Genomic DNA, 72,089 nt, shown 5'->3' with positions numbered 1-72,089 from the left:
ATTATTTAAATGGAAAAAAGTCTTTTGAAGTAATTTCCCATATGATTTATAACTATCTTGAGATACTTTTTGTATTCTCATTAAAGTTCATATAAAGTTTCATGGATTACTAGCTATCATCAAGAATATTTTATTAAATATTGTTTTTACTAGAATTTACTAGATTTTTCTGTTAATATCTGGCTTTGTTAGCCTTGAGGTCACATACATGAAACTGAAATATTATAAAGTATTCCCAAATACCTGACAAGATCATATTTTAATATAACTTAATAACATTGATTCAATTTTAGTTAGTCAATTTTGTTAATAAAATTTTATGATCTAAAAGACCAATGAATTTATGGAATACTATGCAATTGCTATGAAACTAGTGCAGAGTTTGCATATGGAATACTAAATAGTATTACTTACCCATCTCTGCAGTGATGTATAGCATATGAACATAGAGTTAGCATCAATTAATCATATATGAAATAGTTGTTGCGGAAAGGGTCAAATGTCAAAAAAAATTCACATTTTTATCTATTGGAAATAAAACATCACTAGTTGATTTTTATAAATTGTAAATTATTTGTATTTGAATGAAGGTTTAGTAAATGGCAGATGAGATACATATCACTAAAAGAAATCTCAAAGAGTCTAGATTCACAGGCTTTACATTTATGCATTCTTCTGATATTTTAGTGTGTGGTGGATAATTTTTTTCAAAATAAATTTGATATTTTAAGTATTAACTGCTTATGTTTAGGAGTTAATAACCTCTTAGCATTTGACTGATTTCACTAAATTATGAATGCTAAATTATAATCATCAGTTTTACATTAACACCTGATACAGGTTTCATGTAAAGATATTAAACCAAATATGGATAAAATAGGTACAAGTATTGTCCCTTTGTTCATGTTCATTATTAGATGGTTATTATAAAGTTTACTGAAGAATGGATATCAGTTGTAATCAAACAACATATCATTTTATAGAAAGGATCTTTAATAAGAGTAGATTACACTATTGAGACCAATATACTTCCAAAATCCAGGTTCAGTGGCTTTTAATATTTAAAACATTTATTTCTGAGATTATAAAATGATTCCTTCATTTTTACTTTTCCTTTCTCCAAACTGTCTGATATGAGCCTCCCATCTCTTTGTCAAATTTGGAGCTCCTTGGCCAGGCGTGGTGGTGCACGCCTTTAATCCCAGCACTTGGGAGGCAGAGGTAGACAGATCTCTGTGAGTTCGACACCAGCCTGGTCTACAAGAGCTAGTTCCAGGACAGGCTCCAAAACCACAGAGAAACCTGTCTCGAAAAACCAAAATAAATAAATAAATAAATAAAAATTGTAGCTCCTTGTCATCTATTTAATTTAACTTAATTTAATTAATATCTATTAATATTTTGTCCAAATTTAATCTGTTTGGTCTGGTATTATGTTAATGTGTACGTATGTTTTTAGGGCTCAATATTGGATACTGGATGATCAACTGGTTGTCTTTATTCTGTGGAAGACCATTTCTCTTGTTCTCATTATTCATTAGTTGCCCATAGTTCTTTTTTTTTTCCATAGTTCTTAACACATGCTTGTGGTTTTTATTATTTTTTTTTGGACTTTTCTTATTCACTGAAGCATGTCTATTGGTGTGGCTTTGTCCAGTAACAATAGACATATCTACAACGCTTTTTGTATGTTTGAATCCACATTTGCGAGTCATCTCTGTATTAATATGTGATGTCTCTGATAGCTTATTTGAAAAGGTTCTTTAAGTCCTTTAAGGTTCAATTAGCTAGATACTTAGAACAGATATAAAACACATTCTTGAACAGTCTCTAAATGTGCTCTTAAATTAACTGTACAATTCCTATTAATATAAATTATTCTCAACTAGAGTACCACAATACATAACTCACGTTTTCTAAAGAAAATTACCCCATATTCCTTTGGGGTTTAGACGTGATATAGTACTCTAGGCCCTCTCTTCAGAAAAAAGTCATTCATACATAAATAACAGTAAACGAAATGAAAGTTTGGTAGAACCAATAATAGAGATCACAATGCAGTCAATATCAATACCTATGTACCAATTTTATTGTTTGAAAAAAATGAAAAGCAATGGGTTAAAAAACAAGAATAAAGCTGTAAGTTAGCATAGTTGTTTTTTTTTTCCTTTTTCACACTTTTTTTAAGCAAAAACAATTAAAACTTTCACTGAAGCAGTGACTTCCATGACATCCATCTGTTTTGCTGTGTTAACTGGGTCTATTTGTACATTTGCTAGAATGTGAACAAGTACAATTGTTTTGAAGAGTAATGTGAAACCACAGGTTTTCCTCTTATTTGTTGTAGTTCATCAGTTCTTACAACCCTTATACTTTATAGTGTGTAAATCTTAAATATTAAATATATTTCATTAGTATAAATATATTTATAAATATAAAAATTTTAAAATATTTTATATTAATATTTTATAGATTATAAAATAATAATTATGAAGTTTTATATGTATTTTAGTGATAGATGTTTAAATAAATTCTTTAAAAATACTACTGATACTGATTAAAAAGAAGGCTGTGGTATATTCAAACTTTTTCTTAAGGTTTGGCTTTTTGAATTATTATTTTAAAAAATCTTTTCTCATTTTACATACTAATCCCAGTTTTCACTCCCTCCCCTCCTCTTGCTTCGCCCATTATCACCCCACCTTATCCCCTATACACTCCTCACAGAGGATAAAGCTTCCCATGGGGAGTCAACAAAGGCTTGCATATCAATTTGAGGAAGAAATAATGCCCTCCCTCCTGTATCTAGGCTGAACAAGTTATTGCTTCAAAGAGAAAGGGCTTAAAAACCCATTTCAAGTACTAGGAATAAATCCTGGTCCCACTTCCAGTGGCCCCATAGACTGTCCCAACCACATAACTATCACCTAAATTCAGAGTATCTAAGTTTGGTCCTATGCAGACTCCCTCACAGTCATTTTGGAATCAGTGAGCTCCGACTAGCTCAGGTTAGGTGTTTCTGTGGGTACCACCATCAAGGTCTTGACCCCTTTGTTCATATTATCACCCTTCCCGCTCTTCGGTTATACTCTAGGAGCTCAACCCAGCGCTTCACTGTGGATCTCTGCATCTGCTTCCATAAGTTGCTGGATGAAGGGTCTATGATGACAATTAAGATAGTCATCAATCTGATTACAGGGAAGGCAGTTCAGGTACCCTCCTCACTATTGCTTAGGGTCATAGCTGTGGTTATCCTTGTGGATTCCTGGGAATTTTCTTGTTGCCAGGTTTCTTGCTAGCTCCACAATGGCTCTCTCAATAAAGATATCTCTTTTCTTGCTCTCCCTCTCTGTCCTTCCCCAACTAGGACATCCTGCTCCCTCATATTCTCCTGCCCTCTCCTTTTCTCCCCTTCCCCTCACCTTCGTTACTGCAGTAGGTAGCACATCAGTCTCAAACATTCTTCTAACAACTCACCATTTAACTTAAGCCCCTCCTAAGAATAACTGGGAATTTTTATGTACAAATGGCAGTTACTATAGTGGATTATGAAGAGATAAAAATATAATATTTACTAAAATTAATAGTTGTGACAAAATTCGTTGTTTTAGTCTGAGATACAAAGAAATAGAAAGCAAAAATACTTTTTAACCTATATTAGGGTGACGACGGTCTAATGAAATTTTTCTAATTATTTTTTCACATTCTTTTATTAAATTTCAGCTTCAAAACTGCCTGGATAAAAGCTTAATTAACAGTTTAATCTGCATAAATTCACCTTGAGCCTTTGAGGAGCCAGGACTGCAAGAATCCCAAAGGCTTCCTCATGTTGAGAGACATAAAAGCAATGCAGGTTTTACCAATGTTAATGGCACTGCTAAGGAAGGAACACTATATATCGTGAATTTTCAAAATTCATTGTCATTGACTATGTATTCTTTAGGTTTGAAACTTACATCAAAAAGCAGCTACTAAATTTGGTATGTTGATATTTAACGAAAATGTTAATCGGTTTTAAGAGGAGATTTTATTCATTTGATTGCTTTTTTCATTATTTCCTCATTTACCCCACAACTCACCCTCCTTCTTTTGTGTGTCTTTTATGTGTGATCTCCTTCATATATTAAAAATACTTGCATGTGCAATGATGGGCAGTATGAATTTGAGCAAGGGCACCTTGCCAGTGACTACAACATTGAGGATTGTTTCTTTCCTTTCCTTTACAATCATTAACTGCCTAAGTTTCTCAGGATGCAGTGGGGAGCATGAATCTCTTCACCATCCTTGATAAATGCCAATGTGTCTAGTCTTGAGAGGTCCTTATGTAGGTAACCACAACTAGTATGAATCTGTGACAGTGATAGTTTGCTATACCCAGAAGACAATATGACATCATTCTGTCAATCTGAGGTCCTTTGAATATTTCTTTATCCTCTTCCTTGAAATTTGTTAAGTTTTGGAGGGGCTAATACTAATGTCCATTTAGTGCTAATCATTCAACAGTACCTCATTCTCATAATTTTAATTAATCATTCAACAGTACCTCATTCTCATAATTTTAATTAATTAATGATTCTCTTAATTAATGATCATGAATATTGCAAACCAAAGTTTCTCTGTCTGAGGCTAAAAAGAGAACTAATCTAATGGAATAAACATTTAAGTATTTGAAAGCAGCATTAACAACATATTCTTTTAGAAATGGTAAAAGATTACCACATACAGACATTTGACCATATTTGTATTACCAGAAATAGGTTCCTTCCTGTAGATCAAGCCTCAAATACAATAAAAAGAAACTGGTTATCACGATCAACAGACATATTGTTCTAGTAGCTACCTCTTGCTTAGCATTGTAACATGTAGAATCCATAAATGGGTTCAACACTGATTTCCATAGAGCCTACATTAATTATGTAATTGTGAGTAAGATGCTGAGAAAAATCTTATGGAAAGTGGACTATAAGGTAGAGATTTCTTTAGCAAACTACAATTTACATAGCTACATATAAAGAATTATGAACCCAGTCTAGCATAAAAGATTACCAATAAATGATAAAACCTAATTGTCTCTCAATCTTAATCACTTAACTAGCATTATATCATTGTATTATCATTGTCTATTTATCCTTCTGTTTGTCTATCTTCTACCTATTTATTAACTATCTATCATATCTATCCATTTTTCATCTGTTTCATTTGCCAATCTGCATTTTATTTCCTTTCTATTATTCCAATTCTTCCTCCCTCAATATTTCTAGGTTTCTGCAATTGAATGCTTTTCTCAGATGAGTTCATTGGATCTAATGTATATTCTTGAGGTAGATCTTAAGCCTAGTCCCCTCTTTCAGGAAAACAAATTATATTAACTTTTAAATTTGATACTTTGTTGGTCATGCATAATGAAAACATTGTGCCATCGTTTATTAGATTTATTTCCCTGGAGATTGGTGGGATAGAGATAGTTAGACAGAAAAATTTTAAAGCAATAATTCATTGTTAAAATACCAGAATTCATCTAAAGACTACATTTTAATTCCTTTTATGCTTCAGCTCCTCCACTCTAATAACGTAAGTTTTTTTCTTAGAAAGTCACCAACAACTTCTCCAACACTCTGCCCTGTTCAATGTCCCAGATGTATTTATATATGTCTCTTACTTCCTGTTGTTGAAGAAGAAAAGTGTTTCTATTGCCAGTATACTCAATCACTTTCCTTTTGATGCTTACTAAAGTGACATTTGCATTTTAATACTATGTTTAAATTTTAAAATATACCTAGAACAATAGTGATTAAATTTTACTAAAATCATACTTTTCTACTTTTTAAATGAAGGCAATCACACAACTAGATTCTGGCCCATTAGTGATATTATACAGGAAAAGCCAGGTTTGAAATTACTTTTTTCTTTACTTATGGCTACTAGGAGTTAATTTTCTGTTTTGTGCAAAGTACATTTATGGGGTCAGGAAAGTCTAGTGCTATGAACAAGGAGGGGCTTCCTCCATCTCCTGTTGTCTGTCACTTGCCGTAGCCTTCCTTCTCTTTAGGGTGGGATAGTTGGGTGGGGCTCTGGCCTATAACCATTTAAGCTTGAGCTGATTTATGTTTCTGCCAGGTCAACACTATGTCCTCCTGTTGGCTGGGCCAGGCTGGTTGACTGGCTACTTTTTCATGGTTTCAGGAGCCAGTCCATGGGTGATGGGACTTCTAGAGGTCTGTGATTGTTTTTCTAATTCATTAGTTTAATAATATCTATACTCAAATTTTATAAGGCATCTATAATTTCATATTTTATTGAAAATTGATTTTGCTTCATACAATATATTCTGATTATGATACCTTCTCCCACAAATCCTCCCAGATCCTCTCAATCTCTTTGTCCACCAAATCTCACCTCTTTCTTCTTCTCTCATTATTTTTTTTATGTTTTTGATATTAGTATCTTCAATTTAGCGTTCTTTAAGTAAATACTATTTTTTTTATTTGATTCTAAACTTAGACAAATTTAGGAAACATAATGAGTATATGCACCACTAGACAGACATGGTTTCCTTTGTTTTTCAAATATATTTTTTTCCTTATTTTTTCACTTATGTACAATGATTGATGAACTCTTCCACATGTTTAGCTAGAAAAGATATTTAACTTAAAATTGTTTAGACATGCATCACCCATGTAACAATGGTCATTGTTCATAAAACAAAGTAACAAATGATGATGATGGGAGTAAAAAGAAAAAAAACGCATACTGTGAGAATGTGTGGAAAGACTGAGGAAAGATATCAGTATGAGTGTCCAAAAAATTAAATAGTATTGGAGTTGTGGAGACACAACAGTGGTGACTATGGCAGGCAGAGAAACATGCCATTGCTGGCCATGGCTAGTCATCAGTCTTGTCAGTAGTCTTGGGACAGTGGGCCTGACCCACAGAATCAAGCAACTACTGCTGCAACTTGTGCTGCTGCAACTTCTGCTGCTCCTCTTCCTGAGCACCGCCTAAGAGCTGCAATATGGATGCTGGAGGCTGGCACCTAGGACAGCCAGTGTCCAAGGAGTCACTGGGATATTTACCCCATCTGTTGCCCAGGCACAAGGCCACCAGGATTCTGGGCTATAATAGGATATCTGCGATGGATCTTAGCAATCGTCCAATATTTATGGTATTCCGAGTACCAACCAGAAAACTTGAACTAGAATAATGACTCATTATAATAATTATTTGATATAACACAATAAGTAAAAATACTGTACAATGCAGCAATTTCTGATGCCATATTGTGCAAATGTGCAATGGAGAGATGGAAAAGAAAGCAGAATCACGTGTTGCTGAGAGAGATGGACCTCGCAATGTGGAGGTAGAGGGAGGACAGGGACGTCCATGGTTCTTTTGAATTCTCAAAAATCTTTAAATATTTAAATTTTATTTCCTTTAACTTATGGTTACTCTCTTTAGGGTGTTTTTTAATTTCAGTCTTCCATCAACAATGCAATTTTAAATAAATCAATAATAAAAGCATACGATATACATGCATGCTTTAGCAGATATTCATGTGCTATTTGGTACAGTCAATCATGTTCATATTTCTGCTATTGTTCATTTGGTATCATAATGCATTTAATGAACATTAGATCATTTTAAGTACACTATATTTATCTTTTTGCTAAGGGAGATATTATTGACTTATGATTTTGAAAGAAAAAGGCTAGACTCATGGCATGCAACAATGGAGAAAGTGTTGTGTGGAAAAATAACATCAATGTGCTACCAAGATATATCAGCACCTGGAGAAGCAGAGTTTCTCTCATAAAACCCAAGGGATGGTTCTTCTGTCAAAATAAGCTGGGGTCTGTGAGTGGCACATGGCAGGATCGAGACAAGGACGTGCTATTGTTTCCAGTGGATGGATGTGATTGGTTTGCTTGAATCACTGTGGACTGGAAGTCAATTAAAATGTACTTCTGAGAGACAAGAATGAATTCCATCTGGTCCCGCAGATGAAGACAGCTGTTAGAATACTGACACGTATCCATAGGAGTAAAGTAGGGAGGGGAACTTTGGTTTAAGATATATGATTTCCTCCTGATTTACCCAATATTGTGGTAGTATATTTATTGATACTTTGGTTAGACATTAAGTAACATGAAATGAGAGATATAAACCATATTTGTTTTTGTCTTTATATACACAAAGAAATCAGTAATGTTTGGGTTCTTTTATTGACTAGATTTTACAGTAGCTATTACCTATATATCTGTATCTATATATGACATAGAATTTTATTGACTACTGTTCCAATGAATTGAGTTTATTTTCATACCACACAAATGTGAATGAACCATCCCTTGATGTACCAGAACCACTAATGGCAGCTGTTGAAAGCTGCCTCTCAAGGTGTAGATTATACAGAAGTCTGGAAAAATTCTCAGAAGCCCACTAGTTATCAAAATGAATTCTATACAAGTACCAAAGGGGAAGCTCCTAATATTCACAAAAGTTCTCCTAACGCCATTCATTGAATACAAGTACCTGGGAAATCAATGAATCTCCAGAGAAACTGAATATAAATAAAACATTTTTTTGGCTCTTTTTCAGTGTAGTATAGAAACAGAACAGAAGGAAAAGTTTGCATAATTTTAACATGGATGAAACAATGAAGAGTCAGGGGAAAATACTGAGAAGTGTACATACTCATAAATCAATAGAACAATGTCATAATAATAAAGCGGGTATTGGAAATACGTGAAGAAAATCCAATAGGAACAATAATGAAACATTTAGTTCATTTTTATTTTTGTCATACTCAGAAGGCAAGAATTATTCAGACTAAATTGATTGCTACAGTGATGGATTACATTTTATAGTTAACCAATATGCAAAATGAATAACAAAAATATCCTACTTTCAATTAGGAAATAAAGTAGAGATTGTAGAATACCACAATGACCTCAATGTAAACCAGAAACATAGAAAAAGTTGTGGAATCATTCTTACTTTATTAAAGAATATGATCGATATCAACATGATCATATATTTATTGAATTAAAGAACTTTTTTAAGTCATTTATTCTGAGTGCTCATTTACTCTGTCATTCTTTCTGTTGCTAAGTCATGTGTGTTCTACAGTGAATAACAAAGTCATCCCACCCTTAGGAACATCATGGCATCATAACAAGGACAGAACATATTGCTGTGGGATGTGTAATGTAATGTATAAGACTTTGACTTCTGCTCTCTTGTAGCTGAAGACTGAGTCTACTTCCTTCCTCCAACTCCTGGGATGGCACTGTGAGATGACCTTTCTCAGATGTTGGAAATCCTCTACATATGCTATTTTCAATAATAATATTTCAAGGAATGTGACCAGTGAGACTGAAATTGAAATTTTATTCAATGTTTTAAGTTTAACTTAAATAGACATGCACAACAATGAAACCAGTATGAAATCTATTATACATATCAAATGTGTGGTGAATAGTAAATCTCTTTGCATACAAAAGTACATAAAATGAATTAGATATTCCTGTTAATGGTGATATAATATTTTAAGAAAGAAATTGGATGATTAAAAATTAAGAAAATACTTTTTATGTAAACTTTAAATTCATCTGTGCTTCAGGAAAACCTTCTGTTTGGATTACATAAAGAAATCACTTACTTTTGTGCTTATATTTGTTTTTTTGGAAAATGAGAGTTGCCACTGTCAGCTAGCTTTTGTCATTTCTACAGCATTACTATCCCTTGATGTTGTGTGAATAGAAGGTGCTATTAATTACACCAAATTCTCTGCTCTTACAGTTGCATGACTTCATTTGCAGCTTTACCACGATCAAGAGGTAGCAATTCTAGCAACCAAACACAGACACTGTCTTCTTGGTTGGGGCATATTGTTTTCAGAAAGGTTCGGACTGGGATAGGATCTTCTTCCAAAAAGTTATCTTTACTAACAAATAACTCTGTGATGATTATCTGTATTAGAAACAAGGCTGCGTGAAAGGACAAAAGCAGTTTGCACAAGATTCTCAAAGACCGTGAGAGCAGAGGTGGGAGGGACACAGCCAATGCGTCACTGCTCCCTGTCATGCTATTTCTTCTGTCTGTCAAGCTCAGGTATATTATGCCCACTTTTTCACCTTTCTTGGTGCTCTGAGCTTGACTGGTACCTTAACTCCAGCTTCCATTGTCCCTGCACCATCTGTAAAGTACTTGGCATTTTCATCATGTGCGCCTGTCTGTCCCTACAGAGAGCAGCTAATGTGTTCTGAATAGCAACGTGTGCAGTATTTGCTATCATTAAAAGTCATGTTTTCCATGAAGCTTCTATATTCTCACAAGTTGCATCATACTGAACGGACAATGGAAAGGTATGAGGCTTTAAACTCATAATTTAAATTTTTACACAAAAATCTCCATGCAATTAAGGGATACTGAAAATGGAAGAAATTCATTCCTAGGGAAGAGCCACTAATTGATTATCTAAGGTCTAACAGTCACTCATGAAAACATCCATACAGTTATTTTTATATAAATTGCAATGGTCATATAAAATAGCAAAGCTGAGAGAGTATTTCACAAAAACTGAGTGGTCACTGGAACTAAATCAACCAGAGAGAGGAGTCAGTGACTTGGACGAGGCTGTCTAAATGGAGACTATGCTTTGTGTGATTTTGAAGCTAATACCTGAGTTTTCTTTGCTCATTTTTCAATACATAATGAAGTTTCCATTGTTCATGACAAGATCACATGACAAATGACAGAATGAAGGTATGAACAGTAAACAAAGAATGTTTGTGATGCTTTGCTATATTTTGTACTTTGGATTTCGGAAACTTTAAATGGTTTCGCGAATGATCAAATACTACCTTATGATAGAAAGCACAAAGGTGATGGATAAAAGAAAGAGCAAACAAGTAATAATCTAAAATCTGATGTAGGTAAAACTCACTCTCATAATCTGAAGATTTTTAACTCATTTTGTCTTGAAGTGTGATTGCAACATTCAAAGGGAGAAAATTTCAGAAAGGTAAAATGAAATATCTGAGGTTCAAAATGATTGTAAATAGTCTCTGTTATCATTTATAAAGACATGGGGCCAGAGGCTGGTACCACAATGGACAGCGGTCCCACAAAGGAATGCAGCAGGCCTTCCTAGGCCACTTCAGGTTCCCATGGTGACAGATAGATAAGCCATGCAGAGAGAGTTTGAGTATAGAGTTTATTTACTGGGTTATGGATGAGAAAGGGAAAGGAAGAGGAGAATGGGGGAAGAAAAGAGAGAGGCAGAGGCAGAGAGGGGGGCAGAGAGGCAGAGAGACAGGAGGAGGAGGCAAAAAGAAGGGGGATGGGTGAGAGAGGCAGTAGTTACCTCTTCAGAAGAGAGACAGGAAGAAACACAGAGAATAGGCAGGAGATGCAAGGAGGAGGTGGGAGAGGACAGGGCTTGTCTCTTAAGGGGGCAAGGCACCCAGGTGACAGATGAGGCCAACAGATTGCAACAGTCTCCATTGCAACTATGAATCATCTGGCACATATTTCTTATTTATCATGTTTTCATAAAACAATGTCTGGTGTGGGAAGTCCTTCTGTCTATGTGTTGCTTTTATTGGTTAATGAATAAAGCTGCTTTCACCCAATGGGTTAACAGAGCAAAACTAGGCAGAAAATTCAAACAGAGATGTAAAGAGAAGATTAGACAGACTCAGGGAGAAGACACATAGCTGCCAAAGAAGACAAACACCTCCACAGGAGCCTGCAGAAACTTTGCTGCTAAGTCATGATCTCGAGGTGATGCACAGATTAATGAAGATGGGTTAGTTTAGGATAAAAGAACTAGCTAAAAATACTCTTTTTATTGTTTTTTTAAATTGATTTTTATTGAGCTCCACATTTTCTTTGATCCCCTCCCTGCCTTTCCCCTCCTCTTCATCCTCTCCCAAGGTCCCCATATTCCCAATTTACTCAGGTCTTTTATTTTTCTACTACTTAAGCTATTGGCCAAGCAGTTTTAGAAATAATAAAGTTTCTGTGTGATCATCTCAGGTCTAAACAGCTGAGAATGAATGAACAATCTCTGCCTACAAATATCTGTATATTGTAAACCAGAAGTGTATTTATGCATTTCTTCCAGCCATGATGTCTCAGCTACTACCATACTGCAAGTGAAACTATATTTTCAAGACCCAATTTCTTCTCCCAGATTCCTCCATAAATACCTTCAGGACTCCATGTAGTTGGTCGTCTTATTCGATTTCATAGCTGTGTTCCTATAAAGGACTAAAGTGTTAAATAAGAACCAGAGAATCTCTCTAGTGATAGAGCTTCTTTTTGTACTTTGCAATTATACTAATTAACAACTAGCTTTTAAAATTAGAAGTTGAATAAATCAAAGAAAATGAGCAAGATAATGACTCTAAGCACAGCCTTGGTTTAAAATGCAAGTAAATATTAGCAACTGAGCTATTGAGAAAACTCTGACGTATTTTAGGTAAAAATATGTGTCTCAAATTGAATTGAAAGATTAATTCTGTGATTTGTTAGATATGTTAATCATTTCAAATGAAAATTTACACATGAAAAGGAAAGGAAAAAATATCTAAAATAGGCTAGCAAATAAAGTACCAGAAACTAATTGAAATGAAACTCATATGTGACAGCCTGTCCCCTCACTAAAGTAGGGTTGTGGCTCACAAAGGCAGTCAATGCAAAGAATCATGACATTGATATTTAAAAGCCAAACCAATTGGGTCACAGAACCATTTTCTTTACAAACTTGCATGTTATTAATCTTTCAGAAACCCTGACACATAGACATAAGTCATACTTAAACATTGACAAATCTATGCATCCCGATATGCAATTGTGACCTGTTTCTAAGTCTGTCTATTAAAGCAAGGATTGATTGTAAGAGAGAGAAATCTGGTGTTCTGTTTTTATGGTTTTTCTGCCAAATAGTTAAATTCATAGGATACCTTAAGAAACACATGCTTGTGTGTCTGTATACCTGATTTTTGTTTGATGAAGCCTTTCCTAAAACGGAGAAAATTGAGATTTACACTAAAACTACTCATCTAAGTCTACGTCTTGCATAATAATCTAAGAATTACTTATATATGAAATTATTGTGGGGAAAAAGAGAGTTGCAAAGAGATAGAAAATATCTTTGTATAAAAATAATAGCATTATACAGAAACACACACATTAATGCAGTAAATTTGGAATACAAACTTTCACCGACCTATGCAGATCTATCTGAGAGACCTGGGATTTGAGGACCCTAAAGGATGGGATGGTCTAAAGTCTAATGTTGTCTAAAATCTAATTTTGCTTCAGCTCCGGTGTACCTTTATACATATAGTAACAAAGAAAAGAACGATCCAAGGAATGATTTTGAGTTAAAAAAATGTGATAGGAAAAGCATGATCAGAAAAACATGTAAATAGGCATCAATGAGTATAGATTATGTATTAACATAGCAGTTCTTCCCCAGAACTTTCTCAGGCCAGAACAATTTCAACCTAATTGCTCGGCATGTACTATATATAAAGTATATCTGGAAAAGAGCGCAAACAAGACAGAGGCCATAAATAGATTCAGGTGCACTGAGGACATACTCTCTATATTGCATTCTGTAGCTATGTTCTGACATCTAGCAAGAATAAACTAGCCTGAAAAATGGAATGTAAATATTTAACATAGAAGTCATGAAATCACATCCAAACACGATCCAGGCAACAAAATTCACCTGAGGTATAAAAGGTCCTCTACTTTTTTGCTTGGTGCCTCTTGTTCACCAAGCAGCCTTGACCTAGTTATGGTATCTATGACTGAAGCATCAGCACAAGGCTAAAGAAGAGATACACAATGGAACAAATATATGAGTTCTAATGATGGCTGGGTGCCAATCCATAAGTGGGACATGTATGTGTATGACACATTCCAAGGCTCATGAAATATTGTGGAAGGCAGAGCAGACAGAATGTATTGCTGGATGGAATATTAAATGTTGTCTTCTGCATATGATGGGATTGCTACAATGTGAACTCACAGCATTGACCACCAGCACAAGACTGTATTCAACCAAGAGTTTTACAGGTTTTAAGATCCCAAACCCTCCTAGAGGGGCAGAGACAGTAAAACAGTTCGTGAAGGAGGGACATTCATATTCCTCAGTTTTGTAGCCAATGGTACATTGCCAACATTGAAGCAAAGAAGTTCTCACTTGCACTCATGTGGGCAAGGACAGTTACATGCACTGTGTCATATACACACATTAAAAAAAAGGAATATTAGAGAAGCTTGGGAAGAAGAAAGGTTTGGCAGGAAGAAAAAATGATAAGAAACAAATGGTGGTACATTAAACAAAGAGCAATGATGTGTGTGTGTGTGTGTGTGTGTCTGTGTGTGTCTGTGTGTGTCTTTGTGTGTTTATGAACCTGAAAGAACATAATGGTAAAGGGGAGTCAAGATTACTATAACCAAATATTGACAACATACAAAATATTTTGATTTTTCTTATTTTCTTTTATTTTCCTTCTGTTCTTTCTTCTTTCCTTCTTCCCTTCCTTCATTTCTTTCTTATTCTTTCCTTTTTTGCTTTCTTCTTTGTAGCAGTGAAATTAGTAATATAAAGATCTGTATGCTATTTCTCCTAAATCTCTTTTTTTTTTTTTTAATATTTTCTCTTCAGATTCATTTAAGACGGACACGTTTTCTGCTTAGCTTTATTTTAAACCACCTCATCCATGAAGTTGTATCTCTGATAGATTATTTCGTATATTGATAGATTCATCAATAAACACAAATATAGATTTAGTGTAGTTATTGTCTCTAGCCATAATCACTGTCTTAGTTTCTTAGTGTCTTGTTGCTGTGACACAATACTCTAAGATACTAAGAAAGAAAGGTTGGGGATTTAGCTCAGTGGTATGCACTTGCCTAGCAAAGCAAGTACAAGGCTCTGGGTTCAGTCCTCAGCTCAGCAACTTATGTCCCAAGAGCTCTGGGAACTTGGGCAGAATCCTCCCATACCCTCCACCCTATAACATGTATGCATATATGTATGCATAGCATTTGTCTTTGGACACTGGGCATACTGTGACCAGCTGCTTCGTGCTTCCACAGCTTCAACGTCCCTGCCATAATGGACTATAATCTTCAACTGTGTGCCAAATAAACCTTTTATCTGTACCTCTCGCACCATCTCCTAAATCTCTTAAATGGAAAATTTGTAAATTATTAAAGTATTTCTTCATATATTTCTTTATTTAAAATTTCTTTGAAAGGACAAAATCATAAAAGAGGAAAAGATAGCATCAAGTTTAAAAATACATATAATTAAATAGTTGTTTATATTTGAAAAATTAGCCTAGGGGTCACAAGAGGGAATCTGTACATCTCAATTCTGAGAAAAAAAATATTAAGAGACCCCATTTTACATTCAACTACAATTAAAGAAATAAACATAAGCAAATAATGGTAAGAAAAAATAGAAATAGACTTCCTGTTTAATGTAGATGCGGCCATTCATACACTAAGACCCTTTATGCATACTTTCTCCACATAAATATAGGGTATCTCTCTAGAAACAAATTATGTTAACTAGGAAGATCTGTTAACTCACAGTATAAGGCCTAGTTGTAGGCCACAGTTCAATACTAAAAACAAGAAGAGATGCTCTGTTTATTCACAAAATTGCATATATAAAAATAATTAACCCATCTTCACAACAACTTAATTGAGAGCTAGTGTTTGATCTTCAAATAATGTAGTGTAAGTTTTCTTGCAGATGCTTAACCATCCCCATATATACATTCTTATATGTTCACCTAATGAGGAAAAACATCCAGGTTACCCCACCATGAAGAAAAAAATTTTCATAAACAAGAATTACTAAAAGATATCTGAGAATAAAATATTTTACAATATGACATATAGACTTTACAGTAAATAAATAAAAATAAGAATTGACAGGGTTCCAAGTGCATTGTTACTTGACATTTGCTATTAAAAAAATCAATGGACAGCTGAAGGATTTGAGTATTGACTCTAAAAATTAATAAGGGAATCAGTAAAATTAAGGATTAAAACACATAACTCAAGGTTTTGGAACAATGAGTTGATTGAGACTAAGCCCTGGAAGACGTTGAATGATTGTTATACTCACTTGCACGTGGTCCCTGCCCTTCATTACCACCTCATTTCTTTGCCTTCAGTCTTTGCCCTCGTCAAAGGTTTCCTGTGCTTGTTGTAAAAATTCTTCTGCTCTTTAAGAATAAAAAAAATGCATGACAGTCCTGATATGAAGTGACCCAGAAGGGCAATGGTAAAGAGAAATTATTTTAATGGGCAAAATATCAATCTGTGCTCTAGCTGATTAATTTTATCTTTATAAAACTTAACGCATGAGTCAGGTCCATAGCCCTTCTTGGTGTATAGATAATGTCTTGGCTGGGGGGGGGGGTGAGGAAGGTGCTTGATTAGAACCTGTCATAATTCTGGAGTCTTTAATGTAGATAGCTGTTTTGGAATGGGAGCAGGATGAAGATAGTTGTATTTATGTAAATGCTCACCAGAAAGTGAAGTCATCTGAAAACTTCTAAGACTGGGTAGTTGGACATATAGCGCATACAATTCAACTTCTTTTATAATGCCGCAATTATATATTTAATAAATATTTATTTTCCAGGATGAAAGTAATTCATGATCTCTGAAATAAAAAAAATATATATTCCCCAGGGACAAGCTTGCTGTATTTGTGTCTAAGTTCTGCTCATGGTAGATGTCCACTCTGAACTTCCTCCAAGGGTACGTTTCTCCCAGTGGATTATTCACAGAATTAGTAGAAGCTGTTGGTGTTGCAGAAATTCTGGGACACATGGAATGCTTCTGTTGCTTGAATAGGAAGTTATGAGAATGAATATGCTCTTCTCACCTGAAGTTTCTACTCCCTTAACTAGTGTTCATGAGCTTATTGTCCATCTTTCCAGTATTATGGTAGTTGACATACTTGACATCCCTCAGTTCAGAGTTCTCACATCACAGCAAATTAAACAGGGCTGTAGGTCACGTATGTGAAACTCACCCTCTGCCTCATATTTTCTTTCAACTTATACAGTTGACTTCAACATTACAATAGCCTACTACTTCTAAATTACTTTACCAGTTACTTCATTACATAGTGCTTTTTATTCCCTTCAAAGAATTCCTAGATTTATCCATACAGAGCTGGAAAGGAGTGTCTAATTTGTTCTTGACCCGAAGAATTCACTGGCTAACTGTCTTCAATTTCTTCACAAACTGTGGAAGCTTGTTTGGATTAGGGGTTATAAAGGTTGCATGATTTTGTCTGTGATTTAACAACGATTCCGTGGTGTCAAATGGTGTCACCTATTTGAGTCAGCTTCACATTACTATAATAAAATATCAGAAGTGACTAACTTCTTAAAAGGAAATTTTCCTTCCAATCATAATACTGGAGGCTCTTAGATCACTTGTCTCAACAACTGAGTCTTAGATGAGGAAAGTGTATACTAAGGGAGGTGAGTACATGTCATAGGAAAATAATATATAATTCACTCATGTCATTAACTAGGAAGAAGAGAAATACAGGGGGTAGACCATGATGCTCCTGTCCCCATCACAGACTTGTCACTAACAAACTCTCAGGAGACGATTCTAAGGAACCACAGAGTCAGCTTAAACATTTGTCTCACCTGCAGCAAATCCATAGACTGAGGTAACCTGAGTGATCGTGGTAGGGAGAAGTCAAGCATTGCTCTTTGACAGGCTCACATAGAACAACACTGATCCTCTAGTTGCCTCTTCTCCTTCCCATGTGCTGTAAGAAAATATGTGGGGTGGATCTCAATGACAGGAGAGATGGTCAGGAGCTTGGAAAAGCGCCGGTGGGGGACAATAAGAAAAAAAAATCAATGAAAAAAATACACATATCTAATTCAACAGGATGGCCAACATGCTAGAAAGGTCAAGAATGTGTGTCCTCAGAAGATCATTAGATACATACATCATAGCTGTTTGCTAAATGGAAAGATGCAAAATCCCAGGACTCTGTGGATACATCCAATCAATGTTCACATCTGTATCAAAACAAAGCCTTTCACACATAACTCCCCAGGGCTTGATTTTTCTCTTCTGATTCCATATGTTAAATTAAAATTGAAAGACATTAAATAAAAGCCACAAAAAAATTTCAATAGCCCAATTTTAATATTGAAGCAAATTGATAGAATGTATACATTGTAAGAAATTAAGGTTCATTGGGCTACACAAATAATATGGAGGTAATCTTTGACAGAGTTATTTCAATTATATCTTAAAATTAAAAGTGAAAAAATAATAAACACAAATCAAAAAGGAGTTCATAGAATACCAAGAATTGGGATTCAGTGAGCTTCATTCAAACTAGAGGACAGTGATTGACACAGAATAACTGCTGTGAACCACACCAAGCTAAACAGAAGACAGCAGGATCTAGCAGAGTCCTAAGCAGAGCAGTGTCCTTGCTCCTCAGCCTTCAGAAGACAGAGAGAGTCAATATAAGGAGCTCATTATTACATCCATTATCATAGTGATGTTCAGCTCAGCCTGAACACTGGGTAATACAGATATATGTACCTAGCTTAAATAGTTATACAAAAATGTGGTAATTCTTTAAACAGATGTTTGACAAGAATTTTAAAAAGCCTAATATTAATTACAAATGTTCAGCCAATAGCTCAGATTTGTTACTAGATAACTCTTACATTTAAATTAACCCATATTTTGTATCTGTATTTTGTCTTGTGGCTTGGTACCTTTTCTCAATATGACACCCCATCTTGCCTGTCTCTGCATCTGCTAGTGATTCCTCTGACCTGTCCTTCTTCCCATCATTGTCATCTTTGCTCTCCTGCCTAAATTTACCCTGCTCAACTATTGGCCAATCAGCTTTGTTATTAAACAATCATAGTGACAAATAGTCACACTCTGTAAAGAAATATTCCACCTTTATCAGGATAAAGGGATGATTTTGACAGACTTGAAGTCAAGATAGTTACAGTTAAAGATTTACTTAGTTATGATAAAAGGTAGATTAGGTATAAAACTTTAAAGTCACGGGCTGGGCAGTGGTGGCTCACGCCTTTAATCCCAGCACTCGGGAGGCAGAGGCAGGCGGATCTCTGTGGGTTCGAGGCCAGCCTGGTCTACAAGAGCTAGTTCCAGGACAGGAACCAAAAAGCTACGGAGAAACCCTGTCTCGAAAAATGAAAACAAAAAAAAAAAAAGAAAAGAAAAGAAAAAAAAACTTTAAAGTCAAAAAGATAGGATAATTAATAAGATATTTTCTCTAAATTTGCTAAATATAAATAGGCTGGATATTGTAATTCTTACTTGATGATCTTTTTACTATATATAATTTTATTACATTAAAAATATCGAAATTTGTGTGAATTATAAAAACACACTTCAACAAAAATCACATTTCTAAACATATGTTTAACTAGTGAAGTTTTAAAATGGGTAAAATCTGACTAAGAATAGTCTTTACAGTATTTTGTGAAATATCATAGAAAATAATTAAATCTACTATTTATATCTATAAGGGCATCATCAGACAGTTACAGCAAAATCAATCATAATGGAGCCTTACTTGTCTATATACATGAAGATATCAGTTTTTTTTAAATCTGTATTTCATTTTTAGTTATTTTCCTGCCTGAGAGTTGTATATGAAAGAAAGAAGGTGCACACAAGGGCCGAAGAGAGTCATAAATTTCTTGAAATTCATGTTATAGGGAGTTTTGAGAAAATGGGAGTAGGTGTGGTGTTTCAAACCCAGATCATGTGCAAGAGCTGTGTGTGATATTCAGTCTTATTGAGCATTCAACACACTCCGGGTTTAGGTTTTTAATAATTAAGAACACAACAATCAATCAGATTGTAAAAACATTCAATACATTGTCTTCAATGTAAAGTTTAAAGCAATAGTCACAATGGGTATATGAACTTTTAAAATATTCTAAATCTTCTATGCCAATGTAGTACTGCATAAAGTAGAAAGTTAATTAAAAGCTTGTCTAGAGTTACAGAGGACATTGGAGTCTTCAAAACTTAGGGAAATAAGTAGTGTTCCCAGCAATTCTTTCAGCATATAAAACTATGAGAAAACTAAGTGTCTAATTGGACATGCAGTAAGGTGAGTTAAAAAGAGGGTATATTACTAAATGTTCTTGTGTATTTATGGAAAAAAGTTCTGATTGAAAAACATGTTAAACTATGCAGACATGTCTACTGTTTTGCCTATGATGTCAAGTATAGCATCAATGGCTGAGAACTTAAGAGTCATGTTTCTTTCATCATTTCATAGTTTCCTCCAGTTCTTTTTGTAGAGTTGAGGCCTCCAGGGCTTTCCTCCCTGCGTATATAGCTTCTGATATTACTAGAAATCTGTTTCCTAGGAAACTTACTGATCCTCTGGCTCTTATAATATTTTCATCACTCTCCTGAAATGATGGACTTTAGATGTGGGAGCTGTTCTGTAGATGTGCCAGTCTGGGACTGGATTCCATGACTCTCCATTTTGATTGGTCATGGTTTTCCGTAAGGGTGTCGTTCTGTTGTGAAGACATATCTACTTGATGAGGGTTGAAGATTATACTTATTTGTGAGAAAAAACACACATATGTAACATGCAGTTAATCTTCCCAAGAAAAGAGCATATTCATATTAATTTCTTACCATCAATACTGTATGTTCAGTATTTAAAACATACATACCAGCAACATTACACAGACTAAACAGCCTACATTTAACAACCAGAAATAAAGCATAAGATGCAACTCAAAATAAAGGATGCATATAAAAGTATAAAATTATGTTACTGTCTTCTTTACGTACCCAGTTTCAGAGAATATATGTTCACTTGAGTTATTCACCTATATGTTAATAGCTGCTTATCTATTATCCTGATAAACATATTGATGATGTCAATTTTCTAACACATATAATGTAGGAAAAAACTTTCCATAAACTTCATCTCAACTGTGTGAAAATGTTGCAAGAAATATTTATTATGGGTAAATATATATGATAATCTCTGTGTACAACTCCAATTATTGAGCTGGATTGCCAATTCATTTATTCCCAAAGTGTCATATCAGAGAATTCTACCACTTTTTATCCTTATTGAATTATGGAATACTCCAGCTAGGTATTTTGACAAAAAGAAAGCTATGAAAGAAAATATGTTGGCATTTAAACTTTGTGATTTTTTTTTATTACTCATGTTCTTGAGTAATATACACATCCCAGTTTGCTTTTCTGTTACCATGCTAAAAAGTAATCAAAAGAAAACTGGTGAAGGAAGAAACTATTCCATCTTACAGATTGTAGTCCTTCATCAAGGGAAGACAGTGAATCAGATCAAATAGGAACCTGGAGGCAGGAACTGAAGCAGAGATCATAAAGGAATACTGCTTACTCTCCTCCTCAGTTACCACCATGAGACATCTCAGGAATACATGCCTAGAGACATCAACACCATCTATGGTACAATAGGACTTCTCTCAATTACCAATCAAGAAACTGTCCCACAGACAGGATACAGGCCAGTCTGATGGAGATGATTCTTCCAAGGTGTGTTGATAGCCAAAGTTTGATGCCACTGCACCTTTTCTGGTTCCTATGGATTCAGAGAGTTACTTTTGTGAACAGTATTTCTCTGTCATTCATCATTATTTCCTGAGTTTACCATAAATTTGGAATTAGTTTTATAATCTTTTTATGTGCATTTTTACTACGTTTTGCCTATAATGTCTTTTTTCAAACCTGCATATGTTCTTTGCTTTTTTTGTTTGATGTGATTAACATGACTTTGAAGTAGGCACTACATGATAGCCCAGTTTTTACTATTTTCTTTTTATGGTATATGTTTGAAGAATATTTCTTAATCTGGGATTATAATAATCCTTTAGAAATGAATTGCATTTCAGAGTTTATTTTCATGTCGCATCCTAAACTGTACACACTCACACATGCACACATACACACACACACACACACACACACATCTCACACAAGTCTGAAAGTCTGCATGTTTATGATAGACACTTGTGTTTGGATATCACATCCTAGAAGGGATTAAGCACATCTGATTTTTCCTTTCTCTTTTGATTTACCAGCCACAAAGTGAACGCTTTCCATCTACCGTCTAATCGGGCTGTAATCCGTTGATCTCCCATTCTGATTAGAGTTAAAAGGAAATGGGTCTACACAAACATGGGTTTCAGTGAACAGAAGTACAAGCAAAATTAACTTTTTACTTTTACAAAGAACAGTTTACAAAGAACAAAGAACAGTGATTCCAGACAGTGAATGATGTAGAAAATAGGAATAACTCCTAAGCCGAACTGCTTAAGTCAAAAACTCTGTGTGTTGCAGTCAGCAAAGTGATAAGAGAAAGAGAGAAAGGGTGACTGAGTACTTGGGAGTCAGCACTCAAACCACTGCACACTAAACACAAGCATGGAGATAAGGGGATTGGATTCTTTTCTCTTCTGACGTTCAGACTTACTCTGATAATATTCTATTTCTTTTTCTATTTTCCTCTTTCTGCCTTTTAGATTGGAGATATTTGCCTGGTGTCATTGTAAGTGGAAGTATGTAGCTATCTTTATAGGTTCACAAGTTTGAAGCAAAGTTCATGAAATTCTCAAAGGAAATTTAGTCTTGCTGGCAGAGTTAATATGGGGAAGGTTCTTGAGATGGACAGCATCTAATGTTTACTGCATGATATCCATGATCCTTTGTTCACTTACATGATGATTTATCTCAGCTGTGCAGAACAGCAATTGAAAACCCATTTATAGATTAATTTACTATAGATTTACAACAATAGTCATTTGGCCTTCAAAAAATGTTTGAATATGCATAATTTCCCTATTGATTTTTAATGACTCCTTTTTCATTATGAATTTCATCATGGATTCTGCATTTTCAATATTCTCTTTATATTCTCTTGTCTATGAAATTCAAATGTTAAAACTTTACTGATTTTATAATATTTCTCTTTACATGGTTTTATCTGCTAGTTTAGTATTCTTAACTATTTCCTCATATCATCTTATTGGATTTCCCCAAGTAATTTTGTATGTTATTAAATTTATACCAATTATGGAGTGTCAGAATATAAAATTTTTTTCAATATATAGCATTTAATCAAGATAAAAGCTGCCTTCTTGGTTCATTTAAGGGCTTTTTATAGCGCTCAGTAATTTTCTTCCTAAATGTCTTAGACACTTTTTATTAAATCCATTATTTGATAACTTACAACTCATGCTGTTATTACAGAGGAGCATGCTTTATTATTACATTTTAGAATCGGTTGTTGCTTGTGTATATATGGTATTGATTTCTGAATTGTTCTAGTATTTGGCAACTTTGCTGCAATTTCTGATTAATTTTTATTGCTTCTAGATTTCATTAGATTATATATGTTGGCAATCATATCACCTTTAAAAGAATAGCTTTAAAGGTTCAATATTTCATTGACTTTTATTGGTTTCTTATATTCTCCAGTACCAGTAATTCAGTCAGTAATGAGAGTAATATTGTGGGTTCTTTTCTTGTTTGTAACTTCACTGTGTTTCCAAAGTTTGGCTGTTAAGATATGTGTGCTGCAGTCCTTCGCAATAAGGCATTTCTCCTCAGTTATATTAAGTATTTGCTCATGGTGCACAGGGGCTTCCTCCCATTCATGACTGATGGCTCATATTTGCTTCCGAAAATATTCAAAGGATTATAGCTAGTTTTTTTAAAAAAATATACTTTAATGTATTATGTTCTACAAACATTTATATGATGAATAATTATATTTTTATTAAAAACCCATAAATTTCATTTTAATATATTTCCAAAGCAATATTTTTGCATGTATCTGTAAGACTGATACATATTAGTTTTCTTGCATCTTTCATTATGAATTCTTTCTTTTGGAAGCATTTTTAAATTCTAATGCTATTTAGTCTCACAAATTTTCAATAAGGACTACACTGCTTGTTCTATAAAATAAAGACTTATAGTAGGATCTTTCTATTATATTAGTATTTGTTAAAATTGCTTTAAAAGCACTCTTCAGGTTGAAGTTTCTTCATCAGTTTCCTAATTCTGGTTTACGTGAGCTTTTTGTTCATTTCATTCATGCATGCTACATTTTGAAAAATTATTTAATTTCAAATTGTCATTTTATTTACTTTCAAAAACTTTTACATAACATTATCTTTAATTAGCCTTTTTAATATTTTAAAAAGATTGTCTATCTCTATAAAAGTTTATTTTAAAAATCTTAATTCAATTTTTTTCTTAATATTTCTTATCTTCTATTTTATTTCTTTAGTTTTATGCTGTGGTTTTCTATTCTTTCTAGGAAATGCTTCTTGTTTTTTATGAGTTATCAAAAATACACACAAATGGAGAAGGACACTTTAAAGAAATCCCACACTGCCTCTGAATTGAGAAATAAATGGTAATTTATTTAGGGGTAAACTCACTGTTGGGAGCAGTGAGATGCCAGATCCTGAATTTCTTGTAATTCCCTTATCTGAGTGCCCACAGCTGCTCTGACGAGGAGACCTTCAGGAGTTCCTGATGGCAGGAGAGTGGTTTCTGGTGGGTTTGGCTGGGGCGTGGCTATCTCTATATAACTTCCCCTGAACACAATAAAGGGGCATTCTTGGGGTATTCAAGGATGACCCATGTAGCTGTCTCTCTGTCTGTGTGTGTCTGTGTATTTTAACCTCCAGCCCATTGCCTGAAGCTCGGTAACTGGGTGCCAGCGCACAAAGCACAGACACGGGGGTGCGGTGCGCCGCAACTCACAAATCAGAATCTTCTGCTTGAACAGAGATTAGAAACTGAATCCCGCAACTGGAAAAGAGAGCCTGAACGCATGCTCTACATAGGCATATATAGTATAAGGGGCCATGCCCCAATGGGCGGGTAACCACTGGCTGTAAGACTTCCTACAGCACCTCCCCCTTTTGTTTAAATAAGAGAGTTCTGAGCCTAATACAAAATTATTTACAATAAGAACAAATATATTATATTAAATAACTATCCTATCCTAACTAGTTTAAGTGTTGTATAATAAATAACTTGGCCAAGTCATGAGAGGAAAGTAACTACAACTACCTAGTCTTCAATCCCATCAAAGATCCGAGATCCAAGGGAAATAATATTACTTAAGTAAGCAGGAAGTGCAATCAAGCAACTTCCAAAATGTGCAGCAAATGACAGAGACAACTGGCTACTTAAGCAATTACCCAAAGTCTTATTTGAAATTTTGAAGCAACCAACTTTGGCTAAGGCCTAAAATAACTGACAGACCATCTTACCCTTGGCAAAATTTGACAGTCCTAAATGAAGAAGGACACTTAAAAGGAATCCCTCAGGCTCCCAGGTGCCCAAGCTGAGGTCCCCAGTTAGTTCCTTGGGCAGCTGAGGATACGGAACCTGAAATGACCCCATCCTAGCGCAATACTGACGAATATATTGCATATCATCTTAGAACTTTCATCTGGCGAGGGATGGAGATAGAGACAGAGACCCGCACTGGAGCACTGGACTGAGCTCCCAAGGTCCCAATGAGGAGCAGAAGGAGGGAGAACATGAGCAAAGAAGTCGGGACCACGAGGGGTGCACCCACCCACTGAGACAGTGGAGCTGATCTACTGGGAGCTCACCAAGGCCAGCTGGACTATTACCAAAAAAAGCATGGGATAAAACTGAACTCTCTGATCATGACGAACAATGAGGGCTGATGAGACGCCAAGGACAATGGCACGCAGTTTTGATCCTACGCAATCTGCTGGCTTGGTGGGAGCCTAGCCAGTTTGGATGTTCACCTTCCTAGATATGGACGGAGGGGGGAGGACCTAGGACTTACCACAGGGCAGGGAACCCTGACTGCTCTTTGGACTGGAGAGAGAGGGGGAGAGGAGTGGGGGGAAGGGGAGAGGGGTGGGAGGAGGGGGAGAAGAGTGGGAGGAGGGGGAGGGAAAGGGGAGGCTGGGAGGAGGTGGAAATTTGTTTTTTTTTCTTTATTCTCCTTTTATCAATAAAAAAAAATGTTAAAAAAAAAAGGAATCCCTCATTAGCTCAGAATTGAGAAATAGATGATTATTTATTTACCGGTAAACTCACAAATCAGAATCCTCTGCTTGAACAGAGATCAGAAACTGAATCCTGCAACAGGAAAAGAGAGCCCAGATGCTTACTTTACATCGGCATATATATTATAAGATGCTATGCCCCAGTGGGTGGGTAACCACTGGCTGTAAGACTTCCTACAGCGCACAAATATTGAATAATATCATATATACATACAGAAAAATAAAAACAAACACATACCTATAACACCACTTTTATATACAATAATTATTTACCCATATGTATCTTTTAACTAAGCTAGAACTCTCCAATAAAAAAAAAAAAGATTACTAAGCAAAAGGAAGAACATGGAAGATTTTAATTTTTTAACGTCAAAGTATCTGATTGCTTTAAAAATACCAGTTTATTCTGGGAATGGTGTATCACGGAAGATAATCAGATAACTTCTCAGTTGTGTTTATGTTTTTCAAAGTCAACATTGCTTTAGAGAGTATGAGAATGTCTTCTTATAAATCATACAAACCTTTAAAAAGCAAAGAATAACGTTATTACAGTAGAAACTTAGTTACCTGCATTTCTTTTTTATTTTGCTTGACTTCTTTAATCTTTTCTGTGTGGTCAGTGTGTAGCACATCTGTTTTGTAGTGGGCCTAATTATTTCTTACAGAGAATGAACAGGTATATTGGAAACTCAAAAGCCTAAAATTTCATTTCTAATTTAAAATGTCAATTGTATAGAAACCCTTGAAATAGCCTCTTCCACCTTTTCACTAAGATAGTTAGGTAGAGGCTTAAGAAAATGAAATTGCACAACACTGAGCTGCGACTCACTGTCAACTGATTGTCAAGCTTTGAGAGGAATTTCCATTAGCTATGAGGCCAAGGGGAGTGGATTAAATACACAATCAGGAAGAAGCTTCTGCTATGGTGGCTGCCAGAATGTAGATAGGACGACCTTTTATTTCCTCTCTCTTTCTCTAATCCTTGGATCAAAAACAAAATCTGAACCAAGCAGAAAATTGAATAGACACCTGTCTCCTAACCACATGTTGGATATAAGAAAGTGTTATAGCATATCTTGTGTCCACATGAACTGACCCTAATACCATGTCACATTTTTATATTCATATATTATGATTTTCTAAATGGCAAAAGGTGTGAAACATATTATTGGAAATTTCTTACATGATAAATATAGGATTTCTGCAAATAGATTAATAATTGATTTCTTTTCATGTTGTTTATTTTTTACTACTTTCCATTAAAAAATGGAGATCTAACACCAAATAGTCATCACTAAAAGCAAACATCCCAGTAACATTATAGAGATTGAGCAAGCTACATTTAGGTACACACACACACACACACACACACACACACACACACACACACACACACACAATATAACTAGTATGTGCACACACACGTGTAAAAACAATTACAAAAAATGAAGGTATGAATTTAAAAGGAGTAAGAAAGGGTATATGGGAGGTTTCTAATGAAGAAAAAAGGAAGGGTGTAATGATGAAATATTTTAATTTCAAAAATAAAAGAAATAACTAAAGAAAAGAGTATCCAATACATTTATGCATGTAGCAGCAATATCAACAAATAAAACTCTTAGTCAATAGATAATAGATAAATATGGGTAACTGGACTGAGAACAGCAAAATATTCTCTTCAGTTTATGCAATTTTATATAAAATTTATCTCAAATTAGATAAATTGCTGTCAATGGTAGAAAAACATACGCATGCCTGTTTGTGTGTATACTTTATCTCCTCTATGTTTTAAGCAATATTCTCTCTGACTGAATTACATACTCAGTGAATGCATCATACTTGTCTGCATTGGGTCACTTTTCTATTTAGTACATATGGAAAAACCTCTAAGACCTATTATGTTGAACATTATGTAGAAAATTAAATAACAAAGAGGATTAATGAATGATTTCAAAGATTTCACATGGAAGAATCTGATGGAATTGATCACTTTAGCTAGAATATACAGTTAGAGAGCTTAGTATCTCTGACATTTTTAAAAGGAGAACAGATAATAGAAAGCTATTGGTTTAAAAGAAAAATATGAGTTTGCTAAAAGACAAATTTAAAGGAAAACATGAAAAAGGTTGAAATATACTGGTATGAACTTATATATTTCCTGAAATGCTTCAAATATGGAAGTCACTGTACAGTTATAATTTCTTGATCTGATGTTTAGTGTGTTTTTTAAGTCTATCCAAGAATATAAGTAAAAGTCATTGTCAGTCAGATGTTAATATAAAAAAGAGTCTTTTCATAAAGACTCTCCAAATAAGAAAAAAAAACTAGTGCGAGGAACAGTGGAAAAAATCTTGATCCAACTATATTCTCTAACATGGATACAACTGAAGGTTAAAGCATAACTCTCTCCTCTGAGACAAGATAGATTTGAGGATGCTCCCGATGAGTGTTCAGAACGAACACAATGGTTTGTCCTAATTTTTATTTTTTTAATGCACAAGAAAGACAGATATTTAGTATCTTTATATAACACCTAAATAATTTATTGAGTGTATATATCGAGAATTTAGATATATAACCTGAATAGTTTAATTTTCTTGTATATCTTTAAACTGTCTCTAAACAATTGTATTGAATTAGATATGCTAGAGAATTTGTATACTATATTTGTAGGAAACATGATATCGGGTAAGTTATCATATAAGTTATAGGCCAGATGTAATGAGGATTCTTTGGAAGGACATGAATTATTCAAATGTATCCCATGTTTATTGACAGTATGCAATTAATGCTAGTTATCCTTATATAATGTAAGAAATTATAACAATTATATCTGAATCTTCATTGGAAAAGAGAGAACACAAAAAGGAATGAAGAGAAAATGAAAAGAACATGACCCTATTGAGGACAATGAGCAATGACAATATACCATAATTAAAGATGCATTCACAGGAAATTTTCAGAAAGAAAAATTACTGTGGAAAATAATATGGTGAGTTAACTAATCTGAAAATATTGTGTTAAAAACAGTATTTAAGTTGAAATGCATTCAACTAACTTTTTTGGATTTAATATTTTTATTTACTTTACATACCAATCACAGTTTCCTCCCCTCCCTTCTTCCTGTTCCCTGTCCCCACCTCCTTTCTACCTATCCTTCTTCTACTGCTCAGAAAGGTGAAAACATCTCATGGGGCATCATCAAAGTCTGGTATATCAAGTTGAGGTAGGATCAAACTCCTCCCTTTTATATCAAGCCCGAGTAAGGCATTCCAACATAGGGAAGGAGTTCCAAAGAGGTACAAGAAATAAACCAAACTTCATAACTGTAGAGGGCTTAGGTCAATCCCATGCAGGCTCCCCAGCCGTCAGTCTAGAGTCTGTTAGCTCCCTCAAGTTCAGGTCAGCTGTTTCTGTAAGTTTCTCCATCATGATCTTGACCACCATTGCTAACATAATCCCTCCTCTCTCTCTTCAACTTGACTGAGAGCTAAGCCCAGTGTTTGGCTGTAGATCTCTGCATCTGCTTCCATCAGGTACTGCATATGAAGGTTCTATGATGACAATTAGGGCAGTCAACAATCTGATTACAGGAGGAGGTCAGATTGGTATCCTCTCCACTATTACTAGGGGTCCTAGCTGGGTTCATCCTTGTGGATTCCTGGAAGTTTCCCTGGTACAGGTTTCTCCCTAACCCCCAAATGGCCCACTGTATCAAAATATCTTTTTCATTGCTCTTCCTCTTTATCCCTCCCCCAACTCGACCATTCTGTTACCTCCTGTTCTCCCTTATCCTCTCCCCTCTATCCCCACCTTGTCCCCAGTTTACCCAAGAGATCACATCTATTTCAACTTCCCAGGGTGATCCATGGATCCTTCTTAGGATCCTTTTTGTTACACAGCTTCTCTGGAGCTATGAATTATATCCAGGTTATACTTTGCTTTGTATCTAATATCCACTATAGAGTGAGTACATACCGAGTTTGTCTCTCTGGGTCTGGGTTACCTTACTTAGGATATTTTTTTTTCTAGTTCTATCAATTTGCCTGAAAATTGCATGATGTATTGTTGTATTGTTTTTTTTCCCTGCTGAGTAATTCCCCATTGTGAAATTGTTTCGCATTTTCTTTATCCATTCTTTGGTTGAGGGGTCTCTAGTTTCTTTCCAGGTTCTCGCTATTACAACTATTTCTGCTATGAACACAGTTGAGAAAATGTCCTTGTGGTATGAATGGGAATCCTTTGAGTATATACCCAAGAGAGGTAACACTGAGTCTTGAGGTACATTGACACCTTATTTTCTGAGAAACCACTATACTATTTTTGGAAGTGGTTGTAAAAGTGAGTGTCCCCCTTACTACACAGTCTTTCTAGCAGAAGCTGTCATCTGTGGTTTTGCTCTTAGTCATTCTATAGATGTAAGATGGTATTTCAGATTCATTTTAATTTACATTTTCCTGATGACTAAAGGTGTTGAATAATCCTTAAATATTTTTGAGCACATAAAAATTCTTCTGTTGAGAATTGTCTGTACTCTATTTTTAAATTGGATTATTTGATTTTTGATGTCTAGTTTCTTGAGGTTTTTGCATATTTTGGAGATCAGCCCTCTGTCAGATGTGGGGTTGGTGAAGATCTTCTGTGAGTTTCAATGTGTCTGGAATTATGTTGAAGCATTTCATTCACTGGGACTTGAGTTTTGTGTATAGCAACATATAGGGATCTTTTGGCATTCTTATGCATACCAATATCCAGATATCACAGTACAATTTGTTAAAGATGTTTTCTTTATTCCATTGTAAGAGTTTGGCATTTTTCAGAAATGATATATCCACAGGTGTGTGGATTAATGTCAGGGTCTGACAATTCGATTTCATTAATTGTATGCCAGGTTTTTTTATTGCTATCTAGAGCTTGAATTCAGGGATAGGCATGCCTCCAGAAGTTCCTTTATTGTACTTGATTGTTTTATTTATCCAGGCTTTGTTTAGTTTTTCCATATGAAGTTTAGTACTGTTTTTTTCAACATCTTTGAGGAACTGTGTGGAGATTTTGATGGGGAAGGCATTGAATCTTTAGACTGCTTTTAGTAATCTTGCCTTATTTACTAAGTTAACCCTACCTATCCGCAAGCATGGGAGATCTTTCCATTTCCTATTATCTTCTTTAATTTCTTTCTTCAAAGATCTAATGTTCTTGTCATAAAAGGTCCTTTACTCGTTTGGTTAGAGTTACACCAAGATATTTAACATAATTTGTGTCTATGATAAAGGGTGATGTTACTTTGATTTCTTTCTGAACCTGCTTATCATTTATATGTAGGAGGGCTACTGATTTTTAGAGTTAGTCTTGTTTTCAACTACACTACTGAAGGTGTTTATCAGCTGTAGGGTTTCTCTGTTGCATTTTGGGGGGGTCACTTATGTATACTATCATATCATTTGCAAAGTGAAAGTTTGATTTTTACTTTCCAATTTGTATTCCCTTGATCTCCTTTGTTATCTTATTGCTTTTGTTAAAACGTCAAGTACTACACTGAATAAATATACAAAGAGTGAACAATATTGTGTTGTTCTTGATTTTAGTACAATCATTTTGAGTTTCTCTCCAATTAATTTGATGCTGGATGTTGGCTTTCTGTATATTGTTTTTTTTTTTATCATGTTTAAGTATGTTCCTGCATCACTCATCTCTCTAAGACCTTTACCATGAAGGGGCGTTGAACATCGCGGAGGGCATTTCAGGCATAAAATGAGCTGGTCATGTGTATTTTTCTTTGTGTTTGTTTATGTGGTTGATTACATGACAGATTTTCATATGTCGAACAATTCTTGCGTATCTAGGATGAAGTCTACTTGATCATGGTGGATGATTGTTTTGATGTGTACTTAAATTCAGTTTGTCAGTATTTATTAGTTATTTTTGCTTCAATGGTCATAAAGGAGACTGATCAGTAATTCTCTGTTGCATCTTTCTGTGATTTGGATATCTGTTACCTCATAAAATTAGTTTTGCAATATACTCTTTGTTCCTAAAATATGGAAAAATTCAAAAAGCATTGGTATTAGCTCTTCTTTAAATTTGTCATAGAATTCTGCACAAAAACCATCCAGCACTGGCCTTTTTTTATTTTGAGATTTTAATGACTACTTCTATTTCCTTATGGGTTATAGATCTATTTAAACCGTCTATCTGATCTTGATTTAATTTTGGTATGTGGTACCAAGCGTTTTAGATTTTCCAACTTTGTGGAGTATGTGGTTTTGAAGAATGATCTAATATTTCTCTGGATTTTCTCTGTGTGTTGTTATGTTCCGTGACTCATTTCTGATTTTTAATCTGCATATTCTCTCTGCCTTTTGATTAGTTAGATAAGGATTTATCTATCTTGTTGATTTTCTCAGTGAATCAATTGTTTTTGTCATTGAATCTTTGTATTGTTCTCTTTGTTTTTATTTTATTGATTTCAGTCCTGAGCTTCATTATTTCCTGACATCTATTCTTCCTTAGTGAGTTTGCTTCTTTTTGTTCTAGAAATTTCTGGTGTGTTGTTAAGTCACTATTGTGAGTTTTTTCCAAATTCTTCACATAGGTGTTTAGTGCTCTAAACTTAACACTGCTTTCATATTGTCCCATAAATTTGGTATGATGTACCTTTATTATCATTGAATTTTAGGAAGTCTTTGATGTCTTTATTTATTCTGTTACCCAGTGATGATTTGTTTAAACTATGTTCGGTTTCTATTGTAGGCTTACTGCAATTAGTGTGATGAAATTCTAACTTTAAGACATGGTGATCCAATAAGATAAAGAACGTTGTTTCTATTTATTTTTTTCTGTATCTGCTGAGATTTGCTTTGTGACCAAGTATGTGGTCAATTTTAGAAAAGGTTCCATGAGGTGCTGAAAAGAAGGTATATTCTTTTGAGTTTGGGTATAATGTTCTATAGATGTCTATTAAATATTTGAGTCATAACTTCTGCTAGTTCCTTTTTTTTTCTGTTGAGTTTCTATCTGGCAGTCCTATCCAGCGGTAAGAGTTTCCCAACATTACTGTGTGGATTCTGATGTGTGATTTAAACTTTAATAACATTTTTTTTTTTACAAATGTGGCTATGCTTGTATTTGTGGCATAAATGTTTGGGATTCAGACTTCATTTTGATGGATTCTTCCTGTGGTGAATATGAAATTTCCTTCTTCATCTCTTTTGATTGATTTTAGTTTCAAGTCTATTATATTAGATACTAGTATAGATATACCAACTTATTTCTTAAGTGCATTTGATTGGCAAGTCTTTTGCAAACCTTTTACTCTGAGATAATATCTGTCTTTGAAGTTAAGGTGTGTTTCTTTTATGCAGCAGAAGATCAGCTCCTGTTTTTATATCCATTTTGTCAGCCTTTGTCTTTTTATAGGTAAATTGAGTCCATTGATATTAAGGGATATTAATGACCAATGATTCTTAATTCCTGCTATTTTCTGTTTTACTGTTGGTTATAGTAGTGTGTGTGTGTTTCCCATCTTTGGGATTTTCTGGTATGAGATTATCTATTGCCTATGTTTTCATGGGTGTGACTAACTTCTTTGGGTTGGAGATTTCCTTTCAGTACTTCCTATAGGGCTGGATTTGTGGCTAGGTATTGCTAACATTTAGTTTTGACAGAAAACCACCTGCTTCTTGACCTTTGCAACTCTTAATATTCTTTCTTTACTGTTCATATTTAGTGTTTTGATTTTTATTATAAGGCAAGGGTACTTTTTGGTACAGTCTAATTGGTATTTTAAGCTTTTTGTATCTTTTTTGGCCTGTTCCTTCTCTAGGTTGGAAAAGTTTTTTTATTAGTATGATATTGTTGAATTTATTTTCTATGCCTTTTAGCTAGTATTCTTCTTCATCTACCCTTATTATTTTTATATTTGGTCTTTTCCTGGTATCCCAGATTTTGAGGATGGTTTGTGTTCAGACTTTGTTGAATTTTGTATATTTTTTTTACTGATGAATCTATATCCTGTATCATATCTTTATGCCCCAGATTCTTTTGTCCATCTAAGGTATACTGTTGGCTATCCTTGCATTCTTAGTCCCTGTTTTTTGAGCCAGATTTTGCATTTTCTGAATTCCCTCAGTTTGTGTTTTCCTTACTACCTCTACTTCAATTTTCAAGTATTGAACTATTTTCTTCACCAATTTGACTGCTTTTTCTTGGCTTTATTTAAGGGATATTGATTTCTTCCAAATTTTTGTTTGCTTTTTCTTCGATTTCTTTAAGGGAAACTTTTCTTTCCTCTGTTGGGGTCTTTCTCATCTCAGAAAGTTATCTTTTTGTGAAAACCCATGTGTGACTCAGTTTCTATCTGGAGTCATGTCTGACTTAAAAAAGTCATTTGAGTTCAAGCTTGCCTGCTCTACTTTTTCTTATAACCTTGAGGGCTATGAGATACTCTTGACATAGCCCCATGAGAAAAGAACACTCAATCTAGTAGAAAGTTTGCTGCTGACAGCAAACTTCAGGAGCTTCAAGATTGAAAGTACAACTGCTTCCAAGCAGCAAGCACATGTTGGAGAGGAGGCTGCTCACTCAAGGACAGGAATGGTCTTGTGGTTAGATACTGACTGACCCTAAATGCTGTGCCTTGTTCTGCTTTTGTATATAACCAAGTTCTGAAATAAACTCTGGACTGTTTGGCTGCTTTGGCATGACCAGACAGAGCTCTTGATTCTATCCTGTCTTCTGTTTCTTCTGATTTTTCTTTGGCCTCGTGTATCCCCTATCCAGGAACTCTAGCTGACTTTATAGTGGAGGGCACCTACAGGTGGGACCCAGCTGTGTAGCCTCCTGGAGGAGGGGTGTCTTTGTAGATACACTGTATATTTAAAGGCACTCAGAGGTGTGGTAAGTATATCTCAGGGAGTACCAGCAGTCGCCAGGTGTAAATATCAATAAAACTAAGCAGTTGTGTGGTGTAAATACAAAAAAGTAAGCAATTGTGTGGTATTTGTAAAAAAAGAGGTTAGCTGTGCAGCATGAAAAAGAAGTAAGAAATAACTCATGTATAATTGTAAAATAAGAGTAACTTAAGTAAAAAGTAACTTGTATATAAGTGTAAAAACATAAATATTGGCCAAGAAAACAGCAAATAGCTGTTTGTGCATTTACTTAAAGATGCTTTAACTATTAGGGGTATTAAGGAAGGACAACAGCAATTGCTTCAGTTTTTGAAATGTGTAGAGGCTGTGTGTCCCTGGTTCCTTGCAAAAGGAAGTATGAATCTAGAGATTTACAAAGCTGTGTGTCAATGAACAAGCATGTTTTGTTTTGGTCTGTGTCTTGACTGTTACTATGTTGCTGTTTTATATGATCATGTCTTTGAAAAGTTTAAGTGGTACTGGTACCCGTTTGTTTGTTATTTCTGTCATTTTTGTCTATTGACTTTCTTTGTTATCCTGAAAGAGATGAGGCAGGCAGCCTCTGCCTCTAGCCTCCTGTAGATTTTTATTGGATAAGTTCCAGGACTTTGGGTCCCCAAAGCCAAATGTCTCTAAGGAGAGGGATGGCACAGGCCACCTCCCTTTGTTTGTTCTCTGGTCCACAGTCAGCCAACAGCTCCTGCAGAGGGTAGAGGATGCCTTTGCATGCTCAGGTGGGCAGAAATACTAGAGGGAGCCAGGCTCATGAGAACTGGGTGTCAGAGAATTGACTGCGTGCAGTTGAAAAACTGCAGAGATGGGAAATGAGAATCTGAGATATTGGCTGGAGAAGTGAACAAATATTTTTTTTTTCAGGAATACTGGCAGTCAAGACTCACTCTGTGCCCACCAGTGCTGCTCACCCTCTTTTCCTTCCTCGGGCAAATTCTTTTCCACTGGGATAACAGTCAATGTCTCTTCTGCTGGCCAGTAATTTCTCATATTAACCCTTTTCTGTCTTGATACTGTTTTAAAAAATGTTGAATCATACCAACCTGTGTACTTTGGAAAGCGTTGATTTTAAAGTAAAAGTTAAAGATGCATTATGTTTGGGGAAAATCATGATTCAGTTTTCAAAGGAAAAGAAAAATATGTGGGATTTAATCATTCACATCCAATGTGTTACAGATATTTATCATCTTTAAAGGAAATTAGGTACAAATAATTATTGGTTAAGAAAAAGAAAACTGCTGCTACATTCAAAAGTCTTACATTGGTACAGGTTTCATGTCATCGCAAATTGAAGTTCTTAATGTGATACACACACACACACATTTAATATATTGGTTCTTGTTTGAAATGTATCTATGCAATATTCTGAACTGCTGGAAGAAATCACGAGAGGAGACATTGATGGATATTTGCATGTTGTGTTAAGGACAAGGAACAAATAAGAGACTGAAATGATATAGGAAAAATTTGAATTACTTATTCATCTTAATTCTACTGAGTTTTAAGGAAAACTATAAAATGTTGAATATTTAACTATGTTATGCTAATTCTGATTGATTTTCTCCATTAATAAGACTGGGGATAGCAAGGAAAACCAGCCTACAGATCACAATCCCAGAAAACTTAGACAACAATGAGGACATTAAAAGAGACGTACATAGACCTAATCTGCATGGGAAGTAGAAAAAGACAAGATATCCTGGGTAAATTGGGAACATAGGGACCTTGGGGAAGGGTTAAAGAGGGGAGGGGAGTGGCAGAGGGGAGCAGAGGAAAATGTAGAGCTCAATAAAAATCAATCAAGCCTGGGCATTCTTCACTGAAGAAGAGTTGTGTTAATTATGAGATCATGTTCTTTAAGGATGAAAGGAAGACTGAAGTCCTAAATACAAGCTAATAATTAATCATCATAGTGCCACCCTCTGAGTTATAGGGTTCTATGATCGGCCTCCTATAAAACAACAAGGCTAAAGTTCTTAGCTATTCAGACATCCGTAGAGAAGTCCAAACATTTTTCTTAAAAACTATCTATAGTCTGTAAATGAAAACTGCAGTGTAAGCTCCTAGGATGGTTAATAATAGAACAAAATGCTCATATTACGACTCTATATTAATTTTAAGGGTCAAAAAAAATAAAGACCCGAGGACGTCAGTACAGGTTGTACGGATCTGAGGACATAAAAGCTTGGATTACATGGGTCTGAGAGGATATTCTGAAAAACATAGATAAAATTTATAAGAAATAATGACTTGAGATAAATATAGAAATTTACAGGATTTTTTTCTCCTTTAATAATATTATACTAGGATTTCAAAGTTCATAGTTTAACATTAATAGAATTCTGACAAGCTAATAGAGCAGTGATCACTTACTGTTGGGGTCACAAGGGCAAGAATTTAAATTTCTTTTGGTTGTTTTCTGAATATAAGCTTTATATGCTATTTCACTGAAATCAATATTTTTTGTTAAAACTCAAGGATGTGAGCCTACTCCTGCTGTTTTTCAGATACCTGTTACCTCCTTTTTCTACAATATGGATTTCAGTATAGACTAATAATGCTAATATGTCTGAAAGTTTTATATCCTTTTATAAAATGGAAATTTATATAACCTTCTGAAAATTTCGAGAGTTATATACTTTGGATCCACTTCTCACAAGTCAAAATGATTATGGTATTTTTTTTCTCTTCTGGTTTTGGGGCTCTTCCCTTTCCTTAATTATTGAGAATATGGGTATACAAGTTTCAAATGAGTCCATAAATTTAACTTCTGTTCCAATATGTATCTGTTTCATCAGATTTCCACTTGCCTGACAAACACATTCAAGCATTATTGCTGATAACAACCTGCTCCAAATGACTATGAGTCCTGAACTTGCTGAAACCTGATGTGGACCAATCCAGCCAATGTGATTGCTGTCTTTTCAGCTTATGTATGAACCAAGTATGTATGCTTCTAAGTTTCGTCATTGTCTTTGACTAATATTCTAGCATTCCAGAGCCCTGAGAACAATGTCCTCGAGTCAGCAGGAAGTAATTTCAGAAATAAACACATCGTTTCTGTTTCCCCCTAGAATGTAAGATAAAAAGGGAATTTCTCTGTCAGTCATGACAGGGATTTTGGTCAATGATGCCTTGAATAAATTATAATTCCTATCTGGGTGTCATTAAACAAATGTTGCTAAAATCTCAATATCATCCTCTGAAAATAAATTCATCTCAAAGATTTGAGAATGATTCAGGGGCAAGGACATTTGAAAGGGCACATGGGAGTCTTAATTAAAAATATAATTAAAAAGTGGAGTTATTGGGATTATACCCACAGTCACCATTTATGTGTTTTATATTAAAATTTTAAATTTTTCAATAGGATGTCTGTGAGCAATCTTCCGTGACTGGATTTGGCAAGAAGACACCACCACATAATTTGCTTATGTCTACTGGAAAGATCCATCTACTTGTTCGTGAAAGGATCCCAACAACATTTTGGTATGGGGAGAGGACATATTTGTGTTTTTTCACAGGATGAAATTAGAGCTCAATTGGTGCAGTGTGTGGAACAGAATAATTTTGGTCCAGATGTTGCTGATGATAATTCGGAAAAGCCACTGTGGGACCTATTGAACCTGTGATCCTGGTCCACCTATTTTATATCTTGCTGTTTGTGAAAGAAAGGAGATGGTGGTCATAGTCAATGATGCACATTTAGGTCAACCTGCCACACAGGAGTTTTCCAGATTTCTCAAAAATTTTCTCATGTTGGGTACGGCAAAAGAATTTCTGTATGTTTGGCAAAGAATATTGTTTTGGAGGGATGTCTTGGAATGTTTCCAAATTAATTATAGGACATGATAAACAATGTACATATTATACAAAGTTATTACTTCCTCAAATTAATTGGGTGTTGGTATTTCAGACTCCCTGCCCCAAGTGTTTCCTCCATGCACAAAGGAACTGTGGGAGTCTAATGGAACTTTGTTATGGAGAAAATGCCCTGGAATTATCCCATTAAAGTATAAAATCACAGGAACATCACAGTACATTTTTGACTGATCTGAAAATCAAGAATGAAGAAGGACACTTAAAAGAAGTCCAGCACTAGCTCAGAATTGGGAATAATAGATGGTTATTTATTTAGATGTAGACTCACAAATCAGAATTCTCTGCTGGAAAAAAGAATAGCAACCGAACCCCACAGCCAGAAAAGAGAACAGACCCATGCTTTATTTACATAGGAATAGATGGTATAAGAGGCCACGCCCAAGTGACCTACTGGCTGTAGGATTTCCTACAGCACAAGATCATAGTGACGCTTATTCTCTGTCTACAACATAACCTTGGAACCAAAGACTGTAAACTGGAATTTGGTATTCCAGTATAAAATATCCACAGACTTATATTTGGAAACTTGCTGCTGCCATGGGAAAAGAGGCAGGACAATCCAGTTCTTCAAAACCTGTTTGACCCATGAAAGGAACTGTTTCGGCTTTTGTTAAAATGCCTTAGTTTTTTAAGTGGGAGAGATTAAAAAAAAACAAAAAACTCCATGAATTGGTATTGTGTTTAATGTATCATGCCCTGATTGTACTTTGACTAATTGTATTTCTCAAGTGGATAATCTTCCCCATGTATTGGTGTCAAAATAACCTTCTTTTGTAATGTTGCCTGTGCTTGTAAATGATCCATGGCTTGACGACAAAGGGTTACAAGTAATTGAAGAAAAAAGAAAGCTTTATGTAGCAGAAACATGCTGTTGGATTGGTGGTAGCAGGAATTTTTGCTCTTGTTGTTATTCTTACTACTACGGCAGTTATTCAGTGGCTTTGTCTCGGTCTATTCAAAATGCTGCATTTGTTAATCAGTTATCTAAGAATGTTTTTATGATATCTGAGACACAATAAGACATAGATGTCAAAATAGAACATAAACTGAACACCTTGTATACTGTGGTACAATCTTTAGGTGATGAGCTCCAAAACTTAAAATCCAAAGTCTAGTTGAAATGCTATGCTAACTATGAATGGATTTGTGTTACATCTTCTGTGTATAGTGAAAGTGTTATCAGTTGGAAGACAGTTAAAGCACATTTTTGGGAAATATGGCATGATTGTAATGAATCTTAAGATTTGGCTAAATTGTATCAAGAGATTTTGTAATTGAAAAATGCTAAAATAGATTTTGATGCAGGAAAAGCAGTTGAAGATACGCTGGAACAATTTAAAAAGGCTATTCCACCGTGGTCAGCATTTACTTCTTAGTAGCATTGCAGTTGTTAGAGCATGCGTTCTGAAATTTAAGCCACACAGGTGATTCGATTAAGAATTAGTTTTAAAGAGGTCAGCGGGCAAAGAGGGCAAGGCTTTTAAGAGTAGAAAAAGGATGACCATAGAGAAATATTTTGGTGTTTAGTCATGTGTGCTCTAAGGGGAAAAGAGCAATCAATAAAGCCTGGGTTGTGGCTGGACACTAATCTATTGGCATTCCTACTTCGGACTTTTCAATTTTGGAAATGATGAGAAATGACTTCATGTAAGCTACTCAATCCTTCTTGGTTTTAAGAGACTAACACAACTTATTAAAGAGAGGTTTCAGATCACACTAGTATCTGTTCCCTTAGGGAAACTTTGCCCTTGTTTGACTGAGGTTTAATTGACAATTAAACCTGCATTTATTTAAGGTAAACAACATAATTTGAAGTGTACGTAGACGGCATCCTTCTCGGCAATTTTATCTCTGCCAGTTGGAGAAAATATGAGAGAAAACAAAGTAAAGAGAAATACCCTCTTTTCAAGCATTATTTCTTAAGATTTGATTGTAATCCTCCAACACACAGCAGCATTAGGTCCTCTGAGAAACAGGCACCACCTGCACTAATTTGAGAAAGAGGTGGGTATTGAACTGCTGCAGCCTTTAGGCTCTAGGCCCTGGGGCACATCCCAACTCCCATTTCATCTCAGCACTTGCAGCCAATCAGCAGGTAAAATTCCTGTGAGCAGGCCACTCCACCACTAACTCCTTTAGGACTCTGTAATCTACAAGACGCACTCCCCTGCCAAAACCCACCAAGCCCACTGTCCTCCCCTTAGCCAAACTTACCCCCATGGCATGAGCAGACCCTAGAGGTAAAAGTATCACCTGTACCAGTTGGAAATAGAGCAGCCCCTTGAGGCACAACCACTACCTGCACCAATTGGAAGGAATCACTAGATTCTAAGTGAAATCTACTGACCAGAAGTTATTTTCTAATAAGGAGAGGACAATAAGTGTCCACATTATTATACTAGTAATGAGGAAGAAACAAAGCACAGAATAGAATTATGGTTATGATTTTTACTTTAAACTATTAGATTTAAACATTACATTGTTGAGATGTAATGTACATGGGAATGACTAAAAATTAAGAAAAAGTAGTTTAACAATCTTCTTTTGGGTTATATTACATTAAGACTATAGGACCCCCTTTTAAAATTTCTCAATTTAAAATGACCATGAAAAGTTAAGTGTTTTGTTTTCCTTCAATGAGTTAGAAAATGAGTTACATTAAAACTCCCATCACGTTTTGAGGGCAAGATAGAGGAAAATTATAATAATAGATGGCAAATACCTTGGGAATCCTAATCAATATATTTTTTTGCTACATATTTTGTAGTAATACTATTGTCACTGTACTGCATTTTCATAGAAATTTAGATTCTGTAGATATAGCTATATCTGCACACGGAAGGTGAAACTGAATTCCATTTAAAGAATAGTTCTTTAATTGTTCTCATATACTGAAATACACAACAGAGATAAGTGAAAGAATTCTGTCACTGGCTAGTCTTCTATTTTGTATCTTTTTTTATTATGTCCATTGTAGGAAGAAAATCTTTGTAGGTGTTAGCAATTTTAAATAAGATGTTCATTCTATATGTGTTAACATTAATTTTTCACAACTGTGGTTGCTAGAATTCACTCTCCAGAATTGTAAAGGTTTTTTTTTTAGTTTTTCTATTGCCTGCCAGCAGCCGCACATCTAACATGCTTAACTTAAAATAATGATGCCATAAATAATTATTAGATGAATAATTCTAAAGTGAATGAGATGCATATTTTACCAAATTAAATTTGGTCTTTGTTTCCTTTTGTTTAAATTCATTTTTCCAGATTTTCAAGAATGTTGAGTTGCAAACTTCTTTGTTTAATCTGTTTGCATTTATTACTGAAAGACTAGTATAATTCCTATTTTTATGTTATGGTGATAAAATTATGTCTCCCACATGATTTGTCGTAAGCACTGAATTCTTTTGCATATGTCATTCATCTCTTTAACTTGACTATTTTTTAAAGGAGGAAGAAAGTATTCCTTTAGTTTAGATAATGAATAGAAAACATTATATGACTAAGAAATGTAAGGAACAAAGACATTCATTCCTGTTTTTGCAGATACTGCTCATCAATTAAAAGCAGGCACTCCTGTTACTGAGGACTCAGGTTTAGTTCCCAGCATCCAAATCTGGGAGCATAAAGAGCCTATAACTCAAATTTTGTGGCATAACACTCCTGTTTTCGTCTCTGGAGGCATCCCCACTCATGAGCATTGTCTCATTTAGAAAACATAAACAAAATTTAAATTAAATCCTAAAATAATCATGGCAGTAACAAATACTGAATGGTTTGACATTAAAATCTAAATGCTACATAAACAGTAATCAAATATGAGGTGATTCCCACCTCATCTTTCCTGTTTATTGACTGAATAAATAAAATAGTAGTAGACTCTGATTACTATGCACATGTGAAATTTAACTTGCATTTTGATCCCAATTGTCATATATATATACTAGCTTAAGACAGATCATTCGACTTACAATCCTTAATTTCTTCATCTATAAAATGTACTAATGTTTCTCAACTTCCATAATTTCAGTGAGATTTAACTGGAATATTTAACCCATAATAATTTTGAATAGTATGTCAGTATTATTTCATCATTGTTATTGATCTGGAGCCCAAAATCACCACATAGGAGAGAGAGAACAGTTAACACTCTGTAAGTAAAAATTTAAGACCCCCAAATCCTCAATATCCAAAGTGATGGTAGAATAAATCATATGAAACCTATCTAAGAGTTTGACTTGTACATACAACATAAAAAAAAACAGATCTGACAGGCATTTTTTTAAATCTGAAATTCTTCTATGAGTATGACTCCTGTTTATTCACTGGACCTTAATAAATATAAATTTCAAAACTAAGAAGTTTCAACCTTAGTCATGAGATGGTTATGGTTCGAAAGATATTTTTCTGAATATTTAACTATTCATTGATACATTGTAGATTTCATATCATGCATCTTTATCCCACTCATCTCTTTGTCCCTTTCATCCTAAACACTTTCAATCCCCATACCGGGATGAAATAAGATAAAATTTGAAAGAGGAGAGAAAAGAAAAAAAAATAAGAATGGAAATATCTCATTGTGGAAGGAATAGTATGGCACAGTGAGTCACAAATTCCTTTAGTTCAGATATTGTTACTTGCAAATGTTTATTTCATTGAATCATTGGTTTGTTTTCTTGCTACATCATCAATACTGGGCCCTCAAGGGGCTCCTCCTCTTGGATATACTGTTGTTGTCCTTTGCAATGGAGAGTCTGTAGCTTTAGGTTTGCAGGACTAGTCCCTTCACATGCTCCATCAGATCGTAGATGTGGTGGATGACACAATGAGTCAACTCATTGCTCTGGTTCTGGGTTCTGGGTCTGGTTGCTGGATTGGCCAGACACCAGCTCTTCTTCATCCTCAATGCCGTGGTGAGCTCTTTAGTACTGACCCAGCTAGCTCACCCTTTGTGGCAAGCAAGAGGAAGCCAAGCAATTTCTCTTACTCTCGTGTCCTTGGGTTCAACTGGCCCAAGAGGGCCAGCATTATTGTGTTACCTAGTCAATGTGTGTGGATCACTCTGGTTAGTGCTGCAACTAGTGAGAGGTAGAGCCCACTCTCTCCATTCTAGTGACCTCAAGGATGGCTCTACCACATACCACAGGTCTTTAGAGTATTGAGAGGCTTCTCTTGCCCACACTACCATAGGGTAGAGAAGGGGTGGGGCTGAGTCACTCACCCTCACATTCTCAGAGCCAGGTCACCTGCACCTCCATCAACGGGGTCAGCTCTACTGTGTTTGTTGTTCAAGAGAAATGCAGGGCCCACTGTTTATAGTTCTGCATTTGGTAAGGCAGGGTATGCTCTCTTATCTGCTACAAGGTGCAAGGACAGCGAGAGCATTTTTAACTCTCCTTCACTACCATATAGCAGATAAGTGGTACAGTGCCCACTCTTCCAGGCTCACGACCACAGGTCAGGTTCACATGTGCCACTACCAGCAAGGTTACTTCTATCCGGTGCCCAGGTCTAGTGCAAGGTCTGCTCTCCTTAGTACTGTAGGCAGCCAGGGTTGAGGGACAAGGGGGGTATCTCTCCCCTGCCCATGCTACATGAGAGAGATGAGAAGTGGAGCTAGTTCTCCCACACTAATGTTCTCAAAAAGGAGCAGAGTTCCTTTACCTGAAAAGTATAACAATATAATATCCTCAGTTTTATAGTAAAGTCAGACCTGCTGTCAATGCTTAATTGTTGGCATTTATAGCCCCCCCATGAGTTGTATTTTAAGAAAGAGCCATCTGAAATTTTAGGGCTACACCATTTCAATAAATCCTGGAAATTTAATATTAGTGAAAAGATCTACTATGCCAATTCAAAGGACCAGTCCTGTGCACTTTGCCTAGAACTCAATGCTTGACCCGAGGCTGTGAGGAGCTTTTAACATTCTCATGGTATCAAGGATGCACGGGATACCAACAGGGATGACTTAAATAATAGAAGACTTTGTCAGGCACCAAAACCTGTGAAAATCAGATTTCAACTTCTGACCTAACTTCTAGGCAATTGTGTGCATCTAGCAGTGTCACTAAGTTTGATTCATCTGTCCCTTTCATGTTCCGATTCATAGATTAAAATACCATAAAGTAACTAATGAAGCAAATACCTGAAGTTGTAAACTCTAAGATAAGTCAACAAATTCAAAGATGCCTGCAATTGCCATGGTCTATAATTCAGCTACTCTGATATGAACCTGATTCTGCACTTTCTGTCTGTCAACTATGGCACTATTTTTTTATAACTAAAATATAATTCATCAATCAAGAGAAAGTGAGAGATTTTGTACATGCTATGTAAACAGCTAAGGGGCTTCCAGGAATATGACATTGTCAGTGCACATGTGTCTTCACTGATTATTGCTGTATTATTATTATTATTATTTAGTATTATATTATTATGGTTCCATTGTCCCTGTCACAATTTACTAAATTTGTTATATTCAGTAATTTTGAATTGAATCAAAATTATATCAGTTAAAGCAACTCTATGAAATGACTGTGACCTATCTTCTAGCATTAAAAAGAAAGATTTGATGTTAACGAATCCTCTTCTACTTTGAAATATTACCCTTAACTGTCACAATAGCACCTTAAAATTTACATTGCTGTTAAATACTTTCATAAGAAAATTGAATGATATGCTTTCATCCTAAATATAAAAAAAAAGACATGATGGAACTAAGTTTTCATTTGTCACAGACCTTATTATGTTTGTGCTCTGTGTTACTCGAGTTGGATGTCAAAATGTCAATCTTCATATAGACTATTGGTACATATTTGTCTTATTTAGACAGGGTATATAAATGCTTGATTCAGAGTGTGAATCAGGATAATAATAAATTGGTGAGTTGAAATTAATCTTATAAGGTCATATATGAGCCACAGATATTCATGGTATCAGTGCTGGCACTGATGTTAGCTATATTGAGACAACTCAGTTTACACTGCTCTGTAAGCCTATAATCCACAGTGGAGATGCCTTACCATCTATTACTGCTGCTCCATAAGTGGAAATTTATACCAGTCTGTGTCCCTGCCAATATTTTATCTTTTGGTAGAAAGTGGGTTTTTTTATGATCTTCAGTTCTAACTCAGATCAAAAAATGAGAAATTAAATAATCAGACCCCTGGGGTATCCCAATTTCTGCTCCTGCTTGTGATTTTTATGTCCTGTGTATACATGAGAGATGTAGAACTGATTTTTAAGGGACTCTGGTCAGTGAGCATTGGGGCTTTCTATGATCATATACTTAGATGCTGAATTTCAATGTCTCATCTCTAATTTCTGTGACTTGGGATGATTTCCACAACATACTTTATGATGATTTCACTAATTATACCATTATAATGTAAGTCACATATTTGGGGGAAGAGTATGTTTATATGTTAAATCAAATATGTCAACATTATTATCCATTCCTTAAACTATTGAAATGTATCGTTTTTCAACAATAAGAAAGTTTTAAGTCAAATATTGTTTCATATTGTATTAAATTGAAAATATGACTCAAAAATAGGGATCACATGCTAAAAGTATCATGTCACATTAATGTCAAAGGATAATCCAAAGGAGTAAAATATTGATAGCCACAAAAATAATTTTTAAAAAGCCATTGAGTGAAATTTTGCAGATGACTATTGTTTATTTGTTTAGACAAAGGTTGAGACTCCATGATGATGTCTTAAGACTTCTAGATCTCCACATAGCTTACCTTTGAGCATATTGCCTTTAGTATGATCACGAGCAAAAGAAAAAAGAAGCATATTATCACTTTATATGTGATAATACTTACTGAATAATTAAAAGAAAAGGGTATTTTAATAAAATTGGATGCTCTGTTAGCCTCAGGAAAGAATTTTAAAGAACAATTCTTCCTATAATATATTGCTAACCTTTTAAAACAACAAAGGTATGTTAGTCTCGGTTCCATTACATTACACGAATAATAGTAAAATTTGAGGTTTGTCCTTAAAAATATAGTCCCATTAGCAAAATTTAAAACTACAGGTTGCTCTTTGTTTATTCAGGATTAATCTGGAAACACCTGTGTTGTTAGGATAGACTGTGGCAAAGTGTACCACTTCCCCTTTATTTGATAAATGGCTTGGAAGGCACCTTGGCAAAAAGATACCAAATCTTAAAATTTATTATTGTCAATAGTCTGTGTGACCTTTACTTTAACTGCATCTCCGCTGTCAGTAATAATCCAAGGCTGTACTTCCAGTGATAGAATGAAAGACTTTGCATATATTGAGTCTCGAGGCATCCTTGAAAGCACTCCGTGATCATGGTCATTTATTCCCATTGTCACAGCAAGGTCCATTATGAAAGCCCATTCATCTTTACCTGAAGATGAAGAGTGGAGAAACTCCACCTTTGCCTTGAATCAAGTACTAACTACTTCAGGGCCCTCAGAACTATCAATGCATTGTGTGGCTGGGAACGCTCTCCCAGCTCCTCTCCATCCCTCCCAACAGTGTTGCTTTAGGCACGGGTGCTTTAAGAGTTTGTTTCACCTTTGTAATTTACAATTTCTGAGCCAGGTGGAAAAAAGGAAAAAAACTTTATCATGCATCTTGGAATCTCATTTGAACAGGGTATTTTTTTCTCTTTTCTTTCCTTACTTCACACTGACTGCTAAACTGATCTATCTGGAATGGCAGAGGTTTGTAATACAACTTTTATAATACCCATAAAATCACATTTACAATTGAGTAAGAAATTCCAGATAAAATTTACTTTTGATTATAATTATTATTTTACATAACTTTATGTAATGAAGAATATGTTCTGATCTTTTTAAATAACTGCCCACAAGATTTAGCAGTTTCTGATTTTTCACTACACAAAATATATCAACTTATATGTAGCATAAGTCATCATAAAATTAACGAAAGATAGTAAATGCTATTAGTCATGAATTATTTTTATTTGATGCTTTTGCCTCAAAATTCAGTTCAGATAACTATAACTAAATAATGAATCCTGCAAAGTCCTATTTACCAGGAATTATCAGCTTCAGAGCAAGGATTCAATTTTAGCTATTGATTCTCAAATTTAAATCTATTCTGAAGTAGAAAAAAAATGAAAAGATCTCCCACTTGTCAATTTACCAAGACACTTGATGCTCAGAGGAGTGTAACATAGAATAAATAGAGCCCTGAAAATGGAAAATGGCTTTGGGATCAACAGAAATGTCTTTGAGATTTTGTAGCAAAGACTTGAAACCTTGAATTCTTAAAAACCAAAAACAGAACTATGCATCTGAGGTTAAATGCAGTTGATAGAATGCTTGTCTATATGTACAAAGTCCTGGGATTCATCCCCAACAAGGAATATTTGGGCACTGTGTTTTATGCCTGTATTCCCAGTGCATGGAAAGTGTAAGAGTCAGGTGGGCCAGAGGATTATAACCCCAGATACATAGCAATATCAAAGTATCAAAGTGAAAGACAAAAGAGAAATGCTGTCAAATAAACAAAATAGGAGAGAGAGAGAGAGAGAGAGAGAGAGAGAGAGAGAGAGAGAGAGAGAGAGAGAGAGAGAGAGCAAGTTCCCAACCTTTATTTTTCATGTATTTCCAAATCAGTATCAGAATTGCTGGACACCTCTGAGTCTTAGGGGGATTTTCAGTGCATGGTTTAAGTTCTGGTGTCCTACCAAGATTCCTTGCCATGCCTCCAAGCCTTAGTGTCTCATGGATCATTAATTAATTAACACACACTTTACCTCTATCTTCACCTTCCTTTCTCTGTATATGTATACCTCACCCTTGGTTCATGATGTAATTAATTGGGTAGGTCTCCAGTTTCCTCTCGTCTCAGTTATTACAGCAGTTTTGACTCTTGTGCTCACACACACACACACACACACAATGATTCAGACAGGATGGAGTAGTAGTTTAAATAGTCAGAAGTATATTTAGAGCAAGCAAGGATGCAAGAATACACTCTGCAAAGAAAGAGTAGGCAGAGCCAAAGAATAAGGCCCAATTCTAATTGGTTGGGTTCATATTGCTCTTTTCTGTTATTTGCTTTCTTGTGACTCCCCCAGGATAGGCACTGTCTAGAAAACAGCATGTTCTTTTAATAAGCCAAATTTACTCAAAGTTCAGTTAAGTAGATGATGAGATGCAAGAATAGGTACAGAGGGTGAAGTGTTTCTGAAGTTGAAATTTTCATTAGAGAAAAAGCTAACTGATTTTTGTTCATGATTTTCTGACTATGCTTAGATATGAGGTGGCTACCAGTGTCACTATGACCCATTGTTCTTTTGGGCATGCTAAATTGATCTATCTGGAATTTGCCACTACCACTACATTAATATCCTGATGACTAGTCCGCCATCATTATTCTGGAGTCTTTTCCAAAGACACTGAGTTGATGTAGCTTGACTTGATCACCACCATTAGCCTGGTATCTTCACCCCCAGGCAACTTTCATAATTAACTTAACTTTGTGTTTCTGAATTTGAAAAGAACTGTCTATTATTCTTTATTTACTATTTTTGTGGGCCTATCAGCCTTTCAGAGGCTTACCTTCTGACTAGCAATAAGAACTCCCTGGGTGTATTTAGATCTCATCATAATAATCAACAGGTTAAAATTAATCAAATTTTTAAATATCCACTATGGAAATAAGGTTCCAATAGATACATTTCAGGATTTGGGTTATTTTCCATATTTCCTATGCTAGTATGACAATGTAAAGCAAAGAACATTTTCAAATGATCATTATTTTACCTAACAACATTTATGAATAAAATATATTCTCCCTTAACATCCTCAAGTAATTCACTTACTTGAGAGTAAGAAGAAAATACTTTTGGAGAACACTGACATTTATTTTTTAGTTACTATTGGATAATTATTGGGCTCCATCTAAAGTATAAACTGATTTAGAAAAATAAACGTTTATTCTGGAAAAGCTGTTGAAAACCACCTGTGAAGCACATTATTTTAATTTTGCTGCACAATACAAGAACTGAGGAAACTGCTGTTTTTGTATTTTACAATATTGTAGGCAGAAGAATCATGCAAAATAAATAGATGTGCGAGACAAAACAGTGTACTCTGTCTACAACTGACTGAGGACTGTTTAGGGCTGTCAACGGTGGATAAGAGAGAGACTCATGTGACTGACATTAATTATGATTGAACCGATTCTTCACAAAAAGAGTACGTACATTACTTTTTCATATGTCATGGCAAATCCCTTAATAGGTGTAGTTTTATTTAATTGGCCTGCAGAGAAAGGTGTTTTCTGGATTTTTTTTTTTTACTTCTTCAAAGGAAAGTTTTATGCTACAATGTAAACTGATTACCGCTATTCAGACTTTTACAAGCTATTCTTTGTCCATTGAAATCAACAGTTCATGTATGAGATTCAGCAACCCTTGTTGGCCTAAATCTGGCCTTTTACATTCATTTTTATTGTGCACTGCAATTTTCTGCATGAATTCCAATTAGAGTATTGCAAAAATGCATAAAATTTTGTTCAATCAAAAGCTAAACTGAAAGAAACTGGCATGTTGTGTAGATTAAAAGAGTACTAAATTGGAAATCTTTTACTAACTCTAGTAGTCATTGGCAATAGTAAACCAAGTCTTAAAGAGGGCAACTGTGTTGGCCTAAACAAATAGGAAACAGAAAACAAAGTTTTAACTTGTGGAATAACAGTGTAGAAAACACACATGTGCGTGTGCATGTGCTCTCTCTCTTCCTCTCTCTCTGTCTCTCTCTCTCTGTCTCTCTCTCTGTCTCTGTCTCTCTCTCTCTCTCTCACACACACACATACATGGAATCCTTATGAATGAAGATAGATGTTAAGTCTATTTTTTAACATAATATTAGGGAAAAGAAAAGGTAAATACCAAAATATATACTAAACAATCTCAACAATAAAAGCTTAGGGTTATTTTAGGTTAACATATTTGCTACAAACTAATTTATTGTTATAAGTTCTATTTTCATTAAAAATTATTTGCTCCTTAAATTTCTGTCAAATATATGTCAGAGAGATGAAGTTTGGTATATGTCAGAGAGATAAAGTTGTCTTTCCTTTAAAACACAACAGAAAATACATATATTGTAACAAATTTCTCCCTACTCTAAAAGTGGAAACAGACTAATTTTATCAATTAAAAGAAAACATATGCTTACATTTTTCATTTTGAAAATCAGATATTTAAAATCAAAATGCTCATATGATTTTATTAAGTGAAGTAATGGGAAAGATGCAAGTAAATAATCCATGTGAAGAGCCCTATATTCTGGTGAAAATTTATAATATTCCTAAATAAATGTTATTGAAAATTTATATTCAGTTAAATTAGAATAATTCAGTTAAAATTAGAAATTACTAAATTACATTCAAATTATTTTGTTGGTAATATAGTGATCTTGGAGTATGCAAATGTTTCTCATTTTGGTTAATGTTATAACAAAAGAACTTTTTTAAAAGCACAAACAGAGCAGCAGGACATTACTTGAAATGGTAAAACTATATTACATTCAAGAGCTAAGGAGCTCTTATTACTACCGTCAGAGAATGACTCATACTTCAACTTCATAAAACAGAGAAGATATTGACAAAGCCAACCTCAACAATGAAAAATGCGAATAAGTATCTCCCACTTTCACCTTGGCAGCAGAGTCAGAAAGGAATACAAAAACAAACTAACAAACATGGCCACACATTCTCCAAAGTGAAATTTCCCCATAAGACGCAGAACTCCAGTACTAGTTGCTGAACTATTGCTTTCAGCGCCCCATACCTGACCACAAGCCCTTACAGACAAGTTGATGTAACATTCATTTGCTGAATTAAAAGGGTCCAGCCATTTACTTGTGTGTGAAACGCATCATCCTCAGTGACGTACAAGGTTAAGAAAATTGAGGCACTGAGTTTGAAAGGTTATTTCATAGAAGGTGCTATGTCTAACATGGAATTCACTTAAACTCCTGATAAAGAAGTGTTCAGCCTCCAGGCCCATTCTGATATGAGAGAGATAAGGCTGGACTCTCAATATTGTTACCGGTGATGATAAATCAGTGGAACGAGATTGAGTGTTAGAGAACATATACACCACATGCAAGGCTCTGTTTGCTGTCCAGCACCATCACAAAGATCAAACTCAAACAAGGATACATAACAATGGAATGGGCATAAGAGGGTCTATGAAAAACAAGAAAAAGAAAATCCAGAGTAGAGAAAGTTATTACAACTTTGACAAAATGGTCAAGATTATCACTGAAGAAAAACCAGCTGTCTATTAGCGTATGGTACAGGATGACAAATTCAATTCGACATCCTGAGTAACCAGTAATTGGAGAGTAGGGGGTTCTGGCTAAACTACTTTTACCTACAAGTATCTTGTGAAAATAGATGTTCGGTGTGTCCATCAGGATGGTGTGTAGTCATGAAGACAGCCTAAAGAACTGGCCAAAGACATCCAGGAGAATGTCTGTGGTGACTTATACCTCTAATCAAAGCACTTAGGAGGCAGGTGAAGGTGGATCTCTGTGAGTTTGAAACCAATCTAGGCTACAAAACTGCTAGGGCTACACAAAGAATTCCTGTCTCAAAAGCCAAAGACAAAGTTAATTATATTGATTATATTTTAGCTATCATTCATTCTTGTGTGTGCATGTGTGTGCTTGTATATCTGCATGCATATGTTAATGATTACGTGTGTGTGTGTTTGTGTGTGTGTGTCTGTATGTGTACTGGATTCCAAAGTTCATTAATTTTCAAGTCGAGTCAAAGTACAAAGTGAACTTTCTAAATACGGAGGCTGCATTAAAATTGGAAACTCTGCAGAGGAAACAATGGAATAACACCAGCTTCCTTGAAGGACTAATTGGGCCATTAGATGCTCATATGTAACCTGAGGCCCTAATTACCTCGGCTTTATATAGAAAATTCTGCCAGCAAAGACATCAATGATTCTTTATTTAAAGGTATTATTACAAAATATTTAACTCATATGGAGAAAAGTACTTGACTCTTCCAGAAAAAGGAGAGACGCCGATAACACAGCAGAATGCACTATTCACCCCTCTCGGATCCTTTTAAAACCATTTGGTTTTAACATGTTATTCTATTTACTTTCTCTATTCCTTTTTTCCTCCTTTTCACTCCCTCCTTTTTTTCTTCAGAATCATGCTTTTATGGAAATATTTGTAGTTTTGGAAAACAACCTGAAAAGAATAACGATAGTGATGACTAGAGTTCTTAATTGAACAATGTTAATTTTAGAAGTCTACATTTTGCCTCTTCCACAAAATTTCAAGACTAGACCAAGATTTTCCTTTGTCTATCAATCATATTGTTACTCTCAAATGAATAGAGTGTAAGTAAAAGAAAAACAACCCACTTTTCTTTCTAGTATTAAGTTCTTATAGAAATAATATTTTTATTTTTATTTTTCCTTTTCCATGTCTAGATATTGAACACAGAATCTTTTACATGCCAAACAACTTCTCTAAGCACTGACCTATATTTTTTCTATCCCAAATTGCTCCATTCATGTCCTGTAAGAAGCTGGAATTATGATTACATGAGTTAAGTACTTGCTGTTAAAGCATGAAGACCTGAGTTCAAATCCCCTGCACCTAAGCAAGAACACAAGAACAACCAAATTTCTCTGTAGTCACTGACTGGGCAGCTAGAGATGATGATTCCTGTCACTGGCAGACTAGCCACTCTACTCAATCTATGAGCTCCATGTTTAGTGAGTGACACTGTCTCAAAAACATAAGACATTGATGAAGACAGTAGGAATCAATCTTTGACCCTAAGAAATCCTACACACACATGAAAAAAAAAACACATGGCTATGTGAACACACATTCATCATACATAAACAAACATTCTACCCTGTTTGGTTAATAATTTCTTCTATTCACTATTATAATAAAAGCGTTTCTATTATGAATTTTCACTGATGCTATTGCTATTGAGAATTTTTTTAGAGCTGGCATGACTTCTCTACTGTTGACTTACACCACTGATGTAGCTTTTAATCTGGTTGTCAAAGTCTCCCCTGAAACTGATCTTTGGGTTTTGTTCAATGTTCTCTGCTACTTTTCTCCCTGCTTCTTCACCGTTTTACTCAGGTGCTACTCCGCCTTCCCTTAGATTTAAGCATCATTTGTCTTTAATGTGATAGTAGACATTTAATTTGATGCCTATAGGTATCATGTATGCATGTGTCCTTAGACTTGGCCTTTACTGTTAGTCCCTGTACTTTGAAACACTAGTGACTGACACCAGAGTAACATCTCCCTTGCTCACTTTTCTCCGTTAGGTTGGATGTGTTTCCAGTGCTGAAGATTGAACCCTTGCACATGCTCTTCATATGCCAGACAAATGATGTGTTATTCATTGAACAACAGCCTCACATACAATTTATGGCTTTATTTATGAATTTTTGCTGGCCTTTGAAGATGACAGCTAAAACCAATAATTAAAAATTTAAGTGTTCACCATTGTCATGGTAGTCACAGCCAGATAAGTCTCAAGGATAAACAAGAGGAGTGGACTCCCATAGCAAGTGGTAGATCTCAACAAGCTCTGCTATATTATTTATATTTAGGAAATTAAGTGACATGAAAGTAAAATTCCAGAGGAAATTTGTTTGTTGCAAAGCTTACTAGCTAAACCTGGTTTATAAATTGGGTTCACTATTCCTATACCAATTTAATAATTATTTTTATAATGACATGATTCTTATAGTAAATCAAATAACTTATAATAGATAAAATTTCCCTGAGAATTTTGAACCCATATGGAATTGTTCTTTCAACAAATAATTACTGATTGATATTAAGAATGCTCTCAGATACTGTTCATAAATCAATCAGTATAGAAAGAAAAGGATTTCTCACAGTAAGAGATTATTTGTTCGCTGTTTAAAATAGACCAAGAAACTCGATTTCATACATAAGAAAATTATATACTATGCCAAGGAGGAACTAAAAGTAACATAGTGAAATAAGATGGAATTATTAGGATCCTAACGGCATAACCACGTATGGTGTCACTGGGAAAAGGACAATTTCAATAAAGATTGAAAAGAAACGAGGGATCCCTTGCAGAGAGATCAAAGTAGACGTGAAGACTGAAGACAAAGTTGAGTCAGGTCTGCAGTATGGGAGAGAATCAAGAGACTAATAGCTTTCCTAAGCATCCTCTGTGAAAAATTCCAAACAAAAACAACACATAAGTAGATGAGTTGAGAATGAGAAAAAGAAAAAAAATGGTTTCATCCTTTGAAATAACATTAGAGTCATGTATTAGGGGTCATACTTAAAAATCCAGTATCTCTGTGACTACTACAAGAGTATTAGAATTTTAAGGTGAATCTGGTCTACAAAGTGTCTTGGAAATCAGCATGGGCTACATAAGACACTGATTCAAAGACTAGAAAAGAGTTTAGTGGAGTGGACCTGGGGATGTAGCTCAGTTGTTAGAACGTTTGCCTGGCATACAAGAACCTCTAGGTTCCATCCCCAGAAAAGGATCAGACAAGTATAGAGAAGGTAAGAGAAAAGAGGGAGGGAGGGGGAAGTGAGTGGGAAGTAGAATCAGAGTGCAAGAGAGAGGAGAAAATAAAATCATAATGAGGACCAGGAGAACGTCAACTTAAACATGTTTAATGTCTTTTTATCTTATCAAAGATTTATGTTATATTTTATGATTTTAATTTTGCCTGTTTTCCACCATCGATGGTCAATTTCTGTGTGAATTTTAACTTCATAACTGACATGTAGGCTTTTATAGCTGCTCTGTGTATCATCTAAACACTTTCCCCACTGTGAGTATTTGGGATGATTGATTTAAATTGGAAGCAGAACTCTATTTGTCTGCTATTCTCTGCGTTCAAGGTTTTGGTGAGTGAGACTTCTCTCAGATTCCTGTGTTCATATTTTTTTTCTTTTACTTCTATCTTGACCCTTTTGAAATAACATAGTCATGTTTGCTGCTTTCAAATCCTCTAGAATCTCTCCCAAGTCTGGTGAACTTTTAAAAATGTCAGTTAAAGGTTCAGTGGTTTTCATGTTCATTTCCTTTAAAATTCAGGAGAGGTGCCATGGAGATTGCTGCTGTCTGCTTGAAGCCTGTGTCCTCAGCCCCTTTGCATTTTATCCCTGTCAGCCTGATTCTTTTTCATATAGTCTAATGAAAGCCAGTTTGTGCTGAAAAAATCTATTTCTCATTATGTTCTGAGGACAAATATAAATAGATGCATTATTTTGATGCAACGAACATAGTTTTTTTTATTTGACTATTGGGGAAATTTATATTTGACTGTGAAATTAAAATAACAGCAAATACATCTAGTTTGGAAATGATGACAGCATAACTTTTCTTTTAGAAGAATTTTAAGTTCCCCATGAAAGGTTATGTTTATAAAGAGTCATTGAAACAGAAAGAATATTTCTTTATACTTAGAAGTCCTTGTTAACGTAATGTTGTATACTTTATGGAATTATTCCTGTGATAAAGCTTCATGGAGACATCTACACACACTCCTGTAAAATGTAAAAATAAGAGTTACAATTAAAAGAACTTTCTTTTTTTCCAAATGCACACATCTGTGTTGCATATAGCTGATCTGAAAATTATATAGGAATATGAAAACTTTCATATTATATTGCATCTTTACAAAGGAATTCATGCATTTATTAGCCAGAATAGGAAATAAAATGTTCTAAGGTTACAAGACATTATTTTGTACACCAATTTATGCTTTAAACACATAATTTTATATGCCTACCATTGGGCTTTTATTCACTAAATACAAAGTTACCAAATACATATTTAGAGTAAATTAGTAGATATTTTGCTTAGCATATTGTAAACTAAATATAGGCTCTCCAAATAAATATTTCATTTTCATTTCCATTCCATAAATGACGTTTTGCTTTTCAACAAATGTTAAGAAAGCATATTCCTATAGCAATATATACCAATATTATTATGGAATGTGAAAAAAAGTTCTCAAAACTCATTTTTCAGTGACCACAAGCATTTTAAAGAAACCTCATAAAAGCCAGGCAGTGGTGGTGCACGCCATTAATCCCAGCAGTCGGGAGGCTGAGGTAGGCAGATCTCTGTGAATTAGAGGCCAGCCTGATCTACAAGACTAGTTCTAGGACATGCTCCAAAGCCACAGAGAAACCCAGTCTCTAAAAACAAAAAGAAAAAGAAAAGAAAAGAAACCTAAATGTTCTTAGCACTGAGTGAAATACCCGTTTGACACATGGATTTGTATGATCGGTAGGATTAAAATCACCTGTATGTATTCATGAGCCTTCCCTGGTGTCTGGCCTTATGAAATGTAGTCAGTTATCCAAAGAGGTATATTTCATGCTTTATATTTATCTACATGGAAATATGTTGTCATCTACTAAAAAGCCTAGTGGTGATGTTTAGCTCCTAAGTAATGTCTATATGAAAAAGAAGGATGAAACACCCACTAACGGTGCTGATGGGCAGGAATCAACTTCAAGAAGAACAATTGTTTTAAGATTCACTCTTTGAAATTCTGTATGTATGTGTGACAGTGTTTTAATTAAGACGGGAAGTGTCAGTGGAGTCCAGAAGACGGTGTGGAACCACACGGATCTGAAGGTACAACCTTTGTAATCTGCCTGACATGGATGCAGGGAAATTATCTCTGCAAGAACTGGACAGCTCTTACTAGATAGGCTGTCTCTCCAGCTACAAAAAAAATAAAAAAGCACAACAAAACACACACATACACACATGGAGACAGACAGAGAGAGAGAGAGAGAGAGAGAGAGAGAGAGAGAGAGAGAGAGAGAGAGAGAGAGAGAGAGAGAGAGATGATTTAAAGATTAAAAGATTCTTGAAACTATTATAAGAGTAAGTGACCAGAGTTTGGCCAACAGGGAAAAGCTGGTCATAGCCACAAAATTGGGCATTGAGCCCTTCCTACACAGGAGGGTCCTGCTTATTCCCTGATACTGAAAGTGTAAATCCTTCTTTCCATCAGAATCAGTGTGTTTAGTTTCCCAGGTGCACAAGATACTTCTAAGCTTGCAAACCTTGCTTCCATTGCCCAGGCATTCCTAGTTTTGTCCTTGATGCATTTAATATGTGTTAACAGATGCAATTTTGTTTCTATATTGCATTTTTATTTTTTACTTTTTAATTATTTTTTCATATTTTGACATTTTGCCCTCTTCTAAATCCTCCCAGATCCATCCCACTTTCGTAACACTCAACTTTATGTCCTCTCTAAAAAGAGATCAAAACAAAATGCAAAAGTCAGAAACCAGAATGATAATCAAGACAATAACAAACAATAAGATAGAAAAAGCAAAATGAAACAAAAAGCATACACAATTGCATGGTCGAGCACCTGTGCACACACAGGCACACGTCTACTAGAGACAGGTTATGGTTAGCATGCTGACTAACTCCAACACCTTGAATGCTAGTCAATAGGGGTGAGCCTTCTATCTCTTCACCAGCTCAATTTCTGCATGTTTGATGATATTAATAAGTAGTGTTTTAAGAAATATGACCTTAACAACAGGTTATAGAGAATAACCAATACCATTGGCAATAGTTTGTGATGTATGGAGTTGGTTATAAAATCCCTTCGTCTAATGGATCATTGAGACATAAGCCATTCCTGTACTGGCCATTTCACTTCGTTGCAAAAGATGTGTAGTTGAGGCATTATCTCTCCTATAATTTGGTGATTACACTTAAATTCCTGTGTATATTTTAGGAAGTGTTGACAATCAATATGTAGAGGTTTCTATATGGCTTTTCAAACGGTCTCTAATGTTAGTCATTCTTTCCCATAATTCCTCCTTTAACCTGCCCTCCAATTCTATACCTCATTTATCCTCCTAGTTTCCCCTTCACTCTTTATAATAATATACTTTATTTCTCATTCCTTGGAAGATCCCTACCCCTATCTAGTACCTTAGTAGCTAGCTCACTGTTCTGGTTATTTGGATTGAAATATATATGTGAGCCTTAAAAGCTAACAACTACATATAAGAGGAAACATGCAGTGTTTTCTTTTTTGTAGCTGGATTACCTTACTTAGAATGATTTATTACACTTAAATCTCCATGCTGTTAGGAAAACTGACCCACGGTTTTCCAAGCATTTTTTCTCATACCTTCTTTTATGGTTAGGTCCATATTATGCAAAATGTCACTTTTATTTGTTAGTCTTTCGAGACCCTGGGCAGCTTGGTTGATGAAGGTTAAACACAAAGCTTGCTAGGGAAGTGCTCTATGACTAGACTTTATCTCAGATACATACAGAAAAATTTAACTCTTACTTATTTCGATAACACATAAATGATTTTTCCTTCAGGGATTATAAAAATATCATCATTATTTTTCTACCTAATTGTTCTTAATTAATAGAGTATAATACAGATTTTTAAGATTTTTTTCACTTGTAAGTTTTAAATGTTGAATTATCTATATACATATATGCATATATACATTGTAGGTAAAATTATTTAAATTTATCTAATTTTAATTTATTTCTAGTCAAATATTTATGAATTTTGATAACATGATGCAGAGAACAGTGTTAGCCTCTGATCTCCAACAGACTTCTACATGTTTCTATTCTTGTTATTTTCTGTTCTCATATGTGTTCTTTTTCTTTATGTGTTTCTTTTCTTTATCCACCCTGAAATCTGTTTTTACTTTACACTGTTACAAATATCTTGAATACGTTCATGTAAGCATTCATTCCTCCTATATTTGATGTGAAAAATTCTATGTATTATTTTATTTAATTAACTTTTGCTGGTTAAAAGATAATATTGTTTTGTATGCACAACTTATTTGAAATGGTTTTTAACTTCCAAGTGATCATGACATCCGCCAAACACAGGGCAAAAATCTTTACTTCTCCGTAATCCTTATAGACCTTATCACAGACTTAAGAGTTGATTTCACAGTTATACCTCCCTCATTAATCAATCTTTCCTATAAGATAATCCTTGTGGAATATTCAGTATACAAGACCTAATCCCTCTGTTGTGTGTTAAACATGTTCATGCTATAATTTCTTTCTTCTCTAAGAATGACAGCCAAACTCTATAAAAACTAAAAGCCCCACTGTCATTGGGCCGTACGTAGTCCTTTGGTTGAAAGTGCCTTTTACAGTCAGGTGGTGGTGGTAAATGCCTTTAATCCCAGTGCTTGGGAGGCAGAGGTAGGTGAGTCTCTGTGAGTTTGAGGCCAGCGTGGTCTAAAAGAGCTAGTTCCAGGACAGGCTCTAAAAATACAGAGAAACCCTGTCTCAAAAAACTAACAAAGTTCCACTTGTCCTCCTTTGGTATCCCTGATTAGTGAAATTACTATAATACCATTGTTTTTTTTCTTGCTCACACCCATTTGCTAATACATCTTTTTGTTTTAATTTAATTTCAGCATTTTCCCTTAGTTCTTCTTATTGATTGCTTTGCCATTTCTAACTAAATTTTATTTTTTACTCTCTATATTCTTTGAGACCCTGGTATTCATAAAATATTGCATTTGTTTGATCACTAATATGATCACTTAATTAGAACAAAAATGTATATCGTAATTCTCCCTACTGGTATACACATCAAGAGTATTTCTGTTTAAATGATATTAATCCTAACACCATCTATTTCAAATTTAGAGTTTATCATTGCTTTAGAGTCAACAGCATTAAAGGTCTTAATCAATTTCCAGCAATGAATAACCTTAACTGTAGGATGTACTTTGCTTTGCTTTACACCTACAAAGAAAACTGTGTATTAAAGACTAGACGTGCTCGGTAAAGAGAATTACATGAGTAGCAGTGATAGATTCAGGATTGGAACACATAAAGGAAGGAGTGTGTGACACAAAGAACCCTTAACATAGTCAGCCTAAGATAGCAATCGCAATTGCTTCAGTCCCAACCAGAATTTTATGTTTCTCTCCATTTGGTAACGAGATTGGTGAGGACCAGTATCTTTAACCACTTGTGTTGAAGGATTAAATGCAGCTTTCCTTTGCTGTATCTCAGAAGTGAAGTTATGAAATAGGCCCTTGGTTCCTTCTTGGGAAAAGAGAAAAGAGTTTGATTCCTATTTTAGTTCTTCTCAGGGAACTCAAAGCTCTAGTCAACAGGAAAGTAACAGCTCCATTGCCACTCCCTGCCTCTTTGATTGTGTCCCCCATGACTTGCCCACAAGCATTATGGATGACGTGGGAAAGACAGAGATTTGGGGGTAACAACTGTTAGGAATGAATGTCAGTTTAGAACCACGAATTTAAGGGCTGTGCACAGAAGACTGAAACCATGTGTTTCAGTTGCTATTGTTATTTCTGATGCTTGGTGTGATCTCTTGTCTAACTAAGGCTGGTACCCTTCCGGAAAGATTGATATAGGAAAACACCCCCCAATCACTCTACCACATTTTTTATTGTTTTAATTTTATTTTTATAAAAGAAAACAAATTATCTTTTTTTCACTATGCATACAAATCCAAGTTCCCACTCCCTCCTCTTCTCCCATTCCCAACACACCCTCCCACCCTAACCCCAGCCAACCTTCAGAGGGGGTAAGGCACATTGCTTTGGGGGAGGTCCTCCCTATTATATATAGGCTGAACAACATATCATCCAAAGAGAATAGGTTCTCAAAAAGCCAGTACATGCAGTAGGGATGAATTTCGATGCCATTGCCAATGGCACCCCAGTCTTCTCCAACCATGCAACTGTCGGCCACATTCAGATGAACTAGTTTGGTCCTATGCTTATTCCTTTCCAGTCCAGCTGGAGTCTGTGAGCTCCCATTAGCTCAGGTATAATCTTTCAGCACCACATTTCTTTAGCAAAGTTGTAACCACTCGTACCACATACTTTTCTTTTTGTATAAATGCCCAGCTTTTTTTGGTTTTAATTTTTTGTTTGTTTTTCATCAGTATTATAAAATATTAGGAAATACTCAACCATCACGGGGTCTCAACCTGTATGTAGTCTGATTGTTGGAAGACTACAAGCCATAGCCACAGGACATTTCTCTAACTTTGTAAACATTTCAATGACTCTGCATTTTTCTGTACCAGAAGAGTTTAATTCACAGACAAAAAGAAAAAAATAAACCAGTGGAGCAGGAAATCAACTATTGACCCTCTCCAAGCCTTCTCTGAAGCTGCTGTATAGTTCGTGCTAAGCCATACTCAGACCCCTTAAGAAGATGAAAAACGTCGCTACCCTGTTTCTCAAGAGCCATTAGTGAAGTACTCTGTGAGACTCACATTTCTACAAATTTCCACCAGCATCTCCTTAAGATGCCTGGAAGAATCCCTAGCTTCTTTCAGAAGAGTCGTCTAACACCTTCTGTCATTTGCTCTTCTCAATGGCTTTATACTTGATTGATTACCCTCCTGACTGAGATAATTTGTCAGGATCTCAGCTGAACTGGGGGGACAGGTAATCTGTCTAGTGTTGGAGTAGCCAATTAATGTAATCAAACCTAAATGTAAGTCACAGGCAACCCTTGATTATTCACAGTGGCAGTACTAATAAGCAAAGGTTGCACCAGAGGAGGGGTGACGTCCTACATCATTCCCCTCCATGAAACTCTGTATCTGTCTAGAGTTAGGTATATTAACATAGACCATTGGGCATCCCTTTGCCAAGGAATTTTGTAAAACAAAGGCCCTGCAGTCTCATAGACTCAGAAGATAGGGAAAGTGGGAACAAAAGAAATGTCCTAAAGGGGGAAATTCTTGGTGAGTAATTCAGAATTCAAAGGAGCTTTTCAGTGCTGTTGTTTGCACCAGATAAAGCCGCTTCAGTCTGGGAACCTGCAGTGAACTTCAAAACTGAAAGCCAGAACATGGATGGTATGGAGAGGGAGATCTGTACATTCTTTCCCATCACAACCATGGCACAAATATTGACTCTTTATTTATTTATTTTTTCATTTATTTTTCCATCCCTACTGCAGTTTCCCCTCCCTCTTATCTTTCCATTCCTTCCTGTGCCTCCTTTCTGGCTAACTCCACTCCTCCTCTGTTTCTGTTAAGAAAAGGGCAGACCTCCCATGAGTGTCAACAAAGTGTGACATATCAAGTTGTAGGACTAAGCTTCTACCTTTGTGTTAAGGCTAGGTGAGACAACATTGTAAGGGGAATAGGTTCCCAAACGCCAATCCACACACTAGGATCAGGCCCTGATCCCACTGCTAGGAATCCTACAAATAGGCGGTGCTACACAACTGTCACAGATAAGCAGAGAGCTTATGTCAGTCCCAAGCAGGCTTCCTCACTATCGCACCAGAGTCTGAGCTCCTATGAGCCCAGATTAGTGGTTACTGTGGGTTCCCTTGTGTTGACCTTGACCCCTCTGATTTATGACCCCTAAGGATTTATATTAGAACACGGGACCAACAATTATTTAGAAAATGTTTATTTTCAGTAGAAAGGAAAGTAAAGCAGAAACTATCCTATCTAAAATGGATAATGGACCAAGTCAAGCATCACTGGTAATGCTTTACTTCTAATATCTAAACTTGTAAATCTTGATCTATCATTTATTCTACCTTTTCCAGCCCTGCATAAGAGGTGTAGTCATTCCCAAAAGACACCCTTATCTACAATTCAGTGTGCTATAATTAAATACATCCTATGAGGGTGCTCAGGAAAACATGTGGAAGATAAGGCAGAAAGTTTGCAATGACCAAAAGCATGGAGGATACCACGAGATGTTGTCCCTCTAAATAAACTGAGCAAAGCTCATAATGACTCACAGAGACTAAAGCATCAAGCACAGGTCGGCCTGCGTGGGTCTTCACCAGGTCATCTGTGTACATGTTACAGCTTTCAGTTTGCTGTTTCTTTGAGTCTCCTTAATGTGTGAATTAATGGTTCTCTGATTTTTGCACCTTTTTTGGGCTCTTTACATTCTTTTAGTTTGACTTCTTCAACTCTGCGTTGTTGGGTTTTGTCTTATATTTTAATGTGTTATATTTATTTAGTTTTTATCTCTTAGAAGCCTGTTCTTTCCTTAGAAGAGACAGAAAAGGAGTGGATCCCGAAGGGAGGAAAAGTAAGGAGGCACTGGCATGAAAAGGGAGAGGAGAAGCTTTTATCAATATATATTGTAAGAGAAAAATGTCTATTTTCATTTAAAGAGGGTGGCCCATGGGAATGCACTTTAAAGAAACTGTTCAGGAGCCAGAAGTATCCAGAGAGACCTGTTTTGTTGATTTTCCAAGAGCCTATTCCTTCCTTTCCTTTTTATTATTCCTATCTCATATCTAGTACAAAATCTTCTAACTTATCAATTTTGGTATTCTGAATGAAACGATTCTAACCTTAACATTTATTTAACAGTAATGATAAGACATCAGGCAACTGGAATAGGAAGGAAACAAGGTTTAACAGGACATCTGGCTATAATGTAACACAATGCCATAAGCCTTATATAGAAAAAGACATACCTTAAGAGACTAGATTAAACTTTTGCAACTGCCTCTGTTCTGTTCCCAACATTATTCATTTATTTCTTGGTCAGGCTCACCAAATGGTTAGGACCATGTTTAGCCATGTGACTGTATCTAAGTAGGTTCTACAGTATTGTGTTATGATGTCTGGGTGTTAGTTATTATTAGAGAATAAAAAAATTATGATTTTCTATTAATCATACTTTCTGATACATTTTAATTGTATTCAACAATGATTTTCTTTAATGTTTAACCCATTTTTATTTTGATTATATTCTTCAATTTTTTTTTTTTTTTGGTTTTTCGAGACAGGGTTTCTCTGTAGCTTTGGAGCCTGTCCTGGAACTCCCTTGATAGACCAGGCTGGCCTCGAACTCACAGAGATCCACCTGTCTCTGCCTCCCAAGTGCTGGGATTACAGGTGTGTGTCACCACCGCTTGGCTTATATTCTTCAATTTTAACAATTTTTTTTCCTTGTAACTTGGTGGTATTATTGGTTCATCAATTTTTTCTCCCAGGTTTTTTATCTTTCTTTCTTTCTTTCTTTTTCTTTTTTGTTTTGAGATTTTAGTTCCTTGTGTTCACAAAACTCAGGATTTTTTTGAAAATTTGCTTTTGGATTTTTTTTTGGTCTCACTTTCCTCTTAATTTATAATTTTCTTTGTCTTCTGTGGTGGCTTGAAAGAAAATGACCCCCAAAGGGAACGGCACTATTAGAAGGAGTGATCTTACTATAATAGGTGTGGTATTGTTGGAGGAAGTGTGTCACTGTAGAGGAAATTTGAGATCTCATATATGCTACCCCAGTTAAATGTTTTTCCTTTCAAGAGTTGTCATAGTCATGATATCACTTCATAACATAGAAATCATAAGACACCTTATTTTTAAGTTTACTAATTCTTTCAGCCTTTTATGCCACCAAATCTATTCTAATCTAACAAACTAACAGAAGTTTTATATTCTAAATCATCTGGTTGTTTATGTGATATGATTGTCATTCTTATCTTCCATTTGATTTCATATATTTACCTACTTGGCGGCATTAAAATAGATTTCAGCCAATAATTTGTTTTATACTTCCAGGATATGAGTCATCATAAACTTGCCTGTGTTGACTATCTTTGAAGATATTTCTTGCTTTGTATATGTTGAGCATATACATTGCCATTTTACAGTCTATCCTGGATATTACAAATACAATGCTGTCAACCCTGAATTTCCTTGAAGTGTTTTTATATGTCTGTATAACTATAGAGCTCGAGTTTCAAATGATTTCTTGCTGATTGTGAGTGAAATCTCTACTCTCAGCTTGAACTGATCTCAACTTATCCCTGAAACGAATGGTTTTTAACTGGAGTTCAGTAAATGATGTATATGGTTCTTGTGTTTGACTTTCCTTGAATCTTTCTTTTTTCTCACGTTTTAATTTATTTGTTTATTTTTAAATCTTTCGTTACTCCTTTTTATTGTTTATATTGCACTATACATTTTTCTCTCCATTCCCCTCCCCCTTTTCCCTCCTCCCTTCTACCCTCTCACATGATACCCACACTCCCAATTTGCTCAGATCTTGTGTTTTTCTCCCTCCTATTTAGATCTATGTATGTCTCTCTTAGGGTCCTCTTTGTTGTCTAGGTACTCTGGGGTTGAGGATTATAGGCTGTTTTTTCTTTGCTTTATGTCTAAAATCCACTTATGAATGAGAGTACCAATTATACTTTTTTGGGGGGGCTGGGTTGCCTCACACAATGTTTTTTTTTCCTAGATCTATCCATTTGTCTACAAAATTTGAGATATTGTTTTACTTTTGAGTAGTACTCTATTGTGTAAATGTACCGCATTTTTATTAATTCCTTTTTTGGTTGAGGGGCATCTATGCTGTTTCCAGGTTCTGACTATTTCAAACAAGGTTACTATAAACATAGTTTATATATATGTCCTTGTGGTATGAATGGATTTCCTTTGGGTATATACAAAAAAGTGGGATTGCTTGGTCTTGAGGTAGATTGTTACATAATTTTCTGAGAAATCAACATAATGATTTCCAGAGAAGCTGTACAAGCTTGCATTCCCACAGCAGTGGAGGTACACTCCCCTTACCCCATATCCTCTCCAGCATAATATGTCATTACTGTTTTGATTCTTTCATTCAAAAAAAAACTCTTTCCTACATAAATATCAGAGATCTGGTTGTCTTGATGCCCCACTTTCGAGTTTCAACAATGATCCAGGAAAACTCTTGGTCTGTGTCCATCAGAAACTTCATCTGTGCTGGTTGCTTACTTCATCCTTCATCTCACTTTTAAAACCCTAAGTCTCCATCTAGGTAATTTCTGTTGGTTGACTGTTTTTAACTTGATTTTTACGTTTCCCAGTAATTGAAATGTTTTATGTGTCAGCAGCTTATTTGTCCACCTGTATTCCAGATTTGAATTCTAGACATCCTGCCTTTTTTCTTTCTTTCTTTTTGTCTGTAGAGAAGACTGTTGTATAGTCATAAGTGTGGCCCACCCAGATGTGAATGGTAGTTAGCACAGGGACAACAGTGCTAAAAAGAACTTGGAATATATTGGATTTGGAATATGTATTTGTCAAGTAATCATGACAAAATTCAGTATGCAAAAGCATCTTGATGTGAAACAAATAAGTGGGAATTATTTGTTAAATTTTAAACAAATGAATATAGACTTGTGGGGGTATTATTTTTATTGCTTTGATTTATTCTGTCAATAAGAAAGAGAATAATCTAGTTTAGAGAATGGATTTTCCTAAGTGTGTCTTGACATGTCAATTTTTACAGACGGCTAAGTAACCAAGAGATTATTCAACTGTTTGATTTAGCAAAGACCTTGGATATACAATCACGGCTATACAGGTAATTCTTGTGTACATTATAAATAATGACCACTTTGAAGTTTAGAAAGAATAATTATTTAACTCTGTGTGGTAAGATGGAGTAGAAAGTGATATTGCCACAGAAGTCAAGTGAACATAGTGTTTCAAGGAGAGAATAATTGAGTCAAAATTTCTAACAATTGTAAAATATGTGTATTTAGGGTTGATCATTGAACTTTATAATAAAAACTTTATAATAAATACTGACAAGAGTCAAAACTTTAAAGTGCTTATGAAAGATTCACAAAGAGCAGAAAGCAAAAATGAAAAAATATTAACAATGGAAAGTAAAGCACACACATATACACACTTACATATCCCATATATATCTCTAATCTACATATTCTGCAAGCCTCTCCAATGGGCACCCATCACTTTGTTCTCTGTATGAACTGGCTTTGGAAATCCAGGGGCCTCCATCATTGCCTGGCATCCAGTGTCTGTTAAAGTGAATAATAATACCATTCAATGAAAGTATAATCCACAAAAAACCCGGATTTATGTTCATTCTAAGCTTTTTGTTAACTCAAAGCTTTTCTCCTTAGGTTTAAAACCTTCATATCACCACATTTGTTCGGGAGCACTGAAACTGAGGCAGCATGTCTTAGGCAAACTTAAAGATAATGTGATCATTTGACTGTATTTCAGTAAAAGAAGATAATTTAAGTATTTTTAAGAAAATTTAAGTATTTTAAGATATTTAAGTGATTTACTTTAGGTTTGCATCCCCATATTGTACGTATGAGGCAAGTAAGGGTACTATAGTCAAATTAATGGACTAATTGACCAAAGGTTACCAGTAACTTAAGTTCTGGCAACATAGTCTCTATACTACCTATATGCATATATTTCACGCTGGTGTTCTACATTCCTGGAGCTAGTTAATTTTCATAAAATAAAACATTTCAGTTCATTTACTATTGTGAAAGATCACACTGTGTTAGGATTGCATTTTTATGCTGAGGTCCTTTTTATCTGACTCAAAAAGTGGATATTTTTGGTAAACACTCTTTTATTTATGGCAAATTAAGCAATTGAAACTACATATCTATTGAAATGGAGTAGTATAATTTATTTGCAAATTAGTGATGGAACAAGCTGATTATAAATAATTAAAATTAGATGTGAAAGCCTCTTTAGAACAGTACATAATTTCATAATAGTCTTGTGGATGACCTGGACCAGAGTAAATTATGGTTGCATATAATTTGGCACTGTGAAATATACATCAGGACTTTGAGAATCACAAAGTGTTTTCAGCCATGTGGGTTTTTTTTTTCCCACATATGTTTATGCATGGAGGATATTGTGACTGTGCAGTCATGCCACAGAGCATATGTGGCATTCAGAATACATCTTGTGAGAATTAGTTTTCTGCTTCTATTACGTGGATTTCCAGAGTTTCAACTCAGGGCTCAGGCTTAGTGGCAAGCTCTAGACATGTTGAGCCATCTCTCTGCCCCATGTGGTTTTCAGAGCCATATGAACAAATTAATGAATAGATATAATTTTGACAGTCATATCTAATAAAAGTAACCATTTAGTTAAACATAGAAGAATTAAACTAATCAGTTAAGTCTTTTCATGCTACTTCAAAGTGAGCTCATGACTTCATGAAATCTAGAGAATCACTTGTTGACTAAGTCAAATGCCAGTCCCAGTGATCAAAGTTTAAGACAACTTCCTATCCTTGTTTGCCTTATGGAAAACTTCTGGATGTTTTTGTCCACATAAGGAGAATTAATGACTTGAAAAAAAATGTGTAATAGATACTTATCCATATCTTTGATCGACTGAACGTATCCATTTTAAAATCATAACCTTAAAAAAAGAGGTTCAGGAGGTTCAGTTTCAAATCCTATTTTAGCAGCACTCAATACAAGACTGTAAAAAAAAACTATACCCTTTGTTTATTAAGCAAATAAAAAGAGTGAGAAAATAAATCAAATGTAGAAAATTAAACTTTATGAAATTTAAGAGTTAAGATATTCCAAATATTTTCAAGATTATTCTTTTTTATTTTTGTGTTATTTCTTTGAGACTTTTATACAATATTTTATATCATATCCATCCTTTGCCCAAACTTGTCCCAAACCTGCCACTTTCCCTATCAATCCTATTGTGTCTCTTTTATCCCCTTACCATGGCTAACTTATGCTGTCACTATATTATTGATTGTGTGAATTTCTAATTGAAGTATTGTCAACTTACAGGTGTCAACATTAAGGACAACTGAGTTTACCTTTCCCAGCAGCTATCACTTGGCAGATACTGCAAAGCTAAGAGTTTAATACTTTGTTCATTTTATAAAGTAATAATAGGTTCTATGCTAGAAACTATAGCTTGTCTAGCTTCTCATTCTTGAACCAAACTGGTGCTAGATGTATGTTTCATTTCAAGAATCAGGTCTTGAGTTCAGGCAGAAAGTGATTGGTTACTCTGATTTTTTTTTTTGTGCCCGAATTACAATTGTCAGTGTATATTGACACATAGATATTATAGCTTGCAAGATTCTAACAGTGGGTTGGAAATCAGCTTGCTAAATATGTATTAAATCTTTAATATGAAGTGTCACCACAGACTCATTTGTTGCACACTTACACTAGAGATTCTGGATTTAGCTTGCTAATTTTTAAAACCTTTAGGAAGTGGGACCCAGGTATAAGAAAGATCCTTGTATTTATCTTCTCTCTTGTCTCTTCCTGTTTGCCTCACTAATTCTTGTCCACATCTTAAGAGGAGAAGAAGTAATCAAACACAATTGCCTTCTGCTATGATGGTCCTATAGCCACATGTGTGGGGACAATTGATTGTGGGCCAAACCTTACACAACAGTGAACAAAAACAAAGTTTATTGATGAACAAAAGTTTATTGGTTCAAATTCAGGTTCCTTTGTCTACAAAAGTCCTATCCTATTAAGCTATAGTAGATCAATATACACAAGTGAATTGCAAACAACATATAAGATCGATTTTATTAATAATTCCTGATACTATGCTTATGTCAGCCACACAAAAAATGTTTAAAAAATAGACAAAAATCAGACGATTGCCTCATTTGATGGTTGAGTCATGATAAAAATGATCTAATTCTGCTGATTTTTCATTCTCCTGAGCAGACTACCCATGGGGATTTCCTATTTGCCACAACCAGGACCTGATGAACAGAGCTTTCAGGGAGATTGCAGCTGCTAAGACCTTGGGAAAAGCTCTTCAGGGGTCCGGATTGAACCTGAGTCACCTCTTTATTCCTGGCATAATAGCGGAAGACATTTCTCAATGGCCAGGCTGCAGCAATTGCAACAACAGCATTAGCCACTCTCCCAGTGGGTAGTAAAATGCTGGCCAGCCATTAGTAGAGAAAGAAGGAGAGTGATCTGAGGAGGCCTGGCAGGGCAGTCCTTATTCCGTCTTCCATGGGGACAGGGCACTGTAGTTGCCCTGGTTTTAGAATTTTTGTTCTTACTCTAAACCAATTCTTATTTATTTGTATTAAACAATTTTTCCTTTTAATTCTATAAAATTTAATATGTATGGCATTTAAAATTCACATATAAGCATATGGAAGGTACATTTTTCAGAAAATATTTACTGTATAGAATTTAAAAGGTCATTAGTTTTGCCAATAAAAAGTAACACTGTTTTATTTTTCTTTGTGCCTTAAGTAATGGCGATTATTCATGCATCTGCATTAAAAATAAATTGTGTGGAGATAATTTAGTTAGCATAAACTTCCAAGTAAATGTTTAGCTGAAAGTAATGCATAAAAATTTACTCAAGGGCATTAATTGTTCCTAATTCAGAACATTTCTAGGACTTGCCAATTCACATCTTTGAAAATAAAATTTCTTCATTACTTCTAAAGAGATGATAAATATTTTACAGATGAGATAACATAACATACAGTTTATGAAGAATATAACATGTGAGTTTTTGCACTAAGATTATTTGTGGTCACAAATAAAAGCTAAATATTTTAATTACTTTTAATAGAGTCAAGAAACAGTCCAAAACCCTCTTCAATCCATTGTAATGTTTTATAGAGACTTTTATGCCCCAGGCATTGTGTTGTTATATCCTTGTGATACTAATCTGCATGTTCATGAATTTAGAGCACATCATAATTTACAACCGAGATGGCATCCATAAAACTTCCTGTTATATCAGAAGGGCGAGTCTGTTTCATTTTATTACACATTCACAAGTAATAGCCAAATCTATTGCATAATTCATACTTATCACCCAATAATATGCAATACATTATTATACATTGTAGTAATATGGGGCGGCGGCAGGGTTGCGTCCCCAAATCCCCAGCCGCCTGGCTCGGCTAGCTTATGCCCCAAATAATTACATGGACACTGTATTCTTTTAAACACTGCTCTGGCCCATTTTTAATCATCTATGTAGCGCCCCTAGGTGCGCTTACCGGGAAGATTCTAGCCTAAGTCCATCCTGGGTCGGAGCTGGGGCATGGTGTGCGTCTTCCCTGGAGCAGGTAGCATGGCTTCTCTCCTGCGTCTGCTCCGGAGAGCAGAGCTGCGGAGTCTGCCCTCACTTCCTCTTCCTCCCAGCGTTCTGTTCTGTTCACTCCACCCACCTAAGGGTGGGCCTATCAAATGGGCCTAGCAGTTTCTTTATTGCTTAGCCAAAGAAATCAACAGATTGATATATGACACTCCCACATCACTTCCCCTTTTTCTGT

This window comes from Microtus pennsylvanicus, chromosome 16 (genome assembly GCF_037038515.1).
Source record: "Microtus pennsylvanicus isolate mMicPen1 chromosome 16, mMicPen1.hap1, whole genome shotgun sequence".
NCBI lineage: Eukaryota > Metazoa > Chordata > Mammalia > Rodentia > Cricetidae > Microtus > Microtus pennsylvanicus.
Note: the sequence above shows the minus strand (reverse complement) of the source record.